The 72,089-nt window shown below is 37.7% G+C and overlaps 2 protein-coding genes across 3 annotated transcripts in view; one reads left to right on the top strand and one right to left on the bottom strand.

The window, feature by feature from the left end:
- Acta2 (actin alpha 2, smooth muscle) overlaps positions 1-4,148 on the top strand; it is a 14,677-nt gene extending 10,529 nt beyond the window's left edge. For both annotated transcript variants that reach the window (XM_020170937.2, XM_074078813.1), the window contains 3 exons: positions 72-263; positions 1,333-1,514; positions 3,861-4,148. In XM_020170937.2, the coding sequence (XP_020026526.1) occupies positions 72-263; positions 1,333-1,514; positions 3,861-4,004 (518 nt within the window). In that variant the 3' untranslated portion in view covers positions 4,005-4,148. The remainder of the gene's footprint in view (positions 1-71; positions 264-1,332; positions 1,515-3,860) is intronic.
- Positions 4,149-15,658: 11,510 nt separating this feature from the next.
- On the bottom strand, positions 15,659-58,978 carry Stambpl1 (STAM binding protein like 1). The gene is made up of 11 exons (XM_020170938.2): positions 58,591-58,978; positions 37,110-37,192; positions 32,160-32,377; positions 29,009-29,084; positions 27,116-27,211; positions 24,706-25,063; positions 23,514-23,638; positions 21,531-21,668; positions 17,393-17,505; positions 16,144-16,243; positions 15,659-15,973 (listed from the first exon to the last, which is right to left on the bottom strand). Exons 2-11 carry the CDS (start codon positions 37,137-37,139, stop codon positions 15,917-15,919), a joined length of 1,311 nt encoding a protein of 436 aa, XP_020026527.1. The 5' UTR covers positions 37,140-37,192; positions 58,591-58,978; the 3' UTR covers positions 15,659-15,916.
- Between the last annotated feature and the right edge of the window lie 13,111 nt (positions 58,979-72,089).

Below are 72,089 nucleotides of genomic sequence, written 5' to 3' on the forward strand. Positions count from 1 at the left end.
GAAGTGGGCAGGTGGATCTTTAGCACCTGTGCCAACCCTGACTCTGCCATATGTTTGTTTCTTCTTGACAGCTGAACGTGAGATTGTCCGGGACATCAAGGAGAAGCTGTGCTACGTAGCTCTGGACTTTGAAAATGAGATGGCCACTGCTGCATCCTCCTCTTCCCTGGAAAAGAGCTATGAGCTGCCTGATGGACAGGTGATCACCATTGGCAACGAACGCTTCCGCTGCCCAGAGACCCTGTTTCAGCCGTCTTTCATCGGTAGGCAGTAGGGAGGGGAGTCATCCTATTCTTCTGTCTCCAGCCAGATTTGGTTACCAGGGTCCTTCTACAAGTGGAGACCTATGTTAGAAGCCCAAGACCAAAACCATTTCTAAACTAGGGAAAGTGAATGTGTCACATTTTCAAGATGAGAAAATTTAAGGAGTTTTCTTCCTAGGAAAACATTCTACTTCGTATTCAAGTAAAGAAAATTATGGGCATATGGTGAAAAATAAATATTGCCTGTGCTTAGGACAGAATGGAGTCACAGGGATGGTTGTGGAAGATGTGCTGAGAGTTTGGGAATGGTGGGGCAAAGAAAAATGGAGGAGCAGGGAGTCTGTCCCACATTAGCATTGACTTTGGGAAAACAGGTTGCATAATTGTTTACAGAGGCAAGCTCTTGGGGCTGAGTTTGAGACTTTGCTCTTTGGAAAATCCCCAAGCCTTAGTTTCCATGTATATAAAATGAAGATTGTAATAGTACCTATGTAGTAGGTTAGCTTAGTCCGGTGCTTGGCACAAAGAAGCCTTAATAATTATGCATTGTTGATAATTAGTAATTACACAGAATTATAATTACTATTAGTTTATGCCTCTAGGGTCATCTAGGGGTTTTCCCCAAAAGATCCACATCAGAAATTAACAAAAAATAATCAGATAAAATATTACCAAGATTAAAAAATTAGTCTTTGTTCAAATAGGGCAAAATGTTTTTCGGAAGATTCAACACCATTCCGCTTTAGAAGGAATGCAAGGCAGCTGCGACAGACAGGAGGGAGTTCTGAGCAATGGCTGTGACATTGACCTAGCATGGAACCTAGGAATCTGGAAGCTTTGTCCTTTTTTTAAGCCATACATAGCAGAATCTGTTTTTAAAATATCCATGCTAGCATGGCTTCCTCATTACATGGGAGGCAGGAGGACATGGACCATGGGTGGTTTCTAGATTATTATGCCTGCCTAGCCTCATCAGTGTAAGGTAATCCAGTTGCTCAAATCTAGTTTTCTGTGTCGAACCTGAGTTTTATCCACCACACAAGAACCATGGTTTGTGTCTCTCTTCTAGGGATGGAGTCAGCTGGCATCCATGAAACCACCTACAACAGCATCATGAAGTGTGACATTGACATCAGGAAGGATCTCTATGCTAACAATGTCCTCTCAGGGGGCACCACCATGTACCCAGGCATTGCCGACCGGATGCAGAAGGAGATCACAGCCCTCGCACCCAGCACCATGAAGATCAAGGTATTGTTCAATGATAGACCCATGGCTGTACTACCAGCAATGCCAACGCTATACGCAGATGTAAAGGACTATCTGAGGGCATATCTTGGTCACATATACTCATGTGTTGTAGATGTAAGTAGTGGGTAAAAATCCACACGTTCCATACTTTATATACAATTCAATCCACTTCACAAGGGAATCTGCATTATCTTATACAAAATTTGATATATATTTACCTTGTTCATCAACAACTTCCAGTAGCTGCAATCAAGGACAACAGAGCTCCCCATGCATCCATAGCTCTTTAGAACATTTATTTTGTAGTTTTTCCTTATCACAAAAATAGTTTATCTTCCTTGTAAAACATTAATAAGGCTGAACCAGACATTTCTAAAGCAGTTTAAACCCTGTAGATTTAATAGTTTCACTATTAAATGTGACCACATCTCAGTGGGCAGAAATTAAAGTTCTTTCTTCATCTCTCTGTCTGGCACCCCTTTTGATACAGTTGTTCAAAAGCACAGAATGACTCCAGCATAACCAGACTCATTCCCTGAGCTACCCAGGGTTCATCTATATGGTGTGCATTTTGAATTTCAAGTAAGAGAACTCAAAGATTAAATGGAGATTATTCCTCTGAAGAGATGCTTATCTGTGGCTGGTGACTTGTCAAAAGGCTCTTATCACTCTCTAAGATCAGATGACCAAGCTGTAACGCTCTGACCCAGAAAGGGTCTGTCGCAGAAAGAAGAAGGGGCAATTTTAGTGCAGGTCACACACATGAGAGGCACTCAAACAAGTTCTCTGTTCTTTGCACTCTTTCATCTATTTTTTTTCTCCAAAATAAGCCCTGCTTTAAAAGAGTCAATAAAGAGAGGGCAGAGAGTGTTGTTTTCTGAAGGGCTTGTGTTTTTTGAATGCTTGTCTGATGAGCTTGCATTCCCTCTCAACCCCCGCCACACACGCACATACACACACACACACACACACACACACACACACACACACACACACACACACAATGGAGGGAGGGGATGAAGCCAGCCCTTGGGCACTCTGCACAGCCAACCTAGCTGAGGATATAAAACAGAAAGAGGTTGCAGTTAGAGTTAGGCAATTCCCAGTTCTCCACTTCTTGAATAGAAATGAAACTCCAGGTCCCATTGTGGTGAGAGAGGAAGAGAACCATTAAAACCTGGAATACTAGGATGACATATTTAGTGAAAATGAAACTGGGTGAGGTGTTTAGGGAACTCCCTGTACTATCTTTGCAACTTTCATAGAAACCTAAAATTATACTTCCAGCCACCAAAAAAGTTTATTTCTAAAACAAAACAAAACAAAATAATTGGGAGCTCCCAGATTTGACTATGAGACCTGACACTAATGTGATTAAATGTGACCAGTTACTTATACTTCTCTCAGTCTGTTTCCTCACCTGTAATATAGGAAAAATTTAATATTTACTCTTCAAGATGGTTATGAGAACTAAATGAGAAAGTATATGTGAACTACTTAGCACAAGTCTGATACACAGTAAGAGCTCAGTTAGTGTCAGCTATTTGCATTAAGAAACAATAAATGTTCAACCAGAGTTTGGGGTAAACAGAAAGTCAACCCTTTAACCACAATTTCAGGAACACCCAGTCTGTTGGCTGAAGTGCCCATTGCTGCGCAAGAATCCACATCGGGAGTGGAATTTGGCATTGCTCAGCTTTAGCTCTTTTTTGAGTTGCTGCAGGTGGATAAACCCTTGGCCTGACGCACTGCTCTGTGTCTGAGCCATTCATTTACTGAAGAAGCATAGCATTATCTTGTAAGTTAGGCCTGGGCCCTGGGTATGGCATTAATGGGACCCATGCCAGGGGAACGTTCATTCCAACTGGAGACTCCGAGTCCCCTGGTGGCAGACAGTTTTAGAGAGCAGCCATCAACTTGATCAGGTAGAAGAACAGTTGTGTAGTCAGTTCTGACACAGTCTACTCAGAAAATGCTCATGTTTGTTTCTACAGTGAGAGGGTCATGCTGAGCTCTGAGGCTACTTTGCTAAATGAGAGGCTTTGTCAGGGCTCCTTTGTGGAGGCCACCACAGCCCTGTCACCCACTTTTAGTTTGCTCAATGATGTGTGGAGGAGTTAGGGATGGTTTGGAATAGATTGAATGAAAGAAGCCAGAAAAACAAATGTACTCACGGAAGGATCTCTAAACTCATGGCTCTTCACTGCCCCTTGTCATCTAACAGCAAGTAGTGTCCCTACTACATTAAAAAAAAATGCACCAAGTCTAGGAAATTTGTGTCATGATAGGGCACCCAGGCACTGCTTCATGGCACTAATGCCCTTTCTTTCTCACACTGATCAACAGATCATTGCCCCTCCGGAGCGCAAGTACTCTGTCTGGATTGGTGGCTCCATCCTGGCCTCTCTGTCCACCTTCCAGCAGATGTGGATCAGCAAACAGGAGTATGATGAAGCTGGGCCCTCCATTGTCCACCGCAAATGTTTCTAAGACACCTCCCTACTCTCTGTCTTATCTCTATCACACAACTGTGAATGTTTCTGTGCCTTCATTTCCTTTCCAAATCATTCCTAGCCAAAGCTCTGCCTTGTTACCTATGTGTTTTTTAATAAATCTGAAATATGCTACCTGTAACCTCTAGCCTTGGCCTCTGATCAACATCTCCCTGATCACTTACTTCTCTTAGGTTGACCTCATCCATTACACGTTGACTCCCTCTAGTGTCCATGAAGGACAGGACATCACTAAGTTGGGCATGCTTGCCAGTCAATGGTTAGCTTACATTAACATGGCAAGCTCCACCTAACTGCTGTAACGAGAAGATGAAAAAATAAAGGGTGTGACTAGGAAAACCCACACTGACTTCACAACTTCCTGAGAGATTATATTACTTTACAGTCTTGTAACTCCAGTTCTGATAGACTGCTGAAGACAAAACCAAGAATCTTGTATACATTTAAAATTTTGTAAACAATTGTATTTATTAAAATCATATCTTTTATAATAAAACACACATATATGCATGCATATGCATGTGTGACTCTTAACATACAAGGTGTCACTTATTTTTTGGCCATACTAGGGTTTGAACTCAGGGCCTTGTGCTTGCTAGGCAAGCATTCTACCATTTGAGCCACTTGGATTTTTAATTTATTTTTCAGATAGCGTCTTGCACTTTTTACCCCAGACTGCATCAGCATACCTGATAATCCTCATACCTTGCCTCTCACTTAACAGGATTACAGTTGTGAATCACTACACCAATTTGCTTTTTGAGATTGGATCTCATTAACTTTTGCCTGGGCCGATCTCAAATGTTGAGATCCTCCCATCTCTGCCTCCTGCATAGCTGGGACTACAGGCATGAACCAACATGCTCAGCCCAAGGTATGACTTTTGATATGTATTATACATTAAACCTATTTAAAGAAGATGTAACTTTTAAGTTTATTGGGTTTTAAAACTTAGATTGGAAAAAACACTGCTTTAAAATCTCACTGTACACCTTGACCATTTGTCTTCCTTCTTTTTGTCAATAGTTGTCTCTATGAAGGATGTTATGGATATATTCACACCAGGAGGGATGGGAGAAATGGAGACACTTTCTAGGAATCAGTAGTGTCAATCATCACACAATGATGTACACATCTCCAATTTGTTCTTCAGAAGTGTGAGAAAGTATCATCAGTCTATTTTATAGATAAGGATACTGAGGTTGCTGCAGAATGGTAATTATATAAGAGAGCTACCAACTTCATCTGTCCCTTTGCCCACCTGGCCTGGGAGGTAGAAGTACAAAGATGTAAAAAGTCACCTTCTCTGCCCTGGGGTCTCAGTCTTTTCTGTCTAGATTCTTCCCTTCCTCAGGAGTCCCCCAGCTACAAGCTGCTTGTCTTTTATGAATGACCAAGCTGAGACAGCCGTCAGTTGTCCTGAAATGTGAGGAATGCTCTATTTATGACAGCACCTCACAGCAGAGATCCTGGGGCCCAGGAGTCATTGCCTGTTTGGTCCAGAAAAACCAAAACTTTCCTAGTCTGCTTTGATCTTGTAGCCCAGTAGAAAGAATACTGCATGACCAGATGCCGTGTCGCCCTCTTTGTTTTAGAATGTCTTACCCTACAAGAGTCCCGTGGATTTGGTGTTGCCACTGCCTTCTTACAGATGAGTGACTAAGTCTTTAAGTGGTAAGAGAATTGTACTGTCATGGTCCTGGCAGAGGTGATACTAGCTTGCAGTACTTGAGCTTGGCTACAAACCCACATTCTTAAATGTTAGCCCAGCATTTCCCAAACTACTGGCCACACAGGCCAACCTCATCAGGGCTCCTTTTGAATGTGCAAATTTGTGGGCACATTCAATCTCCACTAAAATAGGAGTTCTGGAGCTGAGGCTAGGGACTTAGTTTTAATCAGACTTCCCGATGATTCTTAGGCACATCTAAGTGTGAGAATCACTGTGATATGATGGAAGGAAATTTTCCACCTACAAATTCATGCTTACTGGCAAGGGCATTACATAGCCACTAGACTTTAATTCAGGGATTAGTGTACAGCTACTGTGACCATATCATCATTTACTTGCAAATTTTCATAATTTAGGCAAAATCCACCAATCGCTCCCGTTATCACCACAAGGTTCACTTGGAAATAACAGATCCTTTGTAGGGGCTGTATTTCATTTTTACCACTAGATGGCACACGATCTCAAGAAGAGTCCATGTTTGGCATAGTGTATCAAAGAATTGGGAACAGACATGTCCTGTGGCAAAAGTCAGGAAAACCAGAACCATCCTCTGACTGACGATTGGTGAAGTGTTCATTTCATGTGAACTAACCAGCTGAAGTGACTAATCATTGTCCTCCTCTCAATCACAGAACATTCATTCCTTCCCTGGTTCCACATGATGTCCAATGGCTTGGTGGGCTGAGCTTTCCATGGGTGGCAGAGACCACTTGAGATTCACAGGGTCTCTAGAGAAGATAAGAGCAGCAACATATGCTAGGCATGGTGTCACACACCTGCAATCCCAGCATTTTGAAGGCTAAGGCATGAAGACAGAGAGTTAGAGGCTAACTTGGCTAAATAATGAGACCCAGTCTCAAACAAAACAAAGCAAATACTCCCCAAAAAAGAGAAAAATAAAACAAAACAGAAAACAAACAGCAGCAACATAGGAATGACTGTCTTCTCAATTCTCTTCTCTCCCCAAGAGCAAGCCAGACTCTAAAAGCATGGAAAACTCTTCTGTGAGCACCAATTTCCCATGACAGGCTTTTGAATTTCCTAAGAATGCTGTGAGTTTCTAATTAACATCATGCAGATTTCTCTGTGAGCAGATGTGTGGGGAGAAGCATTATTTAAAAATCATAACTTTCTGTCATCATTGTGGCATCACTTGGGCATCCAGGAAATTCTCTTTAGTACACCTTCCAAAACAGAATTGGAGAAGAATGCCTGATGGTAGAGTGAGGAGGCAGTCTGGGAAAACTCAACTCTGAAGATACTGGAACAGCCAGGATGTTGTTGTTTCACGTCAGATTGAATGATGTCTATTCCTGGGAGAGCCAGGTCAATTGAAGTGCTGACTAAAGAGCACTCATTATGAGCTGGAATAGAGAGGCATGAAGGCAATAGAACAAAGCAAAGTTCTGCATGATGGAAAATAGTCTAGTGAAGAAGACAGACATTTAAAAAAAAAAAAAGTAGACAGGGTACAAAAGAAGAAATACATGAGGTGTGTTCTCCTGTACACCAGAGCTCTAACTAATCTGAGCCAGGGCTCAGGAGAGGCCTCCTGGGGGAAGGGAATAGACTACAATGCTTGAACACTTTCAAACAATAAGGGTTAATCTGGTAATAAGTAAGTAAATGGTGTATGGAGGGTGCTGATATTGGGGAAGTCCACAGAGGGGCATACCCAGGACCGTATATGGGACATATCCAGGCAGAGTTCTGGAGAGGAAAGAGTGTGCTTCACACACGGAACTGAAAAGAGATCTCTTAAGAATTGTACCACACGTGACTTTAGAAGCATGACTGACTTGAGTACAATTCTCCAAAGTAGGATTCATGATATTTGCTCTATAAAATGTCTGTTTTGAGATCAGACACTGATTTCAAATCGTGAAATTTGGTATCTGTGGTTCACTTCCAGCTTCTGAGCATTTTATCTTACAGGTTAATTGAATTCTCTACCCTGTGTCTGGGAAATGAACATCCAAACACTCCAACCCTTCACTAATTTATACATGTAGTTACAGCTGTTCCAGAATGTTCTTGTAGCAACTTCATGCCACACATAGGCTGAAGGGACTACAAGTGACTTTATTTGCCCGTAGGGTTTGCGATGTACACTGTCTTCAAAGAAAATTAATGAAGAAACAGGCTCCTGCATAGTTTAGTTTGTGAAATTTGTTCAGAGACCTCAGTCTCAGGTGTTTTTAAGGAGAAAAATGTTATACCATAGACATTTCTTTTTATAGTAATTTTAGATAATTTTCTATTTCTTTCTCTACACACTTAACTTTGCATCTTATTCCTCTTTTTATTGGATCAATGATTTTTGCCCCTCCTTAGATCTCCCTGCATATGCTATTACCTGTAATTTCCTAAGAAATGGGCTCAAACACATACCTGCAGGCCTTCCTTTACAAAATAGCATTACTTAGGCCAAAAACATATTAAACAGGTAAATTCTCTCCTTAAAATTTAGAACTAGCCCTTGTTCTCAAAAAAAAATCCAAAATAGTTTGTGATTTCAGATGGTATTTCAATCATCTTTCCCCTTATGAGTACATAAACGATTGAATTTAGTGGCAAAAAAAAGAATTTTAGAGTGTTGTTACTGGAGGCTCTTGTTGGTTGTTCTCTCTTCTGTATTTCTACAAACCCAAAGACCTAACTGTCCTTGATAAAATTAAACTCTCTCTCTAAGCATAGTACTTGTGAACTTGACAAAGGCCTGAACAGGTAATCCACATAAGAAGAGTGTGATGAGGGTGAATGACCGCTGGAAGTCTCAGACATCATCATCAACTCTGTTTTATTACTATAATTTGACTTTGAAGAAATTAAGATAATTGTGGAAGGCTGTGTCACAAGCATAATGAGATACTACTTTATCTACTAAGATGGCAATAAAAATTTTAAGATAGAAAAAAGTAATGTTGGCAAGGATGTGAGAAATTGGGATACTTGTATATTACTAGTAGATTATAATATGTTCAGCTGCTGTGAATATCGCCTGAAGGTCCCTCAAAAAGTTAAACATGGACTTACCGTATGACTCAGCAATTCCAGTCCTATATATATATATATTCAAAAGAACTGCAAATAGGCTTTGGAACAAGTACATGCACCAGGTATGGTGGCACACATTTCTAATTCCAGTGCCTGGGAGACTGGGGCAGGGAGATCATAAGTTGGAGGCCATCCTGAGCTACATAGTGAGTTAAGAATAGACGGAGCTACACAGTGAGACCCTGTCTCAAAAAACCAAGGGCTAGGGGATGTAGTTCAATGATAGAGCATGAGACCCTGGTTTTGATCCCCAGCACTGGGAAAACAACAAACAGACAACAAAAACAAGTACATATAATGAATCTTTACAGCTCTCCTACTCATAATTGCCAGAAGGTGTACAGAGCCCAAATGTGCACCAAGGGATGAATGAACAATGTTAACCACAAAAAAGAATACACACAATGGAATGGTAGTCATAAAATGAACCAAATATTGGTACATGAGACAGGGATAAAACCTTCAAATGTTATGCTAAGCTACACAAAATAGTTCAAGTTATATGATTCTATTTATAGAGAAAGAATGTAAATTGGTGGTTGGCAGAGGCTGGGGAGTGGGTGGGAAATGGGGAGAAACTGCTTAATGGGTTTTACCCTGGAATGATGGATGTCTTGGAACCAGTAATGGGTGCCCAGTGTTGTAAGTGTTCTCCCTGCCACTGAATTGTGCACTTTTAAGATGGTTAACTTGGCTGGGGGAGGGGGTGGTTAGTTCAGTGGCAGAATACTTGTCTAGCATGTGCAAGACCCAAGGTTAGTGTTAGGACACTGAAAAAAGCAAAAGAGCTTAATTTTATTTTGTATAAACTTCAGTAATTTATTTATTTATGTTTTTGAAGTGCTGGGAATAGAACTCAGGGCCTCATACATGTTAGGCAAGTGCTCCACCTCTAAACTACCCCTCCAGCCTCAGTAAAATTTTTTTAATAAAGAAGTCAGGTAGAGATCAATCAATTTGGTTTATAATACACTTGTGCATGGAAGCAATACTAGGAATCGCTCTCTATAGCTATCCTTATCTCAAACTAGCAAAAATGATATGTCTTTCTTATTATTGCTTATGTCTTCTCTTCAACAAAATTGGAGAAGAGGGCAGAACAGGTTCTGCCTGGAAGCAAGGGGGTGGAGGGCACGGGGGAGAAATGGCCTAAACAATATATGCACATATGAACACATGAATAAAGGAAAAATGTATGTTCTTAGAAATTTTGTAATTACAAAATTTTATTGCTGAAAAGAACCTGGCACATCACTTAATTAACATACCTCATTTATATAGGTAAGAAAAGTAAATTCTCAAAAAGCAATTATTTGCCAAAGCTTTCCTGAATTCAGGAGCAGAGCACATGACTTCTAATAGTTTATTTGCCTTTTCAATCAGTTTTTGTATTAGTAGGAAACAGAATAGAGCTCATATTTTGAACAATGTGTAAACTTTTTTTCTCCTGGAGAGAGAGGAATTTTTAAATTTGCTTTTCAGACTGAAGAATAATGATTCACCACTCACCCCACTGGTACATTGAGGACCCACCCAGACAATGACTAATTTGAGTAAGCAATTTTAACTTTTCACTGCCAACTTTTGTTTACCTCATGCAGATGTATGGGCAATTCTCCCTGATGGAAAAAAATGTAATATATCACTTTGGTTTTAAAATGTCACATAGTCTAGATAATACCAAGGCATTTACTTCAAATAAACAAATTAAATAAGGGCAGTCTGTTCTCTTCCTTCCCCTGGGGTCTTTCTCTGCTTTTTCTCTCTCATCTTCTGCATCACCACACGCTACCCCATGCCTGAATTCTGGCACACCACGGTGACAGATGTTAAGAGTATAATAAGCTTCTTTTGTAAATAATCTTCCCTCCCCTGGATTTTCTTCATCTTTGCAATTTGTCCAAATCTTTTTTGGCTACTCAAACATATGAATTTTTATTAAATTTATTTAATTATAAAATTGAAACCACTAATATGAAACACTATATAATATTATATTGCTTTAATTGTTTAAAAAAACTTATTTACAGTAAGCTTATTTTTCTATAAGTTGGAATTTCATACCTAGTGTGACTTAATCAATTAACAATACTTTTTTTAAAACTACCTTTTTAATGAGTAGTTCCTTAAATTGAGTTAAGGACACTTGAAGACCAGATCAGTGATAATGACAGCTGTTCACATTCTCATCTGAATATACTTTCAAATATAATTGGGGAACCTAAGGATATGTACAGCAGAACCTCTATACAGCACACCAAGCAGAGAAAATACTAGCTTTTCAGCATTTGCTTTTATTATGCTCTAAATGCCCCCCCATTCATATGATAAAATCCTAATCTCCAATATGATGGCATTTGGAGGTGATTAGGTCATGAGCATGGAGCCCTCATACAGGATTTATGCCCTTATAAGTAGGGACATGAGAGAAATGATCTCTCTCTCTCTCTCTTTCTCTCTTGCTCGCTCTCTCTCTGCCATGTGAGGATAAGGGAAGAAGGTGACTTCTGCAAACTAGGAAAAGAACCCTCACCAAGGCTTCATCATGCTGTTCTTGAACTTTGTCACCAAAACTGCTTTGGTCTGTAAGCCATTCAGTGGATGGTATTTTGTTATAGCAGCCCAATCTAAGCCATGTCTTTTTGATAATTTTTAAATGCCTTTTTTTGGACATCAGTTCGCGACTCTTTAAGAGTCACTACATAATGTTTTTTCCACTTGTTCCCAAAGAAAATAAACACTTTCCTCACGAAGGGTCAAGCAAGATACTAGAAAAAGCCCAAAGTTGCTTAAAGGAATAAAGAGTTCTTTACATTGTAGTTATCTTCACAAGAAATAAGAAGCCAAATTGTTCTAAGAAGAACAAAGCAGGTTTTTCTTTCTTCCTCAGTCATTGCCAAATGCATGGCATTTCTCAAGCATCCACTTCAGAGAAGACAATCTCTTGCCAGATAATTCTGCAACGCATGGCACAAGAGAAACATCTGCTTTCCACATTTGGAACCACTTCATAGTTTCACAATAGAAAACTCAACTAAGTTCAAACAGTTACAATGACACAATCTCCAGCATCATTGATGTAGATGTAACATGGAAAGAACTGAGAGGAAAAATGAGTAAGTTCTAGGATGTAGTCTCAAGTACAATGCCATTTTCCACAAGCAAAATTCTACAAAAAGAAACCAGGAATAAGTTTAGGAGTTGGGAATATTCCACATTCTGCTTTGCTCTTCTAAGATCAAGAAAGTCTTATCAAAAAGAGAATGATCTCTGCCCAGCATAACAAAAAAGAAAGTCACTTTTGATCAGTCTGTGACTAAAAAGAAAATAATTACTTTCAATAAATATTAAGTCCCATATTAGTTTTCTAGGGCTGCCATAGCAAAATACTGCAGAGTGATTGGTTTAAATGACAAAAATTTATTTTTCCATAGTTCTGAAAGCAAGATGTCTAAGATCAAGTTTTTGACAGGTTGGTTTCTTCTGAGGTCTCTCTCTGTTTGCAGATGAATATCTTCAGCCCATGTCTTCAGGTTATCTTCCCTCCTTTATGTCAATTCTAATCTCTTATAAAGCAACCAGTCCTATTGGATTAAGGGCCCACTAGTGGCCTCATTTTAATTAATTACTTCTTTAAAGACCCTGTCTTTATACACAGCCATATTTTAAATTATAGGGGTCAAGGATCTCAACATTACATTCTATGTGCCAGGTGATGTGTAAAATAAATATACTAGCATTAAAACTCAATTAAATTCATGTAATTTCTAATTAAAATTAGACCTAAAATTCAGGTCTAATTGTTTGTTTTCTACAGAAGCACAAACCTGAAAAGAAATGAAGAACTATCCTTGCCTCCACACTGCTGCTGTGGAGGACTCTTACACAGAACTTGGTGGTCAACATGGCCCATATACATGACTGCCTTGACCCTCCAGGATGGCTGACATGGGTGTTCCTTCCTGGCCAGTGCATTCCTCAATGGTGTGCTCACATTTCTGCTGGTTCTTCTTTCAGATATCAGACACAGAGCTTCAGGGACTCAAGGCCAGTCAATGATTTGCTACCTCCAAGAGGTCAGCTCTGTGACAAGATCTTTTGGGAAATCTAGACTAGGTTTGTGCTTGGTAAGAAGAAAAGCATAGCACCTTTAAAAACAGTTTTTCAAACACTGCTTTGGTCCTTAAGTTTTCCCTCTCCCTGCAATGAAATGAAAGTGCTAAGAATGCCTCCCCTTTTTTTAGAGGATATATCATACCTTTTTAGTCAAAAATGGGTCTCATTTGCTATTCAAAAGGTGCAAACATACTCATAGTTTCTTTATCTATTCTCTCTGGAAATCTAAGAAGCCAAATGTTCTTGGCTGTCAATGAGTCCTTTCTATCCTTAGGCACCACTCAATAGCCATAGTTTTTACATCATTTTGTATCTTCTTTTCTATTACTGTATCTTTGAATTCTACACAGAGGCTATTATTCAGTTCTCAACTATTGCTTGTCCTAAGAGTTGTTTCCTGGAATAAATTATATAATCTTTTTCTTTGCTTAAGTATATAAGAATATTATAGTGTCCTTGAAGGTTTAGAAATTAAAGACAGCACACTCAGGACAAAATGGTGGAGCCAGTCTTGCAGAGTTCATTTGCCCTTAGCTGTGGAGATTGGAGTACATGAGCACAGCTCTGTCATATAAACTGCTGGCTGAGTTTGGCACAGCCCCAGGCAGAGAAGTGGGCAAGATGCAGCTCACCTGTTTTTCCTAGGATGTTTATGTTCAGAAAGAAGCGGTCACAGGTTCCTCCTGTTCCCGAGAATTACAATGTTATGCTCTTTTCCTGAGAACTGTTGCTCCACCTCATTTTTTCACTGTATATAATAAACTTGCCAGAGGTGGAGGGTCTGTTGTATGTCTCCATCCAAGTGTTCAGTTTTGTGCATGTTCTGTTTTCAGTCTTTTGTCCTTTCTGCATTCCCATCACTCCCAGTTAGGTTTCTAGGATGAGCTCATGCAGGATGCTAGAGAGACTTAGTTGCTAGTGGCCACATCCCCAAATCCATATACATTGGGCAAGCCAAACTCTATTCTAAAGTTTTATGGCTTATGACTATAATCCTAGCTACTTGGAAGGTAGAAATAAGGAAGATCATGGTTTGAGGTCAGCCTGGGCAAAAAAAAAAAAAAAAGTGAGACCTTATCTCAAAAATTCCCAACACAAAAAAGGACTGGTTGAGTGACTCAAGTGGTAGAGTGCCTGCCTAGCAAGTAATGAGGCCCTGAGCTCAAACTCCCACCCCACCACCCCACCAAAAAAGTAAAAATATACCTGAACTTTCTGAGGCTACAAGATGGCATAAAACAGGAACAAGTCACTGATCTGCCTGTAGGAGGTTCTTCATGAATGAAAACAAGCAGAACATTGGTGGCATGCTGCCACATTGAGCACTAGACAAGTAAGGGAAGGTTAACTCATTCAAGGACAGAGCAGAAGGAATAACACTCCTTGGAATACAGAAATCATTGAACTAAAAGTAGATGCCAGTATTGTCCATGCAGACATGAGTTGTTGAGACAACTCAAATATAATGCCAGAAAGTAAAGACTGGGAAAGCTGTAGATGGCTTACTAGACATTGGGAAGAGAGGTGGTTAGTTAGATAGTACTAGTTTGACTGTGTCGTTAAGGTAAATAGAGATTCAGGGAGAGATCGAAGAGAAGGAAACTTAATAGTTGGAAAGAAAAGAGCAGAAAGCTAGAGCAGAGTCCAGTAAGAACAGATGAGAGGACATCCTAAGAGGTGGAGGTGTCAGAAGACTGTTGACCAAAGATAAGGTAGCCAGCTCAGGATTTCCCAAGGTGCCTGTCAAGCAATGTCTGACAAGATTTAGGTTGCTTATGGAGAAAAAGACTTCAGTGTCCTTAGGAATATTTTCCTACTCTCAAATAGTAACCAATGTCACTTTCATTCTTTCCTTCCTGTTTTTGCAGCTAATTTCCCCCAATATTTCCATCCTTAAGCTTTTCCTACCAATTTAATGTTTTAACAGAGTACAAAAGTCTCCTATTCCTTCTATTTGACCTGTACCTTTTGGTCCAGGTAAGTGTTAATAGTCACAAATGCTATTCCAAGCATAAGTAATACCATGACATTGTACTATTGTACTTTTGTCTATTCTCTGGATGTATATATGTGTGTGTGTCTGTGTGTACACTTTTAATTATAAGTATTTTAATTATAAGTATTCTTTCTATATATTTTTTGTGAGCTGGGGATCAATCCCAGGGCTTTGCACATGCTAGGCAAGTGCTTTACCACTGAGCTATACCCCCGGTCCTGAATTTTTTAATTTATTCTTTTCAGTTAAGGATTATCATTTATTTCCTATGGTTTATTTCTTTTTCCTATTATCCCTGTGGGCCTTCACAGTAACAGGCTCTATAATTATATTAGGTTTCTTTTTAATTGCTCTTTCAAGCTTCTCTACTTTCAGTCTTCTAAATCAAGTTAACGAACCATTCCATGGCCTCTGATACCTGGTCCCTGAGTTGAAGCCTGTTGTTCAGGTATCCTACACTGATTAACAGCAGACACAACTTTCTGAACCTGGATTCAATGAAACTGAAAACAAAGGATGGGCTCTGTTTGCAACCATGTTTCTTCCATTTAGAAACTGCTCCCCTTTTTTTTTACCACAGGGAAAGAGTACAATAATAGATGACTTGACCAGGATACAACCTGCACCCAGAATTTCTAATTTGGAATTATATTTAATATGAATAAAAAAATCAGCAAAGTATCTCAAGCTCTGAAAATGTATGCAGAGACCTCCATAAATAACAGGCATATTGTTGTTTGCAGCACAATTTATTATCTGGTGATGATAGCATTTCGGTACATAGATAATGACTTAATACCAAGAGACTTCTCTTGAGACAGAGCAAACCAAAAGGAAAACTTCAAAATATGCAAGAGCAATAAATATCAAACTTTCTGATCTAAAATTTATAAATATAAAATATCAGTCATTTCTGGAAATATCTTAAGAAAATCCAGCAATCACATGTCCACGGTCTGGTGTTGACGGTGCTTATATTTGGTACAAATCACCTCAGATCCAACACAATTATTTTTATGTCTTTTACCAACACATGCTTGCATATCTAGGAAGGAAAAAAATTGGTATTACATCATAATGTTTAACACATGATTCTCTTTAGGGAAGGAGTATGAATTTTGTAATTTAAATATTTCCGAGCTCTTAAAATATTGCTGAGTTTTTCAGGGAAGTGAAAATGAACATCTTTAAAAACAATCAGCACTGTCTACTCACACTGAATAGCCTGGGATCCTTGGTGTGAGGATGAAAGCCCTTCTTTTTGCAAGCAGAAACTTCAAGCATGCCAGCATTGGTCAGCCTAAAGATTCCAGTGCTAAATTTCAGGGTGAGAAAAAGGTATAAAATTAAGGACATTGGTATTTCCAGATGTTTTATTTCAATGACACAAGCACATATATTTCTCAAATAAGACAGATGAAGAAAACACAAACTGGGAATTCCATAGTGACTTTTTTTTTTTTTAGGTACAGGGGTTTGAACTCAGGGCCTCATGCTTAGTGTTCTATCACTTGAGGCACCCCATCAGCCGTTTTCTTTTGTGTCTGATATTTCTGAGATAAGGTCTTGACAACTATGTGCTCAGGCTGACTTTGAGCTGCTATCCTCTTGATCTCTGACTCCTGAGTAGCCAGGATTTCAGGCCTGAGCGACCAGCACCTGGTCACTGTAACCTTTTAAACCAATCTCTCCATATTTGGCCTAGAAGGGAGAACCCAGAGGAGGCAATGATCTCCAAGTGCCTTCAGGACCTTAAGGCAGCTAAGTTGTTGGATGAGATCACAGGAGAGGTAGACCCTGAACCCCCCTACCCCTCACCCTGAGGGAACTAGAAGGGGCAGATACATTCAATTTTTCTAATAATGATAGTGTTATTTATAGAAGCAGCAAATATTTATCAAGTGCTTGCTGTGGTGCCAGAAGCTGTGCTAACCACCTTACATATGCTACCATGTAATTTCATCATCACATCAAACTAGGCAGGCATGAAGAAGCTGGGGCTCATGGTGGTCAAGTAACCTATGATTTGTGGATGGAGGCAGGACTCCAAAACAATTTTGTATGATTCCTGTGATCATAACTACTCTACAATAATCTTTATCTCACCAAACTAGGAAAGTTTTGGAGGTAATAAAGCTGAGACTGAAAAATTTCTTTTGATAAGACACAGACCAGTAGGAATAAGATCTAAAAAATCAAACTGAGGTAGTGTCCCCCTTAAATTCTGTCCACTTTAGGATTATACTAACTAAAGGGAGAAACTAGGAATTTTACCACTGATAGGACCTTAAAAAACAAAAGGCTGCAAACCTACAGGTATCTGGGAGCTGGCTGCCTCTCTCTTCTAAGGGCCTCATGTTCCTGTCTATTCATGTGCCTTCGCCACACCCTGATATGTGTACACACTTGACCTCAGCAGCCCCAGAAAATGCCTTCCTTGGCTCCCCTCCATAGTCACACTTACTCTTTATGCTTTGGGGAACAAACAATGGCGATAGCCTCTGGTAACATGAGCTGATAGGAACAGTGAGTATGAAGGTCAACGCTGGACAAGAACGCAGTTTGGGTGGGATGTGTCTATAAAAAGAAAAGAAGACAATCTTATTAGGGGAACTGAAGCTTAGGCTCAGCTAGTTGTTTTAAAAGAAAATTCTATTCACTTACTTTTTTCTTTTTTATCACCATTAATTAAATAAGGATTCAAAAATGTTTTGCTGACATAATTCTTCCTTTTATGCATTCTTAGCATGGCTTGTTTGGAACAGCTATGACTTTGAGAAGTGACTCTTAGGAGTATTCTGTACTTTCCTTTGTCAGGAAATAGCTAGCTAGAAATTAACTTGTCACAGGCTGTAAACAGATTATCATTTCATTATAACAAGTTATTCATGAGATATGTGTTTTATTTATAAGCATTCTGAGACTCAGGAAGGTGAAATAACTTGTTCATCTCACTGACTAAGGAGCTGAGCTACAACTGCAACCCTTGAACCAGAGATACTTACACATACTTCTGTGAACTTTTCATAAAATATGTCACGTTACTGTGTATGCTTTGCAGACCACCATTCCCTATAAGCAGGAAGAGGTAGTCTACAAACTATTCAAGGTGTTTGGGACGCATCAGGCTCAGCTACTGAATACTCACATGATAAGAAAGAAGAAGAGAATATAAATCAAAAGAAATTGTCCAATTTTTTGGCTATATGCAAACTTGTGTTTATGATAGGCAAACCAGAGGTTGGTATTTTAATATGAATAATGCATGCATATTTCATGATGTAAAAATTCACATTAAAACCTAATGGCCTTTAAAAGGAAAGCAGTTATTTTAATCATGAAACAAAAATCCTTTGTACACATTGTCTAGGTCCAAGTTCCATGACTGACTCACTCACTATATGGCACAGTAAAGAAGACTTAACCTCCTCTTACCCATTCCATCATTTGTAAAATGGGTGACAATCATTTTCTTCATGGGGCTGATATGAGGACTAGCAGGACAAACTATGAAATATTCTGAGAACAGTGCCCAACATGTAGAAAAAAGCCAAAGTCATAAGCTATGTCTATTTCTCTGTTATTGTTGTTATTTTAAGGTTGTCATTAACTAAAAGGCATAGGTCCACAGCAAAAGGTTAGTGCCCTTACATACCAAGCAGGGTATGCTGCAACAATGAAGGATTTTAAAACACTTTTCTACCTATTTAATAGAATAAAGGCAAAAGCATCTGGTTATTTACAGAAAGGTACATATTCTTCAAGGAAAAAATAATTGTTGGTCTATAAGTAATTTGACTAGCAAAGGAATGGAAATTATCCTTACTTCTTTTGTTTTTTGCAGGAGGGCATGCAGGATCTGTGGATTGAACCAGGCCTTATGCATGTTAAGCACACACTTACTGCTGAGCTATACACACCCCCAGTCCTATCCTAACTCTTGAAACCCAAATATTTAGTAAGGTATGAGTAGGAGGGCCTGATAGCTTGTTATCTGCAGGAAATACCTTCTTTGAATAAAAGAGAGTGGTCTATGTCTTAGTGAGAAAGTAAGGAGTATTCAAAGGAACTACTTTTGCTGTGGAGGAGAAATAAGGTTGTTAAATAGACAAGTCATTCTGCCATCAGTTTATTTTCAGACTGAATGCACACCACATGGGCTTGTGAGCCTTTCTGCCAAGAGCAGTCACTTCTACTCTGATGAGCACATCTCTCCCATGGGAGAATGGCTCTCCCAATCCCTGATTCTATGGAAATAAAAATAATGATGATGATGGTGGCATAAAATGCCACTTATTACAACTGAATAACATGCCAGCCATTGAATTGATCACTTTCTATGACTAATATTTCACAACAAGAGAATCAGTGCTGTTCTACCCCTATTTTAAATAGGAGGAAACAGGTTAGTAGGACAGTAATTAGTTGAAGTTCAAACAGCTAGTCAACACAAGAAATCTAAATTCAAATCTAGGTCTGTCTGACTCTGATTCAGACTTTCTTATGACTAATTTACATCTGAAAAAATTTAGCCCTGGAATTTGTTGCTATTATTATGCTCTTTAAAAAACTCAAAAAACACAGTGCGAAAAGTCATCTCAACTATTGAGGTTTAGAAATGTAATGTTTTTGATCTTTCATTGAACCAGAGCAACTTGATACAGTAAAGTAAATTAGAAAACCAAGTCAAGGCCAGGAATCCTAGATTTATGTCAAATTCATTATTTAAGCATTTTAAATTCACTGTTAAATACATAATATACCCAGAAGATCACAGGGCAAAATTTTTGCTTCTAAGTTGGGAATCCTATTGGAAGATAAACTAACATTAACTTTTCTGCGTAAGTATACTTTAAAGGATGGTCACCTTTAGTTTGTTACAATTTCTTTGCTACAATTTGTTTTGTTTCGAATGCATTCTTGTTATAGAAATTGTGAATGCTAGATAATGACTTTAAAATAATTTCCAAGAAAAACAGTAAGGTATATTACTTACTGTTAAGGAAAGCAAATAGTTATAAGGAAAGTTTTGCAGGCTCTTCATTGTAAATAAGTTCTTGCATTTGATAGGCAGTTCATACTTTTCAAAGGGTTTTCACACCTGGCATCTTATTTACTGTTCACACAAATTCAGTGAGGAGAGAGGGCATTCATTAGCCTCACTCAGCCAAAGAGAGAGCCTGGAAATGAGATGGCTAGCAGTTCTGACTAAGGGCAAATAGTAATTTACAGGTGGAGTGGATTAGTCTCCTCCACTTTCCTAAATTACCTGGTACCAAATACTTGGCAAGTACACTGTGTGCTGCCCCTATCTGGTGCTTCTTTATAAACAAGTAAAATACAAAATACAATCTTTCTTTAGGGGCTCTTGAAGGTATTGCGGATGTGCTCTGGAAATCTTGGCCTGTGTCTCCTGCCAGTAGGATGGCCTGTTCCTATCTGCTACAGTTTGTGCTGGTGCTTCCTCCAAAGTTCATGTTGAAATTTAAGTCTCCAGAGTGACAGGATTAAGAGGTGTGGCCTTTGGGAGGTGAATATTAACACCTCCATAAAAGCTTGAGGTTGAAGGGAACACAATCTTGCCCTTTTGCTTTCTACCACATGGGGACTCAGCTTCAAGTCTCCATCTTGGCAGCAGAGGACAGCCCTCACCAAACACCAGTACCAGTGCCTTGATTTTGAATTTCCAAGCTCCCAGAACTGTAAGAATGAAATGTCTGTTCTTTACACAAATTACTCAATCTTGGGAATTTTGTTAGAGTAGGACAAATGGACTAAGACAGTACCCCAGGTGTGGCTGTATGAGACTGAATAGAAAATGTCCCTTAGATGGATTAAATTATGGATTAAAAAACAGAGTATCATCACCAACTACAACTATAACTTTTGAGTCCTTAGAAAACTATGCTAGGAAATTCATTGTCATCGTCTCATTTAATTCTCAATATCATTTGAAGCCAAAGATTCTGACCCCCATTTCACAGATGATAATGCTGAGTAACTTGCAATGTTTCTAAAGTGAATTCTCAGGGGAGCTGAGGTTGTACCTCAGGCCTATTTGTTTTGTTATCCCTTTCCTGCTCCTATGATGTCCTAGTGGGTGTTAGGACATCCAAGAACACAATGTTCTTGGCCCTATCATTTGCTCTACCTCATAGCTGTTTATAGAATGATGTATAAAACCTGGGCATACAGGAGCATGCAGCAGAGTGCATGGACACTCTTTGATACGTACAAAAACTGTTTAAAAGAAGAATCTTCCGATAATTTTTAAAAAATCAAATTTAGACCCACTGCAAAGGAAAAGAGAATATATAAAAAGGAAAATTAGGAAAAACTCACCTAATTTCCAAATGTTACATTCTCTTTCTCAATTTTGAATGGTACCAAAAAAAAGAAAAAAAACGTAAGACATCCTTTGTAAAATTCAGGTTGACAAATTTAGGCTCAGCCTAACATTGAAGAAAATATCTTAATATGGTAAACTTTATTATATTTGAAAAAATTAAAAATATGAAACTATTTAAGTTAAGCTAACTTTCTTTCAGACGAAGATAACACACCATACAAAAATAAACTGAAACCCAAAAAGCACAACGTACGTGGATCCACCCCAGAGTGAGGAGGTCGTGTTGATCTTGAACACCAAATAGTTCTTCTACATTCTCTACGTCACAATAGTCTGGTCCTGCAGACTGTTTTGGCACGATCACATGGGTAATAGTAAATTCATTATGCGTCTAAAAAATAATTAGTAAAAGGATAACAAACATCTGTCAGGAAAAAATCTGAACAGGATGTGACACGCTTTGCTACAAGACTAGAGAGTACCTCTGCCACTTACTTTGCCCCTCCCCCCACTCTACCACAATCCAAAACCACAATCTCAAACATAAAAATGGATTCTTTGTCAAAGTTCTAAGAGTCAGTGGTTTAAAGCTTGAAACACATTTTTGCAGTTGAAAATATAAATAAGAATTAGCATCCTAAGTGGAAGAGGTCCATGCAAGTTTAATTAATAAATAATGACTTAGTATAATAGATCTACAATGCAAAAAATTGGAACAAAACAAAGGCATATTTTGTTGATGGGAGGGATACTAGTTCAGTATTTGGGCTGTGACTGAAGGGCATTTCTAAGAGCTGTGGAGGTTGGTTGTCTTGCTCTTGAGGACTTAGGACTTTCTTCTAAGATAGGAAAGACTCACTAGGATCTTCCAAAATCAAGAGAATGATTTGGCTTTTACAATTAGATGAAAAGAAAATAAAAACAAATTACCCCCTCAGGTAAAAGATAAGAGTTGACAAGAAGAGGGTCCCGAAGTGGAGATGGGATTCTTAGGTTAAGAGCTGTTTGTGCTGAGAGGAGCTGTCTTCTCCCAGGCCTATTGGCCTTCCCCACTCCCCATAGTACAGTCCCATTCCTAGCCTTAAGACCTTTATTCAAATCAGGCACTATTCCTTTTCCCTTTATTATAAGCCTTCTGTATCCTGACCTCCTCTAGACAAAGTTAGGTTTCCCAGTTCATTCTCAGTTCTTCAACTGAGAGCACTCAGCCCCACTTAGAATTAGTCATTCATCTCCTCTTCACCAGCTCATGTAAGCATCAGGTGACAGAGACTGAGAATGTTGTAAGCTACTGAATGGCTAGTTTGGTGCTGGCACATGTAATTCTCAGTAAATGTTTGCATGATGAAGGAGTAAAATTAATGAATGAATCAACCCAACCAACCAACCAAACTAAATACAACATAGAATATAGGTCCCCTGAAAGGCAACAAAGGTGAGGGTGGGTAGGAGATGGTGGGGTCATTCTGTGGTTTTTCTCTAGTTGCCTCTTCTCTTGAAAGAAATGTGATAATGAAATATCAGAATCCATCAGGAGAATATGTGCTGAATAAAATCTATTTTACGCTGAATGTTGGAGACTTAAAGTGTGCCTGGACTTAAAAATATAAACTGATATCCAAAAGAGACTACAAAAGTACACTTCAAAAGGATATTATTCATCTTTGTTCCTATAAGAAATTAAATGTATCCTCTTTCTTTTATCTCCTATTTTGACAAATGTCTTATCACATACTTCTGGTAATAGCTTTCATTATTAAATATGACCTATGCTTATAGATTTTAGTTTGCTGAGACTGTTTCCTTAAACTGAAGAAAACAACAAAACTCATTTGATTTCCCATATCTCTGAAAAAGCATTAAAAGATATCTACTACTAGCAAGAACAAGTAGAAAGGTAATTAAATGAATATATGTGATGCTAATAATTGATTTGGATATTTAATTTAGAAAACAAGATGGGTTTAGAAATTTATTTTTCTAAACAAAGGCTTCATTTATAGTCTGATTGATTCTTTAAGGTGAATTTTTATAATGCCCTGACATTTTGCAATCCTTTTTCTAGAATTATAATTCCACAAATAATGATAGCAGTTGTATGAAATTAATCTATGCAACATTAATTTCATAATAATTATAATTCTGAGTATGTTTTTGTTTTTCTCTGCTTGTCACAAGAAAGCTAATTTCTAAAAATATCCTGTGCAGAGAGATATGAAAAAAAGACAGACCATACCAGTTTTCCACAGAGTATTCCACAGGTTTCTATTCCTCTTACTGTGTTTGATTCGGCCAGCAGAAGAAATTTGTGGCAAAGATCTTTTGATAAAACTACACACCTCAGTCCTTCAATCACTAAATCTAAGACACAGAAAAAGGAGAAAAAGCTAAAAAAACAAATCTTATATCTTGTCCTTCAAAACTGTTTTATGTAACCAACTATAATTATAAATTTCAAAAAGATGTTTCCCTTTCCATACTTTGTTTAAAAACTCTTAAAAGTAAATATTGGCTAGAAGGAAAGTAAAATGACACATGTTATAAACAAAGTTGTAAAGTGCCAGCACTTTCACATGATTTTGCCTTGGAACAACTACTTCTATGTGTGTGGGTTTTTTTGAGGTTCATAGCAAGTATGCCACTAAATGGAGACTGTATAGAATGCATGTTGCACACTATAAGATATAGGATATTCTTTATTGTATTGAATATATGTTGCATATATCCTAGTGGAAATTAAGGATAACTTAGTAAGCAACTACACACACTTTTTTGAGAAATAATTAGCAGTAAAGTACCTTATAAAATGGTTGCCTATCATAACTCTTTAAAAATAAATGGGAACACAAGCTGCATCTGACAGTGTCTGCCAGAAAGAATTCCATTTGATTTTGGAACCATGCCAGCACTGATCTAACAGCACTTGGCAGCAGTAATTGCTGGCAGAAACACATATGCCATTTGGAAGTTAACAGTTTATGTGTATGAGATTCTCATACACAGATGATATACATCATCAGTATACATTCTGAGCCTAAACATTTTATTGTTGAGCAAAAATCCAGAAAAATTTTGCAGCATCTTCGTTCCTCACCACTATAAATGTTAGCCATTAAGATATATGTTTCTTGGTTAAAATACATGTATGAAAAACTGCTTGTAATTCTTCTCATTTAAAATCTCTGTTCAATGACAGAAAAAAGTCCCACTTATAGAGTCTCCTCTATCACTAGGCAAGACACGTGTCCTGAATTTTAAAGGGATATATAGTAAAAGCCAAAGAGGACTGAAAGGTTAGTTTTGTCATCCATAGTGTTTAATGTAGGGTTATTATAACAGTTAGTGAGGAAAAGAAGAGACCCTCTCAGGTGTTACTGGTTCTGTCAGATGAGCTTCAGTGTCTTTCAGGGTACACAGTCATCACTTACTCTGAACAGCACTTAGAGTAGCTGCTGGCTTTAAGGCCCGGTTTACAGGAGGGGAGAGGCTAGAAAAATTTGTTGCATCACTTTTATTAGGTTGATCTGCAAATACATTCAGCAAGGAATTGTTCTGGTGTGTGGAAAAGCAGGACAAAGCATTCCCATCAATCTGCTCAGACAGCGCTGGGGTCTCCTGATTTCGCATCTGGCCCCGGGCTAACTCTTGTTTCTTGAGTTGATCTTCAAAAAATAGAAACTGCTCAGATTCTAGCTGCTGCTGGCGCATCTGAGCAATCCGCTTTCTTTCTGCTTCTATCAATCTCTGATGCTCCAGTTTTTTGAGTATTTCAGCTCTGTATTTGTTCTAAAAAAATGTGATTGCCAGAAGAAATGGTTAGTTTTCAAGGCAAAAAGATCAAAGAGAGAGTAGACACTTTAATTTTCTGGCAGACAGAGAGACAGCTTGATTCCATGCCCTGAGCCCACAGGGACATTCACGAAACAGTGAAGAAAATATATAGCATCACAGCAAAAGCTCCTTAATTTGATTAAGACAGCAGTTCTAAATCTATTCATATTTTACCAGAGACAGAAGAGCATGACAATTGGGTTCCCTCTATTCCCCTGGGCTTCTAAAAATTGGAAAATCAAAGTCAGCCTCAACAGCCAGATTGTATGGAACAAAACATCTCACCCCTGGACCACATTTCCCACTCTGGTAGCCACTAGACATACATGGCTATTTAAATTTAAATGAATCAAAATGACATTAAATTAGAAATTCAGTGTCTCAGATATACTAGTCACATTTTAAGTATCCAATAGCCACACACAGCTCATGGCTACAATATTGGAACATGCCAAATAGAACATTTCCATCAACATAGGAAGTTCTTTAGGATGGAGCTGCCCTAGAACCTTTTGTGTTTCACTCTAGAACTCATCCTCTGCTGGAACTTTATGGAGAAGAATCACAAAGAAGTAATTCTTAAAGTGTGTTCCAGCTATCTCTATCAAAACTAACCAAGAGTTTTGTTAAAAATGAAGACTCTCAAGTTCCCTAGTCCTAACAAAATAGCCAGGTATTATTAGGTTAGAAAATACAAAATTTTAATGACCTCCCAAACTAGAATTGAGGAGCTGCAGTAAGGTGGGGTAGTGTAGGGGCTACAGCTTACAAAGGCATTTTATGTGCAGATGAACCACTCTGAATCTCACTACTGCTGTAAATTCTGATTCTGCAGGACTGAGGTTCTGAATTTCTAACGAGCTTCTTGGAGAGTCTGGTGCTGCCCATTGTAAGGGCTTATAGGTAGGTCTATTCATCTCTGCTAAGCATGGGTGCTGCCATTCTAGCCCCACAGAGATTTCTACATGGGATACTACTGTGGATGGTGAGGTCACTGGTGTCTGGTGTCACCACTGGCAGACATGACATAGGTGCCAAGCCTGCTCCCTGCACGGAGATCCTACAGGGGACCATAACCCACATTGCTGAGTGTGGAAGGGGGACTGGTACTGAACTTTTCTCTCCCTTGCTGTTGCTTTGTTTTAGTTTCCAAGATTGATTTTATTTCTCATATTTCTGATCAAATCATTAATACCCACATTTGAGAGAAATCTCTGATTTCAGCATTTCCTCTACCACTCTGTTAAAACACCCAATTCAACCAGCCTTCCCGTTATGTACAAAGAATGGCAGAAAGTTCTGTGGCCATTTTCAGAGGTACTGAGATTGAATGGAAATGAGCATCAGCAAAGGTGGCAACCCCCAAAGCAAATAAACACACAAAAATACAAATAAGAAAAACAACACTGCAAATAATATCATAACACTTAAAATTTGTATTTTGAACTCAAGTATCCCATACATTGGTCAATTGCTTCTTTCAGTGCCTTTCTGATGCTATCATCATTATTATTTTCATTATTCAATAACAATCCAGACAATTCCATTCTTTGGTGTTATGATTATGTTTCAACCATATGGTCTTCTATCTTGAAGTAATATTGACTATTATATTTAAGAATTTCACATTTCTAAGGCCTACAAACTTAGATACATTAGAAATAATACACTTAGTTCTCCTGGTTTCCCTCCACTCTGTTCATTTGAAAAAATGCAGCCATCTGGCTCAAGGTTACATTGGTAAGAGTTGGTCATGAATTTCTATTTTAATCACTGTAGGAAATCTATTTTTCTAATGCATTATTGGTTGTTGTAGGGAAAAAAATACCACATCTTTGGTGAAAGTGCTTAATCTGGACATCAACATGAATTTTTTATTTGTTTCACATCACTGCATCTTTAATTTTTAATTTAAATGTATATGACATTTAAAAAACTCATCATATAAAAACGAAAATGTATTTGCACAGAAAGCAGTCATGAAATAAATACACTGATTGAACTTACTTTGCTTTGTAAATACTCTTGGTATTCTATGTTATATTTCTTTAAAAGGTCCTTTTTCAATTCATCTGTCCTTGGGAATGCAATCTCCTTCAGTTTCTTTTAAAAAATACATACATATATAGTGATTAGTGTGATTTTTCAGTGTACTTTTTCAGATCATTGGCTGAGAAAACAGCTGGTATTTACATAATAAATCAATCATGAGTAACCAAAGATGATGGCAGGAAAATAAACCTCTATTCTAGGGCGCCAAAATATAACTTTTCAACAGGGAAGTAAAATACATACATACATACATATATATATATATATAATCTACATTTATGATATATATGTTAATATATGTGTATATGACATTAATTGACTCCACTGGTTAGATATGCACTTTGTTTACTGGGTGCCCATTTTAAGCAGCAGGTATAAACAGCACATACCATATATAAATTATGTAGTATCAGAACTGTAAGGAACACTGGAGGGAATGTGATGGGTAGGGAACCCTAGGCATTCAGAATAAATAAAGCAGCTGAGACTCTTTTTACAAACATACAGATTTCCAGGCCCAATTCCTGATCTACTGAATTAATGTTTTGATAAAGAAAGTCAGGGAATATGCATCTCAAACAACTTCTTCAAAGATGTGTGCATGTGTGTTGCTGAGGATGGAACTCAGGAACTTGCACATGCTTAATCTTTTGCCATTCATTCATCTATTCACTTATTTAACAACCATAAACAAGAGAAATACATAAGCTTTTGGAATTTTCTTCTACTAATAAAAATAAGAGAATTTCAATTACAGTAAAGGAGTCACCTTGACAGCTGGGACCTTTGGTTTCCATACAAAACTCTTTGAGGTTTAATGAACAAGAATTCAAAGACATGACAATGTAGTGAGTATCAACATTTTAAAGATGTAGATGACCACTTAACAAAACCTGAGTTCTACTTTCAGGCAGTCTCTGTCCTCACAGGACTGGAAGAACAGCCTTTATTCCATATTATGGTCAAATATTTTTCAAAAGTTATCTAAAATTCCATGGTGAAATTGGTTTTGTATATATTGTTTCAACTCCTTATAAAATCAACACCAGGTATTTAAGATGAATGGGAAACATTGTAAATACTCATTTAAAAGTAATCTTAGCTAGAGATATTTGAAACTATGTACCAATGTTTGTGATAAATAAATACATTACAACAATCTTTTCCTTGAGTATTTTGGGCAGATTACCCACTCAATACTCTATTATATATAAACACAGTTCTGCAAGAGGTAATTACAGTCAGTTAGTGATGGGTTCACATTCTGAGAAATGTGTACTTTGATGATTTTGTTATTGTGGAACATCAGAGTGTAGTTACACAAGCAAAAATAGTTACAATGTCACTAGACAATATAATTTAATGGAAACCACTGCCATATATGTGGTCCTTAGATGACTGTGCTATCATTATTCAGCTCATGAGTATAGCTACAACTCTGGACCATCTTAAAAATCAACACTGATTTTCAAATGGTTATTGGGGTGCACATAATAATAATAAATAACCAGCCAAAATAACAGCCTCAAATGAGTACACAGAAACATATAACCATTGTCTCAATCTCTAGGAGGAATTGTAAGATAATTCATTCTCCACCTCAGAGGTGATTGAGTACATCCTTATCCTTTCTTCTTTCCCCTAACATCAATTAGAGAACTCACACACGCTCAGTCACAATCATTAAATGTCTAAGAAGAAATCGTAACTTCATGGCTAATGGAATGAATTTCTTGTGCTCAAAGTCTCCAGAGGAAGAGCTGGAGGAGGAAAGGAAGGGGATGGTGAATCAATAACAGACACTCAGGAGGCATTTGATCCCACAGTTGAGAATCAATACCACCATACCTTCATAATATCCTGCTTTTCAGGTACTGCACATTGCTGGTAATCTCGATGGCCAGGGAGCTTTTCTACAAACAAGCTAGAGAAAGGGCAAACACATTCTTAGCATTACAATATGGAAAACTCAATGACGATTTCTCCTATGAAAATGAGTATCCTTTTCAAAAATGTCATGTTTAGTAACTTGCTATATGCCTTTTCACTAAAGGTTGGCATGTCTATTATTTTGCCATTAAAAGATATTTACGCTCAGCAAACTAAGCACCGAGGTGATACATAAAGTCAGGAAATTCTCTCCTTACAGTGACCAAAACCACTCTGGTCTTTCTCAAGTCCTGGACAATTGATCTCCCCAAATCAGTATTTTATTTATGTGTGTAAAAATTTGGAAAGATCAATGTAAATCCCTTCTCTTCCTTAAAAAAACACAAGTGATTGCTAATGAAACAGTAGTGCCATAGTGATATGTCAAAAGTCTTTTTTGGTGGTACTGGAGTTTGAACTCAGATCATGCTTGCTAGGCAGGCTCTCTACCACCTGAACCACTCCATCAGCCCATTTTTTAATGTTGGCTATTTTTGAGATAGGGTCTCTCTCTCTTTCTCTCTCTCCACCACCCCCCCAACTCAGGTTGGCCTTGAACTGTGATCCTCCTGATCTCTGCCTTCTAAATAGCTACCATACAGGCCTGAGCCACTGTAGCCTGGCTATATGTCAAAAACTCAACTGAAACTTCATAGCTAAGAGAATTAGCAACTAGAATCCCTAGTGGATTATGAGGAGTTAATTGGGAGTGAGTTATTCCACCCTTTGGAGGATCAAGGTATAGCAGAAGTGAAGGGAAATATCTGCAAACTGGTTGCATTGTTCAAAGGTCAGAAAAGGTACTGTTTCCATGAGAGCAGGAAATTCTCTTTTGTAATGCACTGATTTATCTATCCCAAGACTAAAAACTGGTGTCCAGCTCATCATGAGTACTCAATTAAAAAAAAAAAACCTGTAAAATGAATGCATAGCTCTTTCTTAATAGATCATGATAGGATGCAAATGCTAGTGTGTGATACTTTACAATTACTGTTCTTGAGAAATCACACATACATACTCATCCTCTCATTTCTCCTGATGACAATGCTATATGGTAGAGAAGGAAGGTAACATAACTTCCTTTTCTCAAATCAAAAGTAAATCTTATAGAAGCTACATATAAACAGAATAAAATCACAGACATCTGGAGCTGAAGGACCCACATAGAGTTTCTCCCATAAGTCTTTTATTTGTAGATGAGGCATTGAGGCCCAGGGAGAATAAGCAGTAGAGGTTAACACACTGCTAATGTGACAAGGGAACTCAAGTGGTCTGAGTTAGTAAACCACAGGGTAGAGTGGCCTTTCCCTATCACCACCTTGATGATTCCATAGCTGGGTGTCAGACTGGAGCAGAAATGGAAAACATTATCCATTGATAACACAGCTCAGAAGCAAAACATTCTGGAAGTGTTTGGATGTCAAGGGTGACAGACAACCTGCGATTTCATAGTTATTGTTCAGCTTTCTAATATACAAGTGGTTTTCTCAGGTCAGAAAAAAGTTGCCATCCATTTTCTAAATGTCCAAGTTAAACTTTCAAGTTAACTAACTTGGAAATTTATATATTGTATAAACTGTTTTGAATTTTGTCCTTGGTAAAATCATGGAAAGCAATCTTTGAAAATTTTATCATTTCAACTTCTTGAATGTTCAAAATAAGCCCCCAGTAAAACTAGTAAAACTATAAATGAAATTAGCCAAGTACAGAATAACAAATACTACATGATTTCACTTAATGCATAATTTTAAAAAGTCAAAGTCACAAACATAGGGAGTAGAATAGTGGTCATTTGGGACTGGGAAGTTTGGGATGGGGGTTGGAGCAATGCTGTTCAAAAGATACAAAATTCAGGGAGATAAGAGAAATAAGTTTAGGAAACCCAGTGTGCAATGTGCGATTATAATTAGTGCACCATACACTTAAAATTTGCCAAGAGAACTGATTTTAAAGATTCTCACTCCAAAAATCATGGCATGTGAGGTAATGGATATGTTAAGTAGCTTCATTTTGTTATTCCACAATGTACACCTATTTCAAAACATCATAAACACACCATAAATATATATTTGATAAATAAAAATAAGCTAGTGAAATTAACATGATTTTCAATTACAACAAAATAGATTCAGCTTAGGTTAAATTATTATTGAAAACAGGAGATTCTTCTAGCTAACTAATTGTTCAATTGGTAAGCTTAAGTCCCAATTCCATTTCTGTTAGCTATTAAACTAGTGTAGTTATTAATAAATATTTAATGGGATATTTTTACATGGCTATTTTGATATAGCCACTTTCATTCAAAATTGAAAGCTCTTTTGTACATAGAATTCTTGTATAGCAGCATAAATTGTCTTAAAAAAAAAACTAAGTACAGTATGAAACTCACTCCTATGCCCTCTTCTAAATCACATCTGTCACATCTTTCCTATGTTTCTCACCTTGTCCCCTAGTCTCAAGCCTCCAAATCAAATTTTTAAACAATTTTTTTCTTCAGCAGTTCTGGGGTTTGATGTCAGGGCTTCGTGTTTGCTAGACAAGGACCACTTGTGCTCCCAAGCCCTTTACTTACTTATTTTTGGCCTTAGTTATGTTTCAGAGAAGGTCTCATGTTTTATGCCCATGATCAGCCATGGACCATGATAGAAACTGCTAGCTATGCTTCCCATGTAGTAGGATTACAGGCATGTACCACCACTTCTGGCTAAATTTTCTAAATGTTGATGGCATACTCCATGTGCTCTAAATGGAGCTGCAATTTGGCTCCTGCTCCAGAAAGCTTACATTCCTGTGGGGGAAAAATAGCATGAACTAGAAATTACATTTGTGAGGAATGAGACATGCAGCTATCGGGCTGGCTGTTGAGAGTCTAATTCTCTCCTGATCTTCCGCCCATTCTTGAGGCCCAGAAAGAATGCGTGCCTTTCAATATACTTTTTGTTACCTTAAAAATCTCGATATACTTTGGGAAGTGGTAAAATATTTTGAATATGAAATCTATCCTGCCACATCAAAATTTAATGTATTTTTCCAATTTTCTCATTCCAAAGACCTTTTAAACAAAACTTACGTTATAAATTTATTATAAAGAACAAAGGCATTTTCCAAGTTTCCTTCTTCCAAATACACAGAAGCCATCCTCTCCATTTCTACTCCAGACCTGAAGTAGCGGCGTGGAGTGATGTCTTCACTGATGGTGATATTACAACCAAGCTTGGTTAGGGCACGAACTCGTTCTTCTGGGCTTAGGGAGACATCTGTATGGTCAGGCATAGCAGCTAACTTTTTCTGGGAAGCAACATTTAAATCTTTAATTAGAATAAAAAAGTATATGACTGATTAGTGCATATGTTTTCTGTACTAAAATCCTGAGACAAATACCTAAGGAAATTTTTTCACAAGAGTTAATGACATGATCAAAGCAAAAATGATTTTTCATAAACACACACAGAAAAGACACACATCTAGGATAAACATGCATTTTCATTAACGTATGATCTCTTTTTGGGTATCAAAATATAATTCTGTGGCAGATCCTGTGTTTTAGGTCATTTTATTTATTTATTTTCTATTTGCTTATTTTTATGGTACTGGGGTTTGACCTCAAGACTTTGTGCTTGCTAGGCAGGCACTCTACCTTTTGAGCCACTATGACAGCCCTGTTTTGTGTTGAGTATTTTCAAACTGTTTGCCCAGGCTGGCTTAGAACTGTGATCCTCCTGATCTCTGCCTCCTGAGTATCTAGGACTATAGGTGTGAGCCACCAGTGCCAGGCTCAGTTCACTTTAGGTAAAACATCATTGACCTTTATATACTTGTGGATGTTAACCATCCTGGGTCATGTGGAGAGTAGGACACAAGATGACTTGTCATAGTAGGCCTGATGCCATTCCACTCTGAAGGGTCTGCAGAAGGTCATTTGGGTTCAAAGTTACTATCAGGATTTGATTTTACTCCAGAATCTATCTAGTTTACTGGGAGGTTATTAGGACCTTCTTCCATCTTCACTGAATAAAGAGATGAGAAAATCCACCAGTGTCCTAGAGAAGCCTTTCAAGCATAAGAAATTCCCAATTCCATCTATTAATACAAAAAAACCTTTTATACATCCACATAATAGTAGTTATGCTGTTAATTAGTCCCCAACTAAGAAAATAGTGATAATTAGTTACTAAGGAAAAAGTCACTTACTTGCTACATTTGAATTTTATTAATAAAAAGCAGCATCTATACATGTTTGGAAATGTACAAAGCATATATACCCACAATAATTATTTAATTATTGAATAAGAAGCTAATGCTTCAGGAAGGTAAAAATTCAGGCAATTCTGATAGCTAATAATTTATGGTCTCTGTTGCACCTTGAATTCAGTTTCCCAAGGTGAAAGCAGCCAGAAACAACAAGGAAATAAATGGGCCTGGTTGTGTTCCAATCAGTGAATTAGCCCTGAGACCAGTTTGATTTCCTCTAGTTTAGAGCCGTGTGTCTCACAGTATGGTCCCATGCACCAGCAGCTCCTGAGTCATCCTTAAAAATGTAAATCCCTAACTGGCCTCACTTCAAATCTACAGACTCCAGTCTGAAGGTCCACCGAAGGCATTGAAGTTTCAACTAGTGTTCCCAGAGGAACTTTAGCACTTTCTACCATCATTTGTTACGCCAAGAATGGAGTGGGCCCAGAAGAAATTTAGTTTTCTTAGCCTCTTTAGTTAGATAACCATAGATTGCAAGTTCAATAATAGTGAGGACAGAGCATTTGACTAAGTTCTGTAGAAAGTTCTCAAGGAACTCAAGGTAAATATAGTTTTAGTCTGGCCATGAACTACTCAACCAAGGTGCAGCAGATTAGATAACTAAAGGTTTTTCCAATGCCATCTGGTCTATTTTTTGCTGGCAATTTTATAGTGAATAGAGCCTCAGAGATCTGAAATGACTCTTGCTCCTACAGGTTTAATATATAACCAGAGAGCCATAAACTTGTGTCTCAAGCTTCCAGTAAGTCAGTTTCAGGCCATGCCTCTTGCACCTGCTATTACTCTTTTGACCTGGCCAGTGGATGTGGGTAAGACATCCTTCCTGTTTTTTCTTCCCCAAGGGAACTTCCAGAACCTGGGCTTTCTCTCTCTGAAGGTGTCCAGATGCCCCTCCTTTGACTGGGTGTGTAAGCCTGGTCCACTTAGCTTAGAGCAGAAGCAATATAAACACTTAGTCTCTTATGTTCTCCAGTGGAGGAAGTTTCTGGTCTAAGTCACCAGGAATAAAGAGCACACTCAATCTTCATTACCATGTACCTTACCATGTACCTTTTATTTTGTTCTGAAAGTAGAGCAGTATAACTGACAGCAATACCATTATTCAGGCCCTTCCCAAGTGACTTCATGTCAAATGAAAACACACTTCATTAGATAACATGAACCAAAATACATTCAAATAAAAGAATTAGTTGTAGTGTTCTAAACACAGTAGGGCAACTAAGGACTACAACTTATTACATATTTCAAAATATAACTAGGAAAGAATCCATGTTTCTAACACATAGAAATGATAAATGCTTGAGAAGCTAAAAATGCTTATTACCCTGATTTCATCATTACACATCATATACATACATTGAATTATCACACTTCACCCTATAAATATGTAAAAATATTTACATATTTTTAAAAGTAAAGTATAAGTACTTTAAAAAATCTGCTTTGATCCATACCCTGTTGTGCTGTTCTTCTAGTTCTCTGAACAACTTTCTAATTTCAGAGCTGTTGGCAGCTTCCACACATAGGAGATAGGAATAGGAGCTTGTGAACTCTGAGGCTCAAGTATTCAGTCATCTCCAGCTAAGATATTGCCAACACTACAGCAATTCATCCACTGTTCCCTAAGCACACTCACCTGTAAAACTCAACACCACTAAATGAAAATACTGTTATTCGACCATAGATGATTGCCTCAAGACATCAATAAATGACTGAAAAAAATTTTATGGAATTAGGGGTGTTTTCTAAAGAGGACATCTAGCCTTTCAGGTGTATAAGAGTAATTTGTTGATCTTTTATTACTACACCATCCATACTGAATCATTATTTCTGTACAAGTTTTTCTAATCCCTTGTGAACTTGGAGTTTTAAAAGGAATCATTTTCTTTTTTTTTTATTGTTTTATTATTCATATGTGCATACAAGGTTTGGGTCATTTCTCCTCCCTGCCCCCACCCCCTCCCTTACCACCCACTCTGCCTCCTTCTTCTCCCCACCCCCACCCCCTCAATACCTGGCAGAAACTATTTTGCCCTTATCTCTAATTTTGTTGAAGAGAGAGTATAAGCAATAATAGGAAGAAACAAGTATTTTTACTGGTTGAGATAAGGATAGCTATACAGGGAGTAGACTCACATTAATTTCTTTTGCATGTGTGTTACCTTCTAGGTTAATTCTTTTTGATCTAACCTTTTCTCTAGTTCTGGTCCCCTTTTCCTATTGGCCTCAGTTGCTTTTAAGGTATCTGCTTTAGTTTCTCTGCATTAAGGGCAACAAATGCTAGCTAATTTTTTAGGTGTCTTACCTATCCTCACCTCTCCTTTGTGTGCTCTCACTTTTATCATGTGCTCAAAGTCCAATCCCAAAAGGAATCATTTTCCATTCATCCCTACTCCCTGAAATAGTTAATAATTCATAAATGTATCAAATAAAAGCAAGAATATGGATCTAAAGGTAAACATTAGTGATAGGGTGTGTGCTTAGTATGCACAAAGCTCTGGGTTCAATCTTCACCATGAGAGAGAGACACAAAGAGAGAAAGAGAATAAAGCTATAATTAGATTATGGAAGGTGAGCTGAGCTGAGAAATTACCTAAAGCCTCCATCAACCTGTATTTCATTTGCATGTAAGCTTCTTGGATGAAAACATGAATTTTCCAGATGAAAAGCTTTAGTGTTTATTTTCACAGTGATAAGTGCAATAAAACTTTAATCATTCCTATATAATGTTTTACAAAACACATATAAGGTATTGATAAAGATGACTGCTTCCTCTGCAGAAGTAGAAATGGGGCATTCATTATTATTCTACAGTAGAATGACAGCATAGAGTCAGAAAGGGAAAAGATGCCTGCCAGTTCTTACTTCCACTGAGTTTCTTGAAGGACTTTCTTAATCAAGAAAAAAACATTAGGTCACAACCTATTTCAGCACAAGAACCAGGCCTTCTATTTCTTCATGTCCTGGTGCTATGCTTTGTGTATATGGGGTATCCAGTATACTGTTGCTCACAGGACTACTGTTGACATGGATGGTTCTCAATAGGAGGAGAAGAATGACAACTTCCATTTTTTAAATCATGTGACAGGCTTGAAACTTACAAATATTGTTGCTAATTGTCGTAAGGCACAAAGTACCACATGGGATCATGAGGATTACAGAATATGACTGTATTCACACTCGGAGACTAATCTAGGACACAGAACAGGTTCACGTGATCCCAATGCCCTTGTTACTTCCTCTCCAGAACTGTTCTTCTAGGACGCAGTCAGAGAACACATGCACACTGATGGCCAGGAAGGGGAAAAGTGAGAAGAATGAGGGCTTCGAGTATGCACACATTAACAGGAGAACTCCAAAGCAATACCTAGGTGTTAAATACAGTTTCCTGTTATTACCAAAGGAGGTAAGCCTCCAATTTTCATCTGTAAAGAAACTGAAGCACAAAGAGGTTTAAGTACCTGCTATGTATGAAGTCAACTTTGAAAATCTCTCCAGTGTTTTTCCAAAGGACTACAATGCATCCACTCCTAAAATCTAGCCAGAAAATTCAAATTTCACACTTTTGTGGGAAAATTATTTTTAGATCTTGTGAAGATGGCTTTATTAGTCACTTCCTCAAAGTAGATGGCTACACAGATGGATAAAAAAGCTACAAATAAGTACTAAACTTAAAGTGAGTGTGACTCATTTCACATTTGGTCTGTTTCTGTTCTTCTTTCTGGGCTTTCCAACCATATGTAAAATATCAGTTGATGCAACTTACCAGTGAATTCACAGTAAATGGCTGCTCCATGCTGTCCTGTCTGCAAAGGGAAGGTGTTCACTCTTTCTTCTAAATCACTTCATCTGTTTCAAAGACAAAAGGCAAAGCTAAGGTTATTTGTTAGAACTCGGGTCTCAAATCCCGAATTTCATGCTCAAAAGAACATGAACATATTGCAATAACTTATATCACCAGAGAATTCGGAGAGGTTTTTGGAAGTCTTCTTCAGAATATACAAAACTCTATATAGTTATGGTTTCTTGATGTCAGCCTTTCAAACTGGAAGTATAAGGGAAACTAGTATTTGATGAGCGCCCAGTATGAAATTGCTGGGTGTCACTGTGTTTAGAACTCTATGAAAGGCTCACTTTCTTCAAAAGGTGAAAGAAGAGCATAGCAAGATCTCTGAGGTCATGGACTCCTTGACTGGACCCAGCCTGGGTTTAAAGTTACTCTTAAAGCTGTGGCAGATGGCTCTTTGATTCCTGTGTTTGGGATCCATGAGTCTCTGCAATTCCCTCCCCTTGAAAATGGACAAGACTTATTCAGTTTTTCTAACTGACAGAACACAGCAAAGGGGATGGGAATAATTTCCCATGATTATATTATGTCATATGGCAAAGGTAAAGAGATATTGCAGGTATATTAAGGTCTCTAATCAGTTGGTTCTAACTTAATAAAAAAAAAAAAGTCTTTCTGAGTGGTCCTGATTTAATGAGGTGAAAACTTTAAAAGGAAATGCTCTTTGCTGACTTTGAAGATTCAAATGCCCTGAGTTCCACAGCAAGGAAACTAATTCTACCAATAACCACAAGAGCTTTGGGAAGGAACCTGAGTATCAGATGAGCCCTGGTCAACAACTCCATTGCTGCCTTGTGAGATGGTGAGCAGAGGACCTTGGTAAGCTATGCCCACATTGCCTAACCCACAAAACTGTGGGCTAATGAATATATTCTGGCTTAAGCAATTGAGTTCATGGAAATGTGTACAGTTGTGATAGAAAGCTAATACACTAGCTGTATGAGTACAGGTAAGTTGTATAGACTTTCTGTGCATCTGAAAAGCAGAGAATAGTATGCATGTCATGTGGTTGGGCCAGGATTAAGTGAGTTAGCCTATACAGACCTTAGACTAGTTCCTACCACATAGCCAATGTTTTGCAAATGATAGCTACTATTAGAATCTTTCTTTTTCAGTCAAGGAAACTGGGGCTCAAAGACATTAAGTGAATGTATCCAAGTTCAAATATTAACTAAATTAATGCTAGTCCCTTCCATTTTATGATAGTGTAGCTCAAGCTCTACATCACCACTTTTTACACCTTCTAAATTTATTTTGTCCTTTATACCCCACTAATTACTTAGGTGACTTTGGACATGAAACTTCTACTTCAGTTTCTCATTTAGTTGACAGTGGGAAGCTACATTCTCATAAGTTATGATTCTGTGATTCTAGAAATCTCAGAAGTAGATTAATCAACCACTCCATGATACTTTTGGGCCCCAAATCAAGGCTGAAAAGCCCTTAAAGAAAATCACTCTGTGTCTCATGTTCTAGTCTTTCCTCTCCTTGTTCCAGTGGTCCCTGGAATAAACTAAGCCCAAGAAAGAAACCACCTGCAGAGAGCCACAGTCACTGCACTGATTTGAACAATTTGGGCAGAACTGTCTATAAGCAACCCCAGTTGGAGAGTTACCACTTCTTAGAGAAAAGAAATACTCTGGAAAAGAGATGCTAAGAGTCAAAGAGACAAAACAAAGGCTTATGGGAAATGTGGAGTGTGAGGACTGGGAACAAGGAAATACTACAGGTCAGTCATTAATAAGTGCTTTGTGATAAAAAGAAATTTACTCAGATCCTTGGGCTAGGGGTGTAGCTCAGGCAGCAGAATACTTGCCCTGCAAGCTTGAGGCCCTGGGTTCAATTACTAGTGAGATTCCTCTCTTAAAATACAAGTTGGAATAGTGGTGCATGTTTGTAATTCCATCTACATGGGAGATGTAAGTAGAAGAATCACAGTGAGGCTGGTCCCTGGCAAAAATGTGAGACCCTATCCAAAACAACTAATGCTAAAAAAACAGAGGTTGGTGGGGAAGGTTGCTGGTTGCATAGTTTGCTCAAGTGGTAGAGCGCCACCTGACTAGCAAGCACTAAGTTCTGAGTTCAAAACCCAGTACTACTCCACCCCCCAAAAGTTACTCAGATTCCTAAACCAAGAACAAATAATTTAAAAAGTCAAAAACATATGGACAGTTGTTCTTAAGTTTTATTGTACCTAAAATTGTATAAACCTGAAACTTGCTTAAAATGCAGAAACCCTGTTAAACTCCCATTAGGATTCGGAATCCATCATTTTTAAGCCCTTGAAAAGCTATCATTAGAACAAGACTAAGGATTTCAAATACCCTGAGAGACACTGTATTTAAAAATATACCAAGCAGGATCCTTAGTTGCTGGCAAAAACATGGACTATTGGATTCATGGAAAGAAAACAGGAAGATCATCTATTTCCAGGAAGACCAAAGAAATAGGACTTGGAGTCTGCATTTCAAAGAACATCACCCTCCAAAACACAGAAGCACTAGTCTGGCGAAAACACACCACTACAGTCTGTTGCTGAGGAACAGGGAGTCTGCAGCTTCCCCTACCAGCACCAACTCCTCCAGCAACTAATTGTTGCCCTGGAAACTGTGCTGCCAAGGCAGATAGCTGCCAAGTCTATCTGCAAGTCCCTTTTCCATTACATGACATGAGAGGGAGATGGCTGACTGGTAATGCTTAGGTCACAGGCCTGCAGCCTAGCTGTAAGGTGACTGAAAAATGTGAATATCTACCACTTTACCTTTCCATAGGAGACTGTGGGATGTGCCAAGTAAGAAAAGATGGATTTAGGACAAAGTAGCCAAACCTAAATAAAAGTGCACAAAAACAAAATTCTCTCCACAATGAGCTTTTATATGTTCAGCATGGTTAAACACTAGAACTGGCTAAACTGGTAGAGGTAAAAATAATCACTATTAAATCATACACATAAATTTATTGATTATTCAGTAATAAAACTAATCCTTCCCAAATATAAGATAAACACAGCTCACAGATTGGTCACTTATTTTTGAACCATTAATTACTTAATGGTACCAGTCCTATCCAAATTTCTTTATTTTTAAATTCTCATTCCTGGCACTTATAATTGCAGTATAAGCAATACCAAAGTAAACATAAACAGGTATGCTCTCTAGATTAATGGTTCGCAAAGTGTGGCCCAGGTTCTCCAAGACCCTTCTGACAGATCAGTATTATTTTCATAAAATCACCAAACATTATTTGATCTTTTTTAAAATTAATCTCTCATACTTGTGTAGTAGAAATTTCCAGGGGGTATAATAGCTATTAGAATGCTTACTTGTGTACTCTTGTAAATGTCCATTTTAATTTTTAATACAGAAACTACAAATAGATATAATCCACATAAACAAAACTTTTTAATGTCTTTAGTAATTTTTAAGAAGGTAAAAAGTTTGAAAAGTGCTGTTCTATAACAGACCATGCAAACAGATGACATTGAAACTCATTCTGCTCTGTCAATCAAACCAGAAATAAAGTAGGCCATAAAAATCTAAAACAGGGAAAACTGATGGTAAGTATCACCTTCTGTTTGTGCCACCAGAGTCTTGCTGAAATGATTATAAATTTAAACTGAGGTTACAGTGACAGCTACCCTACTTCACAGAACCTGAGGCCTACAAGTGCAAATGCAAAGGACTGCTAAATATCCCACAATGCCCAGTAGCTCCTTCTGTTATAAATATGAACTCTTTAGCTGATACAGAACTGTCCTCTAAAAAACACATTTTCCAGCCTTTTTTTTTTTTTTGAGTGAGTATTGGCCATGTCCCCAAGTTCTGTCCAAAAAGATTGCAAGCAAAAGTGATGCAACAAGAATGAAAATTTAGATCCTGCTGTGAAAAGGAAGTGACATGGCCTTCTCCATCCACCCATCCTCCTCCTGCCAGCTTGGAATGTTCACATGAAGGTGAAACATCTTGAGTCATGAGGATGAGCCAGGGCAAAACAAGAAGAAAAAATGACCATTCTAGTTTGCTTATCCTCAGGTCATTGTAAAAGAAAAAATTTTAACTTGTTTACTATTTTGCTTTCTTGTCTAGGCAGCTAAATCTGCATCCTGACAAGGTCAAAGGGTTTAACCCAGGAATGGTGATTCAGGATGGCCATGGTGAATGTGGTCATACTAATAAGAAGATGTACATCCTTTCTCACCCTCCTTTCCCTGCCTCCCCCCACCGCCTCAGCACCCTATCTGGCCTGCGTATAAACAGGCCCAGGTACTGGAAGTAGTAGAAATAACTCCTCTATTTTTTCCTTCCTTCAGTCTAACTAAATCCTGCCCAGAATCAGTACTATACAATCCCTTAGACCAGTAGATATAAGATAAAGCCCCAAAGGCTACATTTGGTTGTTATATTAAACTTTAACTTTTAAGTTAGTTATCAACATTTAAAACTTGGAAGATTTCATTGAAAAATTCAGATGTCCAGCTTCTCTTAAAAAAAAAAAAAACAAAGCTCTTGTACAACTGGGTCAAGAGCCCAGCACCTGGAGCACTTACTTGCTCCATCCATGGATCAAGCAAATAGAAAGTTATGCCTCTGATAAGGTAACCTAAGCCATCTTTATGTATGTCCTCCCTTTCCAGCAGGAGGAAAGGCAAGCAACTTAATTACCATGATAATAAGCAAATGGTACTTCAGGGAAGGAACTAATCCCTGTATCACTAACTGAACAGGAAAGCTGGCATGAGGTTGGCCAGGCTGTCTCCTAATTTCTCACACTTCAGCAAATAATGTGGGGAAGACAGGCTGAACATGACTTCAAGTGCTAAAGATAAAATAAACACTGCAATTTGGAGAATCAGAAATACAGTAAAGTGGAAAGTGAAAGGAGGATGGGAGGTATTCGATGTCAGGCAAGGATAAAATACAGTTGTTTTTGCAAATGAAGGTCCAATGTGCTATGAAGTACACAACGCAAATATGGCCTTGCAGTCAAACAAGCCTGGTATGAGCTTGACTCTACCACCTATGTGCTGATGATCTTTACTGAGCCACTCAGAGGTTCATATCTTCATTCACAAATGGTCCCACTCCATTGCTCTCACAGTTGCTTACATCTCTTTGAAAACATTCAATAGCATTGGCTGATTTAATTTCAGCCTGCTCCCTAACCTCCACCCTAGTAGAGCCCACATTCTTGAAGCTTGATAACATCTGAGCTACAGCTGCAATATATTTAATTAACCTTTAAGATACTTGAGTTCTTTTTGCTTTAGAATATCTGCCTTCTTGTTTTCATCCATCCTTTCCTCACTGGTCTCGACATAACCATTTTCCTGTTTAAACTAACCTTTTACAAAGATGTAGGGAGCATCCACTTTCTGGAGCTTGGGAACCTGGGAGTCAGAACCATGTATGCACAGTGAGCCCACAGAGGCCAAGCCCCACACCAGAGGTTCAGCTAACAAGTAGTTCCCAGAATGAAGTGAGCAGCCAACCAACATACCTAGAAGGGGTGCAGCAAAAATGGGGCTTCATCCACGAGCAGCCTGGTAGTGGGCAGAAGCCTCTCCAAACTGATAATTCTTAGGTCTGTGCTCATAAAAGTTTACTTTCCTTACAACCAATATCAGCACCCTCTTGGCTTTTGGGTCCCCATTCAACATCTCTAAGTCTCAACTCCTCTCAAAAGATGAAGCTCTCTGATACTTCCTTTTAAAATAAGCAACATATAATGATATACTGCCAGGAATGAACAGAGGAAAATATTTGTCTACCATAGTACTTATTTTTGAGACTTCTCCAGCCTTAGCTTACTTTTTGTGACTTTTTTCAACTTTATTTAACTTTTTTTTTCCATTTAATTTCATTTCTTTTTTATACGTAAGCTCAGATTCCTGGCCCACTTTCATCCATAAAGTAACATTTTCCAGAAAACAGAAAGGAGACTACCATACAGTAAACAGTCTCCTTGGAGACTTCACATTTAGTGAGGAGCTGGTGACACCTTCACCCAGTAGTGTCCTTTCCTCACTGAGTGCCATAGTGACCTGGATAAGCAGGTGAGGCCTGCTGGCAAGTGAGAGAGAAAACCTCATGCCACCTCCTAGAGTCTCACTTCTAATTGACCAATCCAAGAGCCTTTCTTATCCCCACTGGGTTAAAGTTCCTGCTAGGTTAAAGTTCCAAGAAGAACACAGTGTAATTTATTTAGTTGGAGATATATAAAGGAAATTATTGTAACTTTGCATGTGGGTGGAGAGCCCTAATCTTATTTAGATAAAGGGAAGTGAAGGGCCATATTCATGCCTTAAATGACAGAGGCACCAGGCAGGATCTCCTTCTTACAGATTGGGACATGCTTTAAGAAAAAATGATCTAGACCTACCATTGCTGTCCATGCAGAAAGATTCTAAAAAATCCAGATGTGAAAAAAAGATTACTTTAATATTTTTGTATTTATCTACAAATCAGAAATGTGCAGTGACCCAAATGATACCTATCTCTACCAAAATATTGGTAAAATAATAAAAAATAATTTGTACTTATTGATTATAATTTAAAATTTAAATTTAAAAAACCTAAGACTTGATAATTCAATATTATGTCTCCAAATAACACATTTTCCAAAGATCAATGAGTAAATCTCTAGGGAAATAAAATCACATGGAACTAAATGAAAATGAAAAGACAACCTCAAAACTTATGGGAAAAATACAAGACTTGATCAGAATATTACAAGTAGCTTTTATTTTGTTTTCTGTGCCTGTTAAATATTCTACATAAGTATAAAGTAAGAACCAGCTTCTTGTCTCTTATCCCTAAAGGTATATTCCAAAGGTAAACATTCTGCAACAGAGTGGTTTAGATTTGATCAATCAGCTAGAATGTAGTTCCTGTAGGAAAAAGCATTAAATAAACCTTTCAGTATGTTTTTAAATTACTTTGAGGCAGGTTTATGCTATCCTGAGGGCAATCAATTCATGCTTTTGGTCACACGAGTGTGTGGTTCCCCTAAACACCAAGAGCTCAGGTTGTGGGTCCATATACACTTTAGAAGAATCCATTTTCCCACTAGAGGACAGGAATTCTATAGCATCTTATTTAACCTTTTTGTGCACTTTATCTTTTAAAGAGGGGACAACAGTACTTTCTCATTTAAGTGAAGCTTAAATAAAGTACATAAAAAAGTTCCATTATAGTTTTTAGCTTGAAATAGGAAATGCAAAGAAAATCAGTCCTTTCTCACAGCAGATGGTTAGAGATATGAAGTTAATGACCTCTCCTAAAAACTTTTATTTTATATATCACAGTTGGTGGATATGTAACTAATTGCTTCTTTGCAATTAGTTTTTGATAGACACTCAGTTTTCTATCAAACAGCCATCTACTAACCCTCACCCCCATTCTCCTACTTCATCCATGCCATCAGGGATCAATTTCATTAGGCATATTCATTTTCCTAGCAATTAGTATTTGGCTAGTTGGCAAATAATCAAATCTTAAAGAATAGACCCAAGGGGAAATTGTTGAGAGGGCTCTGTGAGAGATTTTCATCTCTAATACAAAGAGACATTCTAGAGAATAAGTGCTCTTTCATAAGTTAGATAAGTGTCTTCATGTGTTTCCAATTGTAGTAGCCATCTTGCAACTTGGAGGGTCAAGTCCAAGATATAGCTGTGGGTGGAGGCCAGCAGAGACAAAGGGTAGAAACAGACTCTCTCTTTCCTCACACTGTTGAGCTCTGATCTTACCCTGCAACTGTCCTCTTTAAAATTGTTATCCTTTAGATAAAAAATACTATTATTTAAAGTCCTCTTAGGATTCTGACATGTGCTGTAATTTATATAGGTTCCTCTGGCCAAATAAGGAAATCCTTACCTATATGAATTCCATGAATGAACAGGTGATTCTGAATAGCTAAAATATTTTTAAAGGATTAATAATAAAGGTAATAAAATTTTGTGAGATTTAACTCTTTTTGAAGGAAACAGTTCTGAAAATGCAAACATTAACCTCATCTTGAAAACTCAGTTTTACTTCAGTGACTCTCTCAAAAGCAATGCTTCCCTCTTTTTTAATTGACTCCTTTTAATCTGTAATGTGTTTAAAAGTGTCAATTAAAAATACCTCTTTACTAAATTTCTGGACTTCAGCCTGTCTCCTCTTTTAATCTATTTTGTATTACTAATAACATAATTTAAGTTTATCTATAAGATCAAGTATAGACCAGGCATGGATTTGAAGGAACCTCCTGTGATTGCCCTACCTCTGATTATAGCAAAGTTTCTACGATTCCCAGCCTTGCTGCTCAAAATGAACTTTTTTCTTTCTTTTTCTCCACTGTCTTCTAGGGGTCTGAGTGAGCTGAGTTTTAGACACTTAGGTACTATTAGAGGACTACATGTCTCCTTGAATGTAATAAACAATAGCAAAACAGCTGTCATAATAGTAATAAGTATCAATGACAGACAGATTTCCTTCCCTGATTAACTGAAATCATGCATTAATATATAGGATATCAGATGACCCTAATGATAGCCAATTCAGAAAAGAAACAGTTGAACTTATAGATTAGACATGCAACCCAGGGTCAGACCTCCAAGGTTCAAATTCTGATTCTACCAACCACTAAGTCAAAATCACAGAATCCCCCAATACAAAGGATTTGATAACAGTTAATAACAAACAGCGGTGTTGAGAAAGTAAAGATAATATCTGTTAAACATATAGCACAATGCTTTCTGTCAGTAAGCAGTCAACAATCTTTACCCTTATTTCCATTTTATAGATAAGAAAACTAAAGTTAGGAGACTTGATGAAATAATGGAGTAGATGCATTGGAGCCCAGAGCTCATACTCTTAATACATTACAATATACACAGTTAGCTGTTAGAAGCTATCAAGGCTGTACACAGAAGGGTCAAATCCTTGGGCTTTGGACAAGAATGGCAGGATTTACTGCAGAAATGAAGATTATAGTTCAGTATTACTAATATATGATTCATAATCTTCTCCCTGCCAGAGAAATAAAAGGGCTTCATTCTCTTCACTTTTTTCCTTAGGCAAAATGATTCAGTGTCTATGACTGACCACCTGGTATATGCGGTTAAAGAAATTCAAATGTATAATTTTTCTACCTAGATATGGTTTACTCAAAGTATTTGCTGGCTTTTAAGATAAATTCTAGACCTTGTGGAATTCAGAAGGCATTTCATATGTTTATGAATGTACTAATTTAGGATTCTTGGGTTTTTTTAATGTGATGATTCAATTAATATGCATTACAAACATTTGATAAATGAATTTGTAGTGTCATGGAGAAGTTCATATTTATACATAGACTTTTTTAATCATGAATCTATATGGGATATTAACTTTGCTCTTCTGCCATTAAAATACTGAAAATTCCTAGAAATTATGCATTCCAAAGTTAAGCCACTAATCTTTAATGTACATCTTTAGTGTGCTTTCCTTTTTAATCAAATTTGCTTTTAAGAAAATACTATTCAAAAGACACTTAATTGAATGAAGTGTAATGAGACACAAATAAAATTTTAAGATGATATCATTTTCCTGCCTGCCAGTTGTCTGAGGCACAGAGAGTGGGTCAATCTTTGGGTATGAGTAATCAATTTTATTTAATTTTCACAAATATCCTAAGGATAGTTCTTTTAAAGAAATGAATTTGGTCCAGAACTACTATTCAAAAGCAAAAGCAATTATTTAGAAATATTTGTCCATTGCTCCAGCCACTTTTTTCTTCACTGTTCAACATGTTCCAGTGAGTATCTGGATTTATATGTTGGGTTTTGCATTAAACACTCTCTTCAGTGCAGTGGATAAAAGCTAAAAAAGGCCGTGTACTCCCATAACATTCTTTAGCAATACATATAAAAACTCTTAAAGAGCTCTGGTTGTTAGAAAGTGGCCATTCACTGTTTGCTTGTCAATCCCTCCCTCCCTGCTTTCCTTCCCTGTAGTTGACATCTCTTTAAATTGTTCTAATGTTTCCTGAGTGTGGTTTCTCCACCACCTGCACCACAATTACTTGGTGGAGGAAGGGAATGCTGGCAATGATAATTAGATTTTTAGACCCCCATGAGTAAGAATTTCTGGAAAGGATGCTCCAAGGATCTCTATTGTTTTATCAAGCAACCCAGGATATTCTTATGCACATTAAAACTTGAGACACTGCACTAAATAAAATTACTGTTAGACAGTTCCCAATAATCTTCTACATGCCTGGCTTTCACTAGCTGAATTTTCTGTACTTTAGAACAAATTCCTATGGCTTGACCTTTACAAAGCAGAGATGTTTCATTTTTTTCTCCCTCATCCTTCAATCTGCATTTCAAAAACAAATTTTCCATTTTCCTCCTGACATATCTTTATTCCTATAGGACATTTATTTTTTTCATGTCTTCAGCTTAGTTTGACCTGTAGCAGTGTACTTCAAATGGCCTCCATCTATTTCCACCAGATCATTCAACTGTGATTTCTCACTCAATATGTTCTAAGGATAAACACATTTTTTTCCACAAATACTACTAACTCCAAATAAATTTATTTATTCATTCATTTATTCAACATTATTTCATAAGCCCCTACTTTGTGCTAGAAGCGGATGATACAGTTTTAAGCAAAAAGGAAAGACATGTCTGATCATATGGACTTTATATTCTAGTAGGGGTAAGGGCTGGGACAGAAAGGCAAAAATGTTAAGTAATTGTTTATATAATTGTATACTAAAAATTGTGGCAACTGCTATAAAGGTGAAATGCTGGAAACAATGAGCTAAGCATTTTTTTTATTTTGGTAAAAATGCCTCAAAAATGACGGTGTGTCCTCCATTGTACATCAGGAAACACCTGCCGTCCATTTATTTGTCTGATATAACTCTGATTATTTGTTTAGGTTAGGTCTGCCAGTTTTCTCCCCTATAAAGATACTGTTTTTTCCATTGTAATTAAAAATAGTTTGTAGACAGTTATTTTGAGACTATGCAGAGTCTATGCAAATATTCTGTTGCCCACTAATTTTAACAACTCAAGATTATTTTTGCCAGATATAATTATTGCTGTGATGTATAAAAAGTGGTGGGTTTTCTATTTATATCATTCCATGTACACTTACTAGTTTAGAAGAAATTCTTGGCTGAAAGTGTTTTTATTTTTATATAGGATTTTAAAAATTTAAGTTATCAAACACGTGTTTGATTGTTTGCTTGTTTTGGTAAATGTGGGGATGAACCAAGGGTCTTACACAGGCTAGGCAAGCACTCTTATCACTGAAACAAAGATAGTCCCGATCTATGTTTTTAATGGTATTTGGTTCCTCAACATTTATGTTTTAGTTTCAACCTTGAGTGTTCCCAAAGTCTCTTTTGTAAAATGCTTGCTCCTCACCTTGATGGAGCTATTGAGAGCTAGCAGAATCTTTAAGTGGTGGGCCTGATGGAAAGTAGTGAGGTCACTAGGGGCATGCCATGAAAGGAAATATTGGGACCTCAGACCCTCTTTTCTCTCTCTCTCTCTGTCTTGTCTGTCTGCCCATCTCCTCTCTCTCTCTCTCTCTCTCTCTCTTTCTCTCTCTCTCTCTCTCTCTCTCTCTCTCTCTCTCTTCTTCTCTATAATGTTTTGCCTTGCCATAGGCCCAAAAACAATGGAGCCAGATGACTATGGACTGAAACTTCTGAAACCATGAGCCAAAATAAATCTTTTCTCTTTTTAAGTTGCTTATCTCAGGTATTTTGTCACAGGAACACAAAGCTGACTATCACAATTCATTAAAAACTCTTGAAACTCACTCTAAAACATAAAAATGTTTTAGACATGTCCACCTCTCTTTTCTTCTGATACTATTATCATTAGAGCTTTTTGGATAAATAGCTTTGATCTATATGTAACTTATTTTCATGTAAGGATTGAGAGGATAGTCTATTTTTACTAGGAAAAATGACCTTCCTTCATTTTGCCTCAAATTATAATTGAGAATTGACTTGTGAGTCTCCTCACAAGTTTAATTCTCAGCTCTGGCCAATAAGGTGATCTGCCCAAATGAGGCACTCAGTACATATTTACAAACTGAAATAGTACTGCAATGATGAATAAAATTAGAGAGGAGAGGAAGTGGCAGTCTGGAGAGAAAGCAAATGTGCAAATGTTCTCCGGGTCTGAACCGGAGAACAGTGAAAGGGATGGAGAAGGATAAGTAGTTATTGGGGACATTCTAAAGGAAAATCATAAAACTAGAATCTATACAGATATAGTGGGTTTGGGGAGCATAAATAAAGCTATTTTAAATGGTGGCCTCTAAGGGGGTTAAGCTCAGGGTCTCCCACTTGCTAGGCAAGAGTACTATTAGTTGAGTCACACCTTTAATACTTTTGCTTTGGTTTGTTTCTCAGATAGGGTCTTGAGCTAACTTTTGTCCAGGTTGGCCTCAGACTGATCCTCCTATCATTGCCTCCTGAGTAACTGGGACCACAGGTGTGTGCCATCATGCCTGGCTTGCTTTTGTGATAGAGTCTCACTGACTCTTGGCCAAGCTGGTCTTGAACTTCCATCTTCTTGCTTCCACCCCCTGAGTAGCTGGTATTACAGTCATGATGGTACTTCTGACTTGAGAAGGCGAAGAAACCTCTCATCTCCATGTGGTACAAACACCTAGTCAATTAACACAAAACAAGGAAAACCCTGAAAACAGCCACCCTGCATCTGCCCCTCCCTCATCCCTGCATCCCATCTACCACCTACATCTATAGATTTGGATTTGCTTCCCAAAATGTCTTTGTCTTCTTGGCATCTTTTTGGAAGGCACCCCTAATCTCTGTTACCCTTTCCTCGGTCTTCACTGCTAGGACAGCATTCTTGCTGGCCTATTTGTTTCTACTTCACTTCTCTTTGATGAATTCTACATATAACCTGTGTTGTGACCTTTATAAAACCTGATTAAGATATTAAGATTTCTTTGCTTAAAGCACCTCAGTGATTTTCCATTGCTAACTGATATCAAAATAGAACAATTATAACAACATAAGGTTATGTGAATGTCATCTCTCTCAAAGTATTTTATTGAACTCACTCTTCTTGTTGACCTCAGATAACTGAAACCATAGGTCTCCAAACCACTGATGGGGGGACTAGTGTATCTTTGATAGGTTTTGCAAAGGTAGGTCTGACCCAACTGCCTCTTCATCAGCCTCTTTTTGCACCCCTTACTCCACACATTGGCATCTTTCTGTGGCTGAGATGCACTGTGCAAAATCAATGCAAATGTACCCCCCCAGTTCACACTTTTATTTCCTACCCATCTTTCCAGTGTTAGCTAAAGAGCAACAAACCTTAAAAAAGGGTTAAGATCATGAAAGACAGAAAGAATAACGAATTATTCCAGATTTTAAAAAATTAAGGAGTAGGTTGGGTGTGAAGCTCAGTGGTACAGTGCTTGCCTTGCATGCATTAGGCCCTAGGTTCAAGCCCCAGGTCCTCCAAAAAAATAAATAAATAAAAAATAAGAAGACTAAAATGTGACAACTAAATACAATGTGTGATCCTGACCAGATCCTCCAACAGAAGACTTAGATGAAATTTGAATAAGATCAGTATATTAGACAATATTACTGTATCAATGCTAACTTCCTGGTCTTGATGACTACTGTAGTTATGGTCAGTGTTAATATTTGGAGAATCTGTGTAAAGGATGTATAGAAATTCTGTGTGCTATTTCCACAATTTTTGGAAGTCTGAAACTATTTTTAAAACTAAGTACTAAAAGCACGTTCAAATAGTATGTTTAAAAATTAGCAAGTAAAAGGACAACAAAAAGAAAATATTTGTGATATTTTTGCAAGTGATAATATCTGTTATATCTAAACTACAGGAAATATATGCAGAATTGTAAGAGGTAAAGATTTCAGTAAAAGTTGGCAAATGACATCAAGAAGTCCTAAAAGAAATGTAAACAGCTAAGACACACACACACACACACACACACACACACACACACACACACACACACACTACACTGCAGCATGTTTTAAAAATATTAAAATTTTGGGCACTTGGCATAGTTATGTACACTTATTATTCAAGCACTCAGCAGGTGCCAAGCAGGAGGTATTCAACGCAAGCCTGGGCTACATATTGAGACCCTGTCTCAAAACCAAGGGCTAGGGATATAGAGGTGGAACACTTATCTGGCAAGTGCAATGCCCTGAGTTTGATCCTTACCACCACAAAAAAGGAAAAAAATTAAATTTTGGAAATAAATTAAACAGTCATTTAAAGAATATTATTTAAAATAAATGCATATGGCAGCTGAAACCATTAAAAATACTTACATGTTTATGCACTGAACCACAAAACTGTACAAGTTGAAGTCGTAAGTTAAAAGAGCAAGTTGTGGCATAACACATAAGGTATGGCTTAATCCTTGTAGTATGAATGCATATATATTTGATTTATATTGATATTTTGAAGAAAAAAGTCTGAAACAACACAGCTCTCTGAAGGGTGGGATCATGAGGGACTTTTGCTTTCAACTCATTCATTTCTCTGCAATTTATTAAAAGCATGTATCACTTTATAATTATAAAATGCCTACTTTTTTAAGCCTTGAAATTTTGAGTGGGTTGCCCCTGATTTAAATCCTAGCCATCAATTTCTACTTGTGTGAATCTGATGGCTAAACTGGGTTGTCTTAGTGTTATACATTGCAACATGCAATTGCTAGAAAGAGCAATTTACTGGCTATAGACATTCAGCAACCAACACAGAGTTGGAAAAACCCTTCAAAGGTAGTCCTCCCAAATTGAGGGCACCAAGTCTTCACCCTTATTCCCTTCTGCCTTTATGGTGACAAACCAGTTTGTTTCACTGACCTTGATCCTCTACTTCTGGACCAGGTAGTGTGTGGCCCTAGTTGAGGGGTGTTTGTATCAGTTTAGTCCACTGATCAAAAATGCATGACAGTAACTTAGTACCTACCAGAGAAGGTTTAAACTCTCTGGCCAGCTCTTGAGGACCATTGGTGATTTGATGCCCTTCCTCCTTTTATGCATTATTAGACTATTTCCCACTGCTTCTTATGTGTTCCATGACTTCCATTTTGTCAAACTCATCTCTACATTATCTAAATACCTACAATTCAGAGGTTGTATAACATTATCTCTAAAAGTCTTCAAACCTTAGGTTTACTGATTCTTTCCACTGAAAAACGGGTGTAACTAACATTAAAGATAGTGTATGCATTGTCCCATTAAAGGACTCCAAGGCTGCACTGTAATATATTATTACATGAAATACACATGAAAATCAGCAGGAATACATGCTCAAAATAAAAAGGAAAAAAGAATATGAATATGAAATTATTTAGCTCTTAATCCAATTTTCTGTAAGTATGGTTTATACTACCTGCATGAGAATCTCCTAAAATTGTTGAGTGGAAGGCTGCCAAGCTCTACCAAACCTCTTGAAAATTAATCTGCAGAGGTGGTATAGATAATATTTTTTTTGAGACAAATTTCAGAATCCTTACTTTAGTTACCCCTCTAAGGGGTAACTATATCAATAATCCCATATTTGTTAAAAGAAAAATGACTATACATGCCATAAAAATATGACCAGTTAGATTTCAAGATTCACATTTTGATTTCCCTGATTTTTCATCAATTGAAAAATAGAGTTTGACACCCACCAGTGATTCCAAGTAATTTCATTTTATTTATGTATTAAACCACTATATTCATTCAGTAATCAGTTTCTTTGCCCCAGTGAACAGAAACATTCACATATGAAGGGCTTATTCCAAGCCTCTAAAAGTCATCATTCCATACACTGTGTTCATTTGTTCTTACTGTTAAAGAGAACTTAATATGGGATTATTTATAAACCAATCTTTCAGGGACAAAACAGATAGGAAAAAGAACTAGTCAATCAGAAGATTGAGGAAGGATCTATAGACCAAAAAGAACACTCTAGATTTCTTCTCAGTTGTTGAAATACATATTTCAGGTATTATGGCTGTAGTGACAGGATAGTGACAAGGTAATATCCTGTCTAGCAACAAAATAAATGAAATCACAGGGCCATTACATAAACTGAATTTAGCCTTAATCCCATTACTGGTTGTAGCTTCCCTTTGCTTTTAATTAAAGGTGCACAGTTGATTATCGCTCCAACCATTCAAATTGGAAATGTAGTGCTCTCAAAAGGAACCCACACCTGGGCTTCTCTCTGAACATAGGAAAATGCAAAACAGGAAGGCAACAGCCATGCAGAGCCAGAAAGGGTTAAAAATGACTCATCCTGGCCTTGTGTTTCCAAATAAACTCAGTGAGTCAGGATGTCAAATCACCAAAATGACTAATCTGTGATGGAACCCCTTGAGAGATAGCTCTTGTGCAAACCTTTGCTGAATCTTTGGTCAGTTATTGAGATGCCAATGGAACAGTAAGTATCAGAAAAGTTTAAAAAACAAAGCACCAAATTCACCAAGCCATAAATTCTGTCATCTGTAATTGAGTTTAAACTCATGAAATTTAAAAACTTTTTTTAAAGAAGAAATGGAACTTTAGTTAGATCAGGAATATATATTTTATACAAAAGGGAAAATTTAAAGGATACAGAGTATATTTTTAAGCATGAAATTGAAAATTTTTTCAACAACTAAATAATTCATGTTTTACCTATGAACTTTATATAAGACCAAGAAAAACTTTCACTTATTTAGGAAAACACAATACTGGGGCAAGAGATGTAGCTCAGAGGTAGATCATGTGTCCTAAGCACAGAGAGAGAGAGAGAGAGAGAGAGAGGCAAGATTTACTTTACCATTCCTCTATACAATATTCTGAATAAGCTGGATAAAAATGGTTAGAAATGGCTTCATCCCTTCACCTTTGCTCAGGAATGGAAGGTGAATGAGACTGGGTTCATGTAGAGAGGTGATGGCACAGAAGGCTCTCCGAATACTGATGCTTGCCCAGAGTCTGGAACAGTACAGTAAGGAGGCACATCCTCCCTGCCTCTAGCAAAGAATCACTGGGTATAAAGACAGATGTGTGTGTTGTATGTATCAACTGTGCTAAGTAGAAAAACCAAAAATAATCCATTTTTAGAGCATATGTGAAAACACAAACTGTAATATTTCTTAATGAACTTAATGAAAAACATTATTTAAAAATATTAAAGCATCAAGGAAAAGCACAAACAAACAAACAAACAAAACTGTGCAACACTCTGGGTAGTAATTCTACAGTATAGATGGCAAATCTTCATTAGAGATGATGGAAGCCCTGCAGCTCCATGAGGACAAACCCATACTTATATTTTCACTCTAGTCAGCATCCCTAGCACCTACCATGCAATAACATAGAAGACAGTGATGGATATGTGTAAGTTAGAATGGCAGGCGTTGGAATCCAACTGTCTGGGTTTGACTCTCAGCTTTATCACTTAACAGCCTATAATGCTGAACAATTTACTTGGCCTTTTATATCTCAATTTTTAAACCTGAAAAACAGTATCTACTGCATAAGATTGTTTCATGAATAAATAATAAGAAGCAAGAACAACAACAGACACACATAGTACTTATCTTTGTGCTAAACACTGTTCTAAACCCTTTTCACTTACTTATTTATTCATGTATTCCTCTCCAAGCCTTATGAGATAGAAATGAATGCCCCAAGTAAAAGATGAAAAAACTGAGGCTCAGAGAAGTTATTAACTAGGCCAAGGACACAACCAATAAGTGAGCAAAAGAATTCATGTGCTTAACCACTCCACCATTCTTGAGATAACATGTGTTAAAGCTTAGTACAGTCTCTGACATACAGCACATGTCCAATAACTAACATTTATTGATAACTGTCAAATGTTTGCAGGACTCTGAGGTTACACCAGGGTTTAGCAGGGAAGAATGCTAGATCAGCTGGTGATACCTGAGTGGGTGTGTAGCATGCTAGTGGTCGCACTTGTGCCCTTTTTACATAATCCTGATGTCTGGCTAGATTGTCACCTCCACTTCTTCTTTCTACTTATTTATTCCCACTCAGTTGCCAAAGTGCACTTACGAAAACATACATTCATCTTGACTCCCTTTTAAGGAACATATAATTGGCTATCCCATAAAATTAAAATTCCACTCCTGGCTTTACAGGGCCTTACAAAGGTAGGGAGGAACCCTGCCTTTGACGATCATTCAAGTGCTCAAGTGCCTACTTATGGAATAAATACTTGATGTGAATGGCCATGTTTCATTATATCAGTGTTTTTGTTTCTTCAGAATGTTGATAAGCCGTTTTTGTTTTACATATTTGTTTTGGGGGCATTTGTTATTTGTTTCAGTAGAAACAAATAAAACATTTAAAGATCTCATTTTATTTTTATTCAGAGTGAAATAAGCTTGATCAGAGAAGAAGAAAAATGGAAGCATATAAGAGAAACTTTGCATTACTACTAAACAATATAATGTTAATATCTAGGTAATTTCTGATAGCTTTCTAATCATCTATCCTGAAGTTCAATCCTGGATCATAGAGAGAACCTGTAGTGATTGGAAATGGAAAGTCAGAACTAAAGCAAAAAGAAAAAGGCAAAGCACCATAATAATATTCCAAACCAAACAATGTATCCCTTTCCAAAAGAGTACATTGAAAGGTTTACTAGAACAAATCACAACATAGGAATTACTGGTGTGTATATTAAGGGACTGCTTTTAACAAATAGAAGTTACTAAGTAAACACCAGTTTGAATTGATGTCTCTAAGCCAACCACGTCAATAGACAAAAATAACATGGATTTAATTGAAAAATTAGAAAGAGAATCAAACCATATGTGTTGTTTTGAAGACTTGGCAACTTGCCAACTTCCCAAATGTTAAACCAACCTCTACAATCTGCATGAGGAGATACAGGATTGTACTAGAAGTTCATCCAATTTGCTTAGATTTGCAGATAATTTCTAACAAAGCCACATCCAGATGTAGCAACATCCAGATAATTCCTGAGTTGAACATTCTGATGTCAGCTCAGGATTTCTGAATGTGCACACACACATCCAATTGGATAGTTCACAGGTTTGGATAGCTGGAATAAGCAAGTTGACAAGTAGCAGTTGTTTTTAGAGGTATTGTTATTTTCCTTCAGTTCAGAAAGGGAGTCTTCTTAGTTGAATATATCTACTTGGCTTTAATTTGATGAAATGTTTGATGATTCATATAAAGTTATAACAAAAAATCAATACCAGAAGAATTAATGTAGTTAGGTAGAGAAGATAAAGACATTTTAGAATTAGTTATTTACTTGTTGTGTATTTATTGAACAGCTGTAATCCAGCAGATCTAAGAGATGAAAACAGACTAATAATTTCAGGGACAACCATGAGTCATTTCTTATAGCTGCAACTGAAGCTACTGTAATAGGGTCAATAAAGAGTTATAGTATTAGACAGAATTACAACTTAATTAAAATGTCTTTAATTGGCAAATGTATTGACCAGGAAGTCACCTGGTACTTCCTCAGCAGTGTTTACATTATTTCTTATAATTTTTTAATAAAAAAATCGCAAGCCTTTCTTTTCTGTAAAATGAAATTTCATTCATGGGATTGTAGCTGTAAGTAGGCCTGGAAAAAGTTCTGAAAGGAGGGATGCGATCAAACTGAATTGAACCTTATGGCCCCAAAATAAAAAGAGATAACTGTTATTCACAATTCGTTTAACTGATTTTGTCAGTGATTTTCTGGAACCAAGCCCAGAGACACCCTTCTCTCCAGGAGCAAATCTCTCTGCTGAGAACACCACAGGACATGGGTTCCCTCACTACTCCTTCCAGCCACACCCCCCTCCCCAATGGAAAATAAGAATCCTATGAAATAGAGCAAAAGTAGGCAGGAAATTGGCTATGAAGACTGAGATATGGGTAAATGATTTAGAATCTGCTTGTAGTTTAAATGATACTTTATGAATGGGTAAGAAAACAAATTTCTTCTTAAAAATTTCAAGAACCAGCTGGTGCATAAATCACAGTCCAAGTGTTTTCAAAGGTGAATTCCTACACGGCAAAAAAAAAAAATTGCTGTGTGTTCAATTGAACAGAAAATATTCAGCCATTCATTTTCCAGGTAGATTCTAATAACAAGTCATGCCTTTGAATGAGTAAGCTCTAATGGAGCAAATGGTAAATAAGAAGATCCTACAATGCAGACATTAATTTGTGTTAAAAAAGAAACACATATTTATACTGTAGCTACAAAATGCTCAGTGTAATACAATTACACAGTACAATTTAAAAGTTCAATTTAGCATCCATCCTGAAAAAATAAAATTGTCTATTGAAACAAGGTCTTCAAAAACAAAACAAACAAACAAAAGGCCCAGTGGTTTAATCTCAGTGTAAAATTACCATAGAAAACTATTCCCAAAAAATTGAAACAGGAAATCAAACATTCTGGGTAATTTATCTGCTGGGACAAATCTGTTATTGACCTTGACAGAGCGTTGACTCATGAGGCCATACAACAGCATCCTAGTAGTATGTATATTTCTGCGAATGCCTTAAAACCCAAGCCTTCATCTTATTTTCAACGACTGACTTGCATGATGTTTGGAAAGCAGTATGGCCCTGGACCTTACTTCGAAAGATGTCTGCTTTACTGGTTTCCAAAACTGATTTCCGTAAAGTAAGCCAATCCCTCAGCCTCCTCCCAACCCTACAGACTTTTTTCAATCCTTCAGATCAAGCTGTGTTTCCTGAATTATTGGTTCCTTATGAGTCTTTCTTTAAAGCCAGTACATACAGAACTCTATCCTCTTGTCCTGCAGCAGGGTGGGTTGTTTCAAGAGAGTTCTGAAAATTTACATTTTAGTGACACTCCACTTTTTGTCCATTTCACTGGGGGACTTTCGGTGAACGCTGAAGTTATTCCAGTTAGAGTAAATGTCTCGAGTGGTTCCTAAAAGGCACAGAAGTAAGAAAAGGGAGCCACACGCCCCTCCAGACCCCTGAGAGTGAGAAGTCTGTTTTTCCAATCCTCGCTCCTCCTTCCTTTCACAAGCAGCCACAGTGCGGTGCCCTCCTTGAACACTGCCATCATCTCCAAGACTGCATCCCAAGCATGAACCACAAAAGCACGCGCACCCACATACAGGTCACGGCCAGAGGCCCGCCCCGCTACAGGAACCGCAGCTTCCTGTCATCACCGTCCAGGTGAAACTAACCCCGGGGACGGGTCGAGGGGCAGCGCAGGCTGAGACCATTCGGATCGCGGGGCTGGCCGGAAGAAAGCGAGCAGTCAGCAAAGCGCACCTTCCCCGGGGTGGGGAAGAGGGGCCAGCGCGCGCAGGGCCACCAGGCAGAGGCGACGGCGCGCTCACCCTCGGCTCACGCGCGCGCCACTACTCACCAGCAGCCCAGGATGTCGGGAGCCCGCGAGGGACGGCGACTGCTGCGGCGGCCCCCCCGCGTGCCGTGTGGCTTTGGCATCCGTCTGGCGGCTACAGCCCGGCCGCGGTGGCTTTTGCAGGATGGCACTATAGCGGGGTGATAATGCAACCCAGCTAGAAGGAGCCCACTCGCCGGTGCCGGCCCAGCTTCCTCCCGGTTCTCTGCGGGCCGAGCGAGCTTTGCTAGTTCCACTGGCTGGGGCTCCGTGTGGCTCTCCTCTTCCTTTTCTCCTAATCTCCCCAGCGCTGGGCGCTACCGCGTCCTTGCAAACCCACGAGCAGGCCCACCGACCCGACCCTAAAGCAACTCTGCCTGCTGCCGCTGCTGCTGCCGCCGCAGGAAAAGAAATTGTCACTGCTTTGGTCCGGGCCTCCCCCGCCCGGGTTCCTAGGTGCCGCCTCCGCCTCTGCCTCCGCCCCCTCCTCGGAGGCTCTGGCCTGCCTGCCGCATGCCACAGAAAGAAGCTCGCAGGTGGCGGCTGGTCCCTGCGGATTGCCCAGAGCGAGACTGAAACTGTTAGGTGGGATTTACCCATCCGAAAATCTTCCTGCTTTCTGCACAGCCCGAGACCACCTAAAATGCGCTGTACAGCATGAATTTCACACAGATGGACAGAAATGGTGAGGTGAAGACCGCAGAGCACACAAGCCGAGTCTGACCGTGAAAAGCAAAAACCCAATGAGATATTTGGTGCAAATCCCACTTACACCTCATATAGGAATTCCGTTTTGAGATCTTTCTATAACTGGGTGCTCCCACCATAAAACACTTTACCTTTCCATCTCCCCACCTCCGCATACTTGCAGAAACACAAACTATTGTGATAGTTCCTGGATATTATTATAATCACATGCAGTGTTGTCAGTATGGTCCTGACACTATGCCAGGCACACAATAGTTGTCATCTTACTTACCTGCTACTGCTCTGTATAATTAAAGCTGCTCTTATTTTTACGGTGAGTAAGAAAGCGAGAACGAAAGTTAATTTCTCTCTGCTTACTCACCTAGAAAGTAACTGAAGCTACAGTTTAAATCTGGGGGGAAAAGAGAGGGAGAGGGAGAAGGAGAGAGAGAGAGAGAGAGAGAGAGAGAGAGAGAGAGAGAGAGGAGGAGAGATCTTGATCTGACATCAAAGCTGTTTCTGTTGACTGAACAGGTTCTATTAAACATTTTAGGAACACAACTGGTACTGGATGAAATCCAAGCTCTTTTCTTGAATTTGGGAAGCTAGCTCCAAGGAGGAGAAATGACTGCAAAGTGTGTGTAGTTGTGGCAGATTGACTTCTTAGTTGGCTTTTTTTCTGGAGACCCAACTTCTTGTTCCTCCTGCCTACCAGCAACAGAGCACTTTGTTCTTAGGCATTTCCCCTTCTTAGGCATCATTACCTTGCATTGTTTTTTTGTTTTTTTTTTTAATGAGGAGGACTGATTGTTGGAGGCAGCCTACAGCCTTGATTTTTAAACAATGGCATAGTTTTTCTTAATTTTATTTGGTTCCAAACCAATAAATTTCACAAAAATTTAGATTTTCTTTTCCAATGCTAGGGATCCCAGCCAGGGCTCATGCCTGCTAAGCATGAGAATTATTTACCACTAAGCTATATCTCTAGTCCCCAAAATTCAGATTTTTGGTATTTTCTGAAAAGTTGTGAGATGGAACAACATATGGTCCAGGGTGGGTCCTAGCTGGAGCAGAGTAGCAGGTATCCTCTTTAGAATACAAAGATGTTCCTCTGTTTTCCACAATACCCAACATTCCCATCTATTCACTCCCACCTTAGTGAGATTTCAAGATATGATAGACATTCGGGTTTGTAGTTCTGGACTGGGTAATTTCAGGATGAATGAGGCAATCTAAAATTCAGTGATAATTAAGAAGATTAACTATACATATTCCTCAAATATATATTTTGAAATGAAAAATTCCACCTTCATATTTATAATGCATTTCATATTTATAATTGATTTTCGATGGTCTTAGTACCTGCCATCCAAATTTACACTTAAAAGCAAAGTGGGACTGCACATACTTGTAGTCCCAGCTAATCAGGAGACTGAGGCAGGAAAAAACTTTAAGCCTAGAAGTTCGGGGCTAACCTGGGCAACCTGTCTCAAAGAAAAAAAAAAGTTAAAAAACAGAAAAGAAAATATCTCAAAGAAGCTAAAATGGCCCAACAAATTGTTCTCATCTCTGGAAGCTAGGACACCATCATGTGATATAAATTCAGTCAATTGGAGGCTTCTGTATGCCTTTGAATCTAGATTTGAATCTGGATTCAATGTTTCAAGAACAGAAATTTTATAATTATTTCCATTATCTGCAAAGTAGCCTTCCTGTCAGGAATAGTAATGCCAGAGGTAACAGGCAATAGTGTCCACCTTTGGTAGTGGCAGTGGTGAACTGCTGTGACCTGTTCTGATTTCAGCTGCTGAGCTTCCCTGCCTATTTGGTGACCCTGATTCTCCAGCCTTCCTGTCGCTTTGGTAAGCAACAAGATTGGCTTCCAAATACATTTCTTTTCTGATTAATGTAGCTAGAAATAGTTTCAGTGTTTGCTACCAAGAACTCTGATGCAGCAATTTTGGAGGTAACTCAGGCTGTGTCTCTTTCATTCACTGAGTTAATGAAGAAGGAGCACAGGTGTATTTACATAAGTTTTATCTCAGAGAATTTTAATATGTTCTATAGTTTTACTTGAATTTTTAAAGATTTAATCTCAAAAATAATGAAAAAAGCACATTTAAAAAAAAACATAGGATTCTCCCCTTACCAATCATAGAAGCAAAGATTGCTTACAAATAAATATTCCTTTATCTCTGGATAGAGTGCAGTGATATTAGCACTCTCATCGGTTGGTATAAGTTTGATACACTGCTGAGAAAGGAATTTTTCAGTGTGTTAACAAAAGTTGTAAAATGTACATATTTGTCTCTCCTAGTAATTCCACTTCTAAGAAGAAATTTATCTGAAAGATCTGAAATGAGGAAAAAGGTTTTTTCTGTAGACAGAGTTGTCAATGACTTTGAGAATCAAAATGTTTTATGGGTTTTTAATGACATTGAAGCTGCTTATGCTACAGTGTTAAGCAAAAAAGGATACAAAATTGAAATCCATATAGTATCAAGTAGGTAAAAATACAAGTAAAGTTCTAGAAGAATTCAAAATTGCCTCATATAGATTAGTTAATTGCCTCCTTTATATTTAATCATAATTTTAATTACCTATATAGGGCATGCTTCCTTTCACTTTAGGAAAAAGAAATGTTAGTTTAAAATAGACAAAATTGGGAGATAAAATGAAGTTATATCTATCACAGTGCCTAATTCATAATCAGGGCTTTACAAATACTTGAAAAAGGGATAAAGGCAGGAATAAAGAAGGGAGAAAGGAAGAGAACACATATTATTTCACAAAAGAAGAATGGTGAATTAAGGGATTGTGACTCCCCTGTCTTTAGCTTAGTTGATGGCATACATAGAAACAGGGCATTGCATTCTAAATTGCTTCATTAAGTAATACTGCATTTGAGTATTTCCCAACTGATGACAAGTGACTAAACATTAATACTTTTCTCAGTGGATGAGTAATAAGAAGCCAGCACTCAGAATTTTTCTTATCCATCATCAAAGATAGATTTGTTGTGAGAATCTCAAATAGCCTCAGGGTGATGGCATTTCAGACAAAAAGTCCCTTTTTGCCTATGTTTGGTCATCACAGAGAGGTTTATCACTCTCTTAAGAGTTTGAAAGCACTTACCTAACTTGAGCAAGGCTCTGGATTCATCCCCAGCAGTTCAAAGAAAAAAAAAAAAATCAAAAGAAGCCCTGAGGTTACCTGTCTGGGGACCACTGCTTTGTGCTGTTAAAGAGTTAATAAGTTATAAGTTGCATAGTTTTCACTTGAGGAGTTATACCATGATTATGGTAATTTAACTGGTATCACCAAAAACAGGAAGAAACCGCTTCAAAAACGGAAACTACTAGCACGTTTGATTTTTCCCCCATTTAACGTGCTTTGTTTTGGTGCTCATTTCCTGTTACTTAAAACTTAGAAAATTTTATGTCCATTATGTCCCTTTATTCAGGGTACTGGATGAGTCTTGGGAATATCTGAAACCTTCTTCCTTGGTGCCTTTCCTAAACAGTCCTGGACCTCATCAACATGGGAGCTTTTCCCATTGGAAACACAAGACTGATGGCTCTAGATGGCTCTGAAGGTCAAGATGAAGTTAATTGTTATTGAAACATCTTGAAAAGTCTAATGTGCAGATAGTTTACTACTGAGAAATATTTCAAAGTATAGGAAGAACTTAGATGAAAAATGTAAAATCTTCAGCTGATATTATTTGTTCCTTTGGTCTTAAGTACATAAGACATTAATAAATATAGATACAATAGAAATAGTATTTGGGCTGTTAGTTTGTTTTAGAACTTATTTTCGCAGGTTAATGTAGAGATACAGTAAAGTATGTGTGTGAAAGCACAGCCAGGTGCAGAGAGTGTGGGAAGGAGGGGCAACAGCATCTGTCCTTCACCTTGAACGTATTCTGCAATGATTGCATCTCCCCTGGGAATGCTCAGTGTAATGGAAATCCTTTCATCATAGGTTTTGCTATTATTTAACAACTATTTAGCATCTTTGGGCATAGTAGATATAAGAAGTAGCAAAATTGCATCTTTAGATTTAAAATTTGTCAGCAGAAAGAGTATCTTCATTTTTAGAAAAATAAGACCATTACAGATTTCACTAGAGTTAAAAAACTGTCATAAAATGAAACTTTCAAACTTATTTATGACTATAGAAGCAAAATAACTTCTTAAATTTGTACTTAGGAGTTGCTGCTGTGCTTACCACTTATGTTCATAATTTTGATAATGCTTAAGTCTTAGTCTGCCCAGAGCTGCATAAAATACCATAGACTGTGTGCTTTAAACAATGGAAATTTATTTCTCACAGCTTTTGAGGCTAGGAAGTCCAAGACCAGGGTGCCAGCTGATCTTCACCAGTCCTGGGGAAGGTCTTCTTCTTAGCCTGTAGACTGCTGTCTTCTCGCTATGTCCCTGAGAGAGAGAGACAGATGGAGGGAAGGGGACAGAGAGAGAGAGAGAGGGAGGAAGAACAGAGAGAGAGAGAGAGAGAGAGAGAGAAACAGAGAAAGAGGTAAAGTCACCAATCCCATTAAATTAGGATCCAAACCTATCTGTATGACCTCATATAATTTTTTATTGTTTGTAGTGCTGGGATGCTGAGGATTGAACCCAAGGCCTTGCTCATGCTAGCAAGTGCTATACCACTGGACTATACTACCAGTCCTGACCTCATCTAGTCTTTTTCTATAAAACATCACATCTCTAAATACAGTCACATTGGGATTAGAGCTTCAATATAAAAATTTGGGGGCATAACAGTTGAGCCTTTAGCAATTTTTTCCCCTCTGGTTATTTTGGAGTTAGGGTCTCCCTTTTTGTCCATGTTGGCCTGGAACCTCTATCTTTCCAATCTGAGCCTCACACGTAGCTAGGATTACAAGTGTAAGCCATCTGCACCTGGCCAGTCTATAGCAATTTATTCACCACTTGAAGGTAAGTACAAAATATACCTGCATGAAACTATGTAAATTTGTAGCAATCTGTTAGAAGCTACATAATTACTTATACACTAAGGGACAAATAATCATTAATATGTTTCTTTACACAGAAACTTACTCAGTTTCTCTGATGAAACATCAAATTTTGCCATCAAAATGCACTCTGTTGTAATACGTAACTCATATTTTCAGTGATGTGGGTAGACATAAAAAAACCCCTCCCTCCAAAAAGAGAAAGGGGATTCTAAGAGGTTGTTGAGGTTGTCTTCCTTTGACTTAATACATATTTTTAATCAAAAGAATCTGTTTCCTGAAGTAGAAAATAGAATGTACTTTAAGTAGATCTTCATGTTTTAGGATCAGAAGGGACTAGAGCTGTCATACAGCCCAATTGCTTACTTTACAAAAGATGAAACAGAGATCTGGAAAGTGGTGATATCCTGCCCAGGTCACTAAAGATGGCACTTCTGTCTAGTCTTGTCTCTACTCCATTATGGTCAGGAAACTTGACTACCTTACTGTTCACTAGTTAAAGATTTTAACATGTCCCAGGCATGCTGTCAATTGGCTCCCTTTACAATCCTATGAAATAGGAAGGATGTAAATTAAGCCAAAGGATAAAAGAAGTGGTACATGGAAAGGAATGGAGGAGAGAAGACTGCAAATCTGCAAAATATGTGACAGTGAGGATCAGAATTAAAGTGGAACTCAAAAGCCATGTAGAAGCAAACAGGTATCTATTACATAAATGAATTGGTGAATCTGTGAAATTTCAGTATTAAATGGCAGAGTAGTTAGGTACAAAATGGTGGTACTTTTGGTTGGAAGTATCATAGTTCAAAGGTAAATTGATAAATTTTTCTGTTTCAGTTTCTTAATGAGTAAATATAATAGAACTGTTATGGTAACTAAATGAAATCACATCTATAAAGCATCTAGCTCTATGTCAAAGACAGGAAAGAATCCAAGGAGAACTCAAGCTTAGACTACAAAAGAAGTAGTGTTATCATTGCTCAAAATGGAAAGGATAAAATAAAATCAAACAATAGTCTAGGCTGTAGTGAGGCAGTGATGTATTTGGGATAAATGTAGAAGAAAATGCCTAGAAGTCTGGAGAAACAAACCTTATGAAATAGATTGGGAGGGGGGCATTTGCCAAATCATGACAAATAAAATAGAGAGTGAACGGGAAAAGCCTGAACATCAGGATTGAACCTTAACAAATGTCCACCTGTTCTGAGCTGTGTAAAAAAGAGGGGTTAGGAAAGGATGATCTTAGAAATTAGCATAAATGAGTTTGAGTCATATTACTTATAGCTACTAATCTTTACTAACCCTTATCTCTGCCAGGCATTGCACTGAGTGACTGGCTTACATCAGCTCACTTAATTCACAGAACCCTGTGAGGTAGGCCATATTAGCATCCTCCCTGTTTTATAGAAGAGAATGCAAATAGGTGTAGCCATGATGAGAGTTGGTGCATGAGCCATGGGAAAAGAGTGTCATGATAAAGGGATGATGAATAGGACCACATGATGCAGGGCTAACAAAAACAAGTTGAATTTTAGGTCTTTAGGTGAGATCTTTAGAGTCAAGATTGAGTGAATGTCCTTTTATAGTATCTTGACCCTAAATATTCCTCTCTACTTGTATCCTTAGAACCATGAAGGTGAGTCATTTTGGTGGAAAGTGAGGTAATTTACTCCTGTGGTCAAGGGTAGAGGCTTTGAGATCATACAGACCTGGTTTGAATCTGAGTTCTGCCACTTTGCAGTTGCGTGACATTTGAGCAAGTAAATTAACACCACTAAATTTTAGTTTCCTCACCTGTACAATAGGGAAAACACTACTTCACGTGGAGTTTGTAAATATTCACTGAACTCGTGTAGAAAACTGCTTAGCATATGATCAGCACCTATCTGTGCCCAACAAATAATTATTATCACTGCCAGTAGTAAAACAATTCTTAATTAGTAAGTAGTAGTGAAGGCTGAGAAAAGTGAATAAAGACATCACCGAACTATTTGTAAGTTCATTAGCTCATACATTAATACAGCTGGTATGAGGAAAGAAGCAAGGAGAATGATAATGGGGAAACAACCTCTGTCCCTGTATTTACAGGCCATTTAGCTTGCAAATACCCAAGCTTACTTTCCTGGAGAATGGTATAGTTTACTTGTAATCATTTGATTACTCTCAATGTTAGAACAAAAAGAGATATTTGCAATGCAGACTCAACAAAGAAGACAAAAATGCATTTAGCAGCAGATGTTTCATGAATATCTGGTAACAGTTTGATTAAAATCTATATTGACTTAGACTAAGGAAAATGTTGGAATAGAGATAATTTACTGTTCCATTATCTCAGAGCCTGGGGAGTGATTAAAATTCCAGAAGCTCTTGGATGTTGGGGGATGGGAGCTTATGTCATATTTAGTGTCCTTGCTTTTCTTTATCTTCCTACAGCTATTATTTTTTTCTATTTTTAAGTCTTTCTGTAAAGATTATCTATTATTTGTATAATAATAAAATTTTCTTAAGTTGCAAAAGAAACACATCTCCTCTAACATATCAGCTTAAAGGCTCTTTTGTAAGGGTTCATCAAACCACTGTGATCGTGATGATTTGGAGAGAAGAGGGTCTGCAAGCAAGTGTGAGAAAGAGAAAACATGCCCTCTATCACCAGAGGACTGTGTAATAATCTGTGAAATTAACTGATTAATAGAAGAAAAGGTGTTCAAATTTATTGCATGCACACATGAACAAGTCTGGAGATCAAGTGTCCAACATGAGGACTACAGGTAATAAAATTATACTACATTTAGGATTTATGTTATATTATTATTATATGATATTTAGGATTTAATTGCACTTGCCTCAAAAAATGCGATGCTGGTGGTGGAGCTCAATAGTACAGTGCCTGTCTCGTGTGCATGAAGCCCTGAGTTCTCTCACAGCACCATAGACAGAAAAGTATACTTATGTGAAATGCAGATATATTAATTTCCTTCACTAGAGTAGACATTTTACTACCTATATGTATAATATGATTTCAAATACCTTAATTATACCCACAAAATATTTATTTATTGTACTCAGATTGAAACTAGAGCCCTATATATTGTAAGCACATGCTTTGTCACTGATTTATACTAACAGGCCATATAGTTTGTTTTTAAAACATAAAATTAAATAGAAAAAAAAGAAGAAAACAAAACTTATCTGTAGTTTTTCTAGCCATAAAGAACCAACACCTTGGTATATTTAATCTTAGATACATCTATACACACACACACACAAATGTGCACACACCTCTACATATCCCTTTATGTATTTATTTACTTATTTACTTACTTTTTGTGGTGCTGGGGATTGAACATGGGACTTGTGCAGTGGTAGGCTAGTGCTCTACCACTGACCTATATTCACAACCCAATATATATTTATTTTATGAAAACTAATATTAGAATATACATGCTTTTAAATCACTTTTTTCTCTAAAGTTATGATGAAGACTTTCCCACATCTTTAATAAATCCTTAAAATATAATTTTTATACACAATAACTCAACAAATTTTCAATGGATGACTTCTAAATGTCTACCACTGAGAGAGTTGCACAAGAGTTCTCACTATTTTCTGGGAGGAGGGAGAGCAACTTTAAAAGCATTGGCACATAAAAAAAAGAAAAAAGTGACATAAAGCTTAATGGAAAAATAAAATGAAATACACATTTTAATCTGATGCATAAGAAAATATGCACACAGAGAGAAATAAAGTGATTGGAAACCAGCACATGGATATTGATGACTAATTCTTTATGATTTTTAAAAAAGACATTCCTTTACTTGCAATTATTTATTTATTTGTTTATTTATTTTGTGGGATGTCTGTTTGAACTCAGGGCTTCATGTTTGCAAAGCAGGTGCTCTACTGCTTGAGACACACCTCCAGTCCATTTTGCTCTGGTTATTTTGGAGATGGGGGTCTCATGAACTGTTTGCCCAGACTGGCCTCAAACCACCATCCTACTGATCTCAGTCTCTCAAATAGCTAGGATTGCAAGCATAAGCCACTCACTGCACCTTGTTTAGTTTGTTTGTTTGTTTTGTTTTTTGCTTTGAATAAAACCTAGTAAGTGATATATTTTTAAAAGAAAAGGCAAGAGTGCTATAGTAGATAGCATGTGGGAGTCTCTCTCTTTTAGGGTATCTATAAGGCTCCTTCTCACTCCAATAGTTTATGATTCTTTAAGAGAGTATAATGTAGCTAGGTGACTGTGGCTCACGTCTGTAATCATAGCTACTCAGGAGGCAGAGATAAGGAAGATCAGGGTTTGAAGCCAGCCCAGGCAAATAGTTTGAGAGATCCTATTTCAAAAGAAAAAAAATGGGGGCTGGTGGAGTGCCTCAAGGTGTAGGCCTTGAGTTCAAACCCCAGTACTAAAAAAAAAAAAAAAAGAGGGAGAGAGAGTACAATGTGATGTTTAATCAATAAGAAAAATACAAGTGGGAACCTAAAGTAACTCATCTTAGAGGAAAGAGAATGCAGTATATGCAGTTGATCTTGGAAAATTATAAGAAAGTTTTTTTACTATAAAGATAATGTAAAACATTTTAAGTAGGAAAGTCAATTACTGAATTTGAACATGAGAGACAATCCTTCATGTATAACACTTTAAAAAATGATTCTTAGCATTAAAGTGTACACTAACCAGGACACATTAAAATGCAGATGACATTGCAATTAATATACATGCTGTTGTCAAATCAATAAACAAAAATTTTATTTTGCAGAAACCAAAAAATACTATTCTAGTAGTCATTGTTGCAGAGTAACCAATCAACAAATGGTCAAACTCAGTGGTCCTTTTGAAGCTGAGTTTCTTTATAGTTATTAGGACAAAATCTCCCCAGGGAAATTTGTAGGTCAAGGATCCAATACTCCCAGAAACTGTACTATCTTGGGATTTTTACCCAGGTCTGGGCTCTATGGATGATACGTGTATGAAGACACCTACTTCCCTTTTTCTTATGATTGAATGCAGAAGAGATCTTACACCTGATTTTAATACATGGATTGGCAGTGGATTTTCCTAACACCTAAGAGGCTAAATGTATCAGTCAAAATAAATGACAAGCGATGGGTGTGTACAGGCATTTTCCAGTAAGAAGCAAATTCTTCTTTAGTGTTATTACTTAGGATAGATAGTTGTGAGTGAAATAAACCAGCAGAAACTTTGGTTCAAGCTCACAAACCCCAGATAAGTCCAAGAATAGGTTTAAAGATAATGTAGCCAGAACCAGTGCTGGAATTTTGCTGCAGGACTGGTCTGGTGAAGGTACCATTGGCACCATTGTCTGTCTGCCTGAATCATTGCAATTAGCACATACAATTTCACCATCATTGACCATTGAACCCTGTCTTTGGAAATCCACTGGTGTCTTGCATTTCTGCAACGTCTTTCAAGCTGAAGTAGTGCTTGCTTTATTCCAGATTATCTGCTTAAGGATGTTTGCCTAGTGAAAGCCTCATAAGGTGAGATAGCTTTTCCCTACAGAGCGAGGGTAGGCATGTGACTGCCCATGATAAAGATCCAATTTCCTGTTCTATAACACAACCATCCAGGTTCAGACATCTATACAGACCCAGCCATATCATTCTCATGAGAATCAGGGTCAAGAGAAGTGGGCATACTTGCTAAGGTTCAAGTGGGTTGATATATCATGAGTAGCAGAGCCGTTAGTCTTTGACTCATGAGTCTTATATAGCGTTTCTAAAACTGGCTCCTTGTTGCCTAGAATAACGTAAGCTTATACTTTTCACATTTCTTAAACCTTTCTGCTAGAACTGTTACCTGCTGTGTTTAGAAACTGGAGGCAGACATGAGAATGAGAATCACAAAGTCTCACCTTTTCCTCTTCCAATTCTGAACTCAGGTGCTTTTGTTTGTCATATGTCATGTGACTATGTCTGAGGTGAAAATGAGTCCAAGAAGTCAAATATATTTTTTTATTTTCAGGATCACAGCCAAGATAATAGTCAAATATCTACTGCATTAGTAGTCATTCTATATTTCTCAAACTGATACATATCTATATCATCTCATCTATCTATCTATCATCTATCTATCTATCTATCAGAATAGCAGAAATTCATAGAACCCTGTCAAAATTTAATTCCAAAGAAAGAGCTCCTTACTGTGCCTCAGGGAACGGCTTTAAATTCCAGGCTTTTCACAGTTGTTTGTGCCACTTAGCAAACAGGCACTAGATGGCACCCTATGTGATTATACTTCTGTTTTCCCCTAACTGACCTGATTGAACTTCTCTCTCTTTCTCTCTCTCTCTCTCTCTCTCTCTCTCTCTCTTTGTATTTCCTTAGCTAGCCTGTTGATAGGTGGGCAAATTAGCACACACCAAAATCCTTCCAGAAGAAGAGGAACATAGCCAGATCCCAGTTTGTGCTGCTGTGCTACTCAAATAAGATGGTTTCCTCTGATGGCATGGATGATTCAGGGCTGGAATGAGGCATGTGCTCAGTGTGTCCAAACCCTTCCATAACCATTAGAGGGACCTACTCATCACTACCTTATTTCTTGATGGAAAACAAAAGAAAGTAAGACTAAGAATGGGAATTCTTAAAGAATATGAATCAGTGGAAAGAGAAAAAGCACTTGGGGAGAGGGTTCTAGAAAAATTGCATATGTTGGGAACTAATTTCATGTTTAAATCTGTTTGTCCTATAGAAGGCTTGACGTGTGTGTGTGTGTGTGTGTGTGTGTGTGTGTGTGTGTGTGTATAGGAGGCTGTCTATAGCATAAGAGCAGTACACATAGAGGAACATGTATGGGTCATAAGTTCAATTAATTATCTTAGAGTGAATGTACCTGTGAAGTCACAACCCCTCTCAAGGAATAGATTATTTCCAATTCCTGAGCAACTCCCCAAAGTTTGATCTCAGTTGCTTTCTCCTTTTGTTCCTCAAAGGATCACCACAATTCAACTTCTAATTTTAGAAAGAGGAAGCAGGAGTACTATTTTAGAGATACAGTGCTTGCTGAGCATGAGTGAGGCCATGAGTTCTACTGCCAGCAGTGAAAAAAACAATTATTAGAATGGCATTAGAAGTATTCATAGTTTTGTGTCTGGCTTCTTTGCTCAACAATGTTTGTGTAGTTTATCTACATTCTTGCATGTAATGGTAGTTTTTTTCATCTTATTGCTCTGCAAAATTCTTTCACATTAATATTGCAAATATCATTTATTCATTCCATGAAGGAATTTGAGTTGATTTAAATTTCATCTATCACAAATGATGCTGCTTTAATGTTTTCCAGTGTCATATTTTTATTTTGACTAGGTCAAAATAAAATCTCTAAAAGTAGAGATTTTTGGTCATAGAACATTTGTATGTAGATTTTAGTAGATACCTCCAAATAATTGTATAGCGTGGTTGTAGCAATTTATACTCCCATCCGCACTGGAGTGAAACTTTGAAGGGCATTAAACTTCTGAAAATGTATGGAGTTTTCCATCGTGGGTCATCAAATCCTTTATATGCATAGCTGAGTTTGTGGGCTAAGAAGGTCTTATATGTCTTAGCATCAGCTAAAGCCCATTCCTTTTCTTCATTCAGGTGGTTCTTTCCTTTTCCTGCCCTCTCTTCCTTCATTGCTGAAATTTCTCAATATGGTCTCCTATGAGTCACAATTATAAACTGAGCCAAAATTAGATTCCAGCCAAGTTCCAAAGCTCTGAGGGACTTAACACACTATTTGGTCATACCAAAAAAATTCCCCAGAACAAATGAATATTTCTCTTTTCTTACACTTTCTAAGATATATACTGAAACATGAGTAATGATAGTG

This window comes from Castor canadensis, chromosome 7, assembly GCF_047511655.1.
Source record: "Castor canadensis chromosome 7, mCasCan1.hap1v2, whole genome shotgun sequence".
Taxonomy (NCBI): domain Eukaryota; kingdom Metazoa; phylum Chordata; class Mammalia; order Rodentia; family Castoridae; genus Castor; species Castor canadensis.

Excerpts from the sequence above, each read along its gene's own strand:
- Stambpl1 (XM_020170938.2), bottom strand. The coding sequence starts at position 37,139 with ATGGAGCAGCCATTTACTGTGAATTCACTG. Across the intron at positions 23,639-24,705 it reads TACTCTAAGTGCTGTTCAGA|ATTTAGTGATTGAAGGACTG; the intron begins GTAAGTGATGAC and ends TCTGTGTCTTAG. Across the intron at positions 17,506-21,530 it reads TCACTCTGGGGTGGATCCAC|ACACATCCCACCCAAACTGC; the intron begins GTACGTTGTGCT and ends TTCTTTTTATAG.